The sequence below is a fragment of the Musca vetustissima genome, unplaced genomic scaffold (genome assembly GCF_032173495.1).
Source record: "Musca vetustissima isolate MV318-11 ecotype Yass unplaced genomic scaffold, APGP_CSIRO_Mvet_v1 utg3344, whole genome shotgun sequence".
Lineage (NCBI taxonomy): Eukaryota > Metazoa > Arthropoda > Insecta > Diptera > Muscidae > Musca > Musca vetustissima.
In genome coordinates, this window is record NW_026885918.1 from 213,319 (window position 1) to 275,272 (window position 61,954).

The following is a 61,954-nucleotide window of genomic DNA, read 5'->3' on the forward strand; positions in this document are numbered from 1 at the left end:
CAACTGGAATATTGGTTACTATGTTACCGGTAGGTAACCCATATGCTAACAGTGGTAAGGAATGTTCCTAGATTGTGTAGGACTGTGTGTACTGTCATTAATCGCCTGGTTGTTGAGGAGAGTTACAAAGTTTCGACGAACTTTTTTAAGTAAAAAATTAATTTTGGTATAATAGGTTGGTTTATGTATAAAGTAAAAACTTCGATAGGTTCGATCGGCCGCACTTTTTATATTCAGCATCTTGTGGTCTACTTTAAAAATTCATTTGACCTTTGAGAATCTTATAAATGGGTACCTTATTAATGAAATTACAAACATTACATTGTTTTTTATTCCAACTAAGTACATTTTTGGCTTGTTAAAGCCTACCCTAGGTCATAGGCCTCCCATCTATCGTTGTTTAGAAAAACGCCTCTTTTGTGCAGTGGTTAGGGTCCTTTTTTATTCAGTGTTGTCATTTTCCAAATGATCCAAATTATTTTAAATTTTGTGATTTTAAGAGATGGTCTTTGAGACATAGAATAGTCTAGCTCTACTCATCTATAGCAAAAATGTTCAAAATATATGTCAAAAATATCACTATTGAAAATATATTTCAACGTTCTAGTTCTATTCGTTTACTAACTATAAGTTGTACTAAATTTAGTACCATTTAATAAACAATACTAATTTTCAAACGCCGTTTTGACTCAACCCTACCAGCAACAAATTTCAAGATTATACCTCTTCATATACAATGGTACTAAAATTGGTACAATTTGTATTTTCATACGCAAAAAATACTGCCAGCCAGCCAAGATTGTTTAGAGCTCTGAAATTTTCGACACGTTTTCCGACCAAATTGGCTGTAATAATGAAATACATACTAAAAATATAATATTGACCCAAGGTTCAGGTACACCCCAAAACTCAGTATTTTGGGGATTTTGGACAGGATTTCCAACAGAATTCGCTGTAATTTGGTATCTTGGGTTCTCATTGAATAACACATATCCGTAACAAAAAGTATTCATATTGACCCAAGTTTCAGGGTAACCCCCTTGTAATGTTACTCCCCGACACTCTGTATTTTGCGGATTTTGGACAAGTTTTCCAACCGATTTGGCTGTAATTTGGTATTTTATATTCTCATATAGCACATCTCCGTACCAAATATTATTAATACTGACTCATGTTTATGGGTATTCACCATATAACTGTACCCTCCAGTATTCGGTATTTTGGACACGTTTTCCAAAAAACTTGGCTGTAAATTTGGGTTCTCATTGTGAATTTCAATCATAATTTTGTGCGTATTTTTCGGCATGTTCAGGTCTTATCATAACATGACTTTTCTCATAGGAACCATCATTAATTTTAGATATTTTGATTATCATCCTCATGGTGGACTTGTTTTTACTTGTTTGATCCACTGTTCCGGACGCACCGGCATTTCTTGAAGAACAATGATCACGTAATAGTAAATGATCGAACGCAAACAAAAAAATATATCAAAGCAAATGGTGTGCTTACAGATTTGGAGTATTGGTAACATTTGAGCCAGATATGCTGAAGCTTAGCCATGGGAGACGTTTGTTGGTCTTTCAACAGTTTGTTTTCACATCTGACGGTCCCTCTGTCGGCTATGTTACCTAAAGTAAAGTTTATGTTGTTTTTTTTATCATTAAAAAAATTTTTTCTTGTGCATTTTCTGTTTTTCTTCTTTTCATTTTCATCATTCTATTACCTTAAATTGCTGCTGTTGTGCTTTTGGTCAAACCACCATCAGCTTGTCACCAAATAAAGATTCTGTTTTTTCTTACTTTATGTAATCAGCATGAGTTTTAACAATTTAAGCAACATTTGCAACAATTAAAATGTACAACACCTAATATGGCATATCTTATGATGTGCATTCCAAAACGTTGTCTACAATATGCTTTGAATTCTAAAACCACTCGAAATATCTTAATTTTGTAAATACTTTGATTCCATTTATATTTTCATTGAAATTATTTATTTTCAATTCAACGAATTACCATTCAGAAATGTAATGTAAATGGCATCGCAGATAAATCAACAATGAAGAGCGTTAAGAAAAAAAAAACAACTCCTCTACCAGATTTGTAGTTATTGATTTTGTTTTTAACACATTTTAATTTTGTTGAAATGGTTTTTACATTTATTTTGAGATGAGATAGAAATCTTTAGTGAAGCTTGGTATTTTTGTTTTTCCATTTCAACAGCAGCTATTAAATTTAGCTTACCTCTATTCTTGCGAAATCTTTGCAATTGTTTTTGCAGAGATACAGCCAAACCGCCGCCATCGGTTAAGACAATGAGCATTGGCTTGGTTGGATATGCCGCTGTACTGGTGTTTAATCACACCGACTTCAATGTTTTGGTTTTTTATTTTATTTTTCTGGTACACCAAAGTAATCCAAATACTCGGTACAGGGTTACTAATGTCATGAGCTAAATAAATTATTTTATTTTTTCTTGTTTTTGCCACCACATTGACACAATCTATGTTCCGCTATCAGAAGTATCATACAGCTGGAATAAAAAAATAATAAAAAATGTTAAAGTCTGATGAGTGAGCTATTTGTTACCCTATAATCGTTTAAATGAAATTAAGGTACAAATGACATATTACAAAAAATGGCCGGAACCATGGAGAACTATATGAAGACCATATTATTAACATTTTTACAGATTTGTCATGGATTTCAGTTATTATCGATAACTATATTAACAAATTGGATGTTTCTATACCATTGAGTATGAACTGATCAACAATTAGACAAAATATTCCAGTTTGATTTAAACAACAAGTAAAATCGTGTATTATACCAGGTTAATTGGTTGACTTCTAGATCTCAGTTTGGAAAATTGGGCTAGGACCTAATATATATACCTAAATTTCCAAAAATAAATTATGTACCATTATACGGGGGGCTTTACCAAAAGGGGACAGCTATTAATGTTATTACAGGAAGAATTGACACCCCATGGGTACATAAAGTATCAAATTAGATCCAGTTTGTTTGACCGTTATATGGAGGTAGAGAGGTTTTCTACACAATGTGAATCCCAAATATAAAATTTTTGTTGAAAAATTTGTCCAAACTCTCCAACATACAGAATATTGTAAGGTACTGTTATATGAGGTCTACCCAATATGGATAATTGAAATAAATATTATATTAGGTTAGGGAAAAAGAAATCCATTATTTTTTAGATAGCTTTCTCGTAAAGTATCGATCAAACAATTTCAGATTTATGCTCGTTGAAAGGGTGACATTTCACAGGAAAAAAAATCTTTTGGTTTTTTTGTTTGGTGCATTCAGTTATGAGTTACAGGGTGTTAAAAATGGAAGTGAACAAAGACACCATTCGGTATATTTTACAGGTTTTCTTTGACAAAGACGAAAATGCAAGCCAAGCGGCTAAAATTGTGTATGGTGTTTATGGTTTCGATACTGTAACAGCCAATTATGTGCATTTTTGGGTTCGTAGTTTCCATTCAGGAATTTTTTATGTTAAAGATGCACCACGCACAGGTAGTCCAGGTCGAAAATGGCGATAAAATCGGAGAAATGATCGAAGTTGACATGTTAGCAGTCGTAACATCGACCATAAACCTGTTTTAAACCATTTATAATTGACCAGAAACGGCGAGAATTGGCCAACAGGAGAGGTTTGTGTTCCACCAGGACAACGCTAGGCCACACACATCTACAGAAACTTCGGGAGCTTGGTTGGGAAGTTTTACTGCATCCACCATACAGTCCAGACTTGGCACCAAGCGATTATCATCTTTTCCTTGCATTGTAAAATTTCTTTAATGATAAAAAATTACTATCTAGGTAGGATTGTGAAAATCGACTACTAGCGTTTTTTGCAAATAGAGAGCAGGACTTCTATGAGAGAGGCATTATGAAGTTGCCTTTAAATGGGCAACAAATCATACAATAAAACGGTGCATATTTCGGACATTCCGAAGCATGTTAAATAAAGTCCTATAATTCATATTTATTTATTTTTCCCCAATCTAATATAACATGTTGTTTGGCCGAGCACTCCGGGCTCCCCTCTGGTCACTTCGACGATTGTGAGTACTGTTGTATGGGGATATACCTAAAAATGGACATGCTTTTCTTATTCACAGCAAGTGGGTTAATATGGGATATATACAATCATTAAAGAACCAAAAAAATGACCTATCTGCAGAAAAAATACAACTCGATGCAAAATGCCTTTATATATTTTAAAGACAGATTGACAATTCAGGACTGTACGGCGGATGACCCATTAATTTTACGTTTTGGCTGATTTTAAAGAAACTTCTTTGAACCGATATGTGACCGGTTTTTGTCGTCATATTAAGTTCGTTTTTCAAATTACTCCGAAGACTTCAGGAAAAATTTGTCCTCTTACATTGTCCAAGTAGATCAGTCGCCACCTGTCCGTTACGTTGCATCAATCGAACATGTGGTTATTTTTCGGTGATTTTCAAATTGTGAGTAGTCAATACCATATGAGCTCACACACGGTTGTTAACTGCCATGAGACAGTTTATTGTGTCATCCTAAAGCCGATGCAGGGAGAGGAAGCTATAAAAAGAAAAAGAGAAATGTGAGGGAAAATGTATGGGATAAGTTTTTTTCCAAAAATTATAATTGATTATTTGGTTCCGTTCTTATTTCATAGAAGGTATTATTAAAACGGCATATTCCATCAACCTAAGACCTTTAACCCTGCTACATAACACGTATGTTATGTTTGGGTCCTATATATACTTTTTTTAAAATATTTTTAAAATGTCAAGACTCTATTTAAAATATGTCGATCGACATAGAATTTTATTTTGTTACCAATTATTTTATTTATGGGAGTTCCGGTGAATATTTCTCGATGAAAAATCTTAAAGTGTCTATCTCAAGTCTAGTTATGGTGATGCATTCGGTTACATGGGGCATCGACATTATAGAAACATGATTCCATGGCTTTTTCCTACTCAGAGAAATACATGTTTTAGATCTACGCTTAGAAGTTGCCGGTTAGATACATTTTGATTTTCTACATCTACATTCCACATTCGTTTCGCTCTGCTGATCTTACAAAATTAGTAGTTAAGAGGAGAGCTGCCAGTGGAATCAAATGTTTTGTTGATTGACTGTGATTCACATCGAGCATTGTTTCACTCTATGACCTGGAACCCAACAATGTCAGCAAACAGTACCAATGCTTTTCATCGTTCATCGATGAACTCTTCTCGTTAAAATTTTCATTTTTAAACATCACAACACATTGTCGTACGTATAGAAAAGACTCCTGTTAATATAATTTTGAAAAGGTACTCATTTTTAGCTATATAAGATCTTTGAGAAAAACCTAGATGATTACATCGTAATTCATAGTTCATGGTCTTGAAAAAACATCACACAAAGAAAAAATTTATATTTGAAACAAAATGATACAAACAACTTTTTACGGCAGCTTAAATATTGTATTCAAACAGTAATCAAAGATTTATTTCCTTAATTAATCATTTATCATTTATCTTCAACAAAATGACACACTAAACGTACAAATCCTACAACGATTTTCCCTCCTGAAGAAAACATGCCATAACTGTTGTTTAACATCAACATCAGCTGTGTTGTGCTGTTGTAATCCTTTCATCTGTTGTTGTGTTGTGTCTATCCAATTTACATGTGTCGAAATGTTGGCGTTTTCTTGATTAGGCACGCATGCGTGCGTGAGAGTTAAATGAGTCGAAGGCCTGTCCATTTCGTTTGTTATGTTCGCATTGGTTTCGATTTTCGTTTTCAGGCCTATTTTAGTAAGTGGGCTTGACCACCAACAACATGTACATGTGATTTCTGAAGTACAATTTTGGAAAGGAATTTTGAATTGGTTTGGATTTATTTATGGCATTTAGTATTTAAATGAGAAAACAAAACGTTAATGGTAAAGGGTGTTCTATGCAAATGTAGACAATAATTTGAAGATACTGAATAGAAATCAGAGTTAAATTAACAAAAGAAATAAGTCCACGCATAGAAAAAACTGACTGCTGTAAAATATATAGTGTAAATTCATTAAATACAATTTTTTTGCTCAGTTTTTTTTTTTTATGCATTACTCTCTTTATAGTTGTGTTTAGGTTTGATAGCCGAAATTAATAATCATACCAATTGTGTAGCCCCAATGGTATCCTACCCATAAGAATATTAACAAAAATATATCTCTTACAATTTATTGCCATACAAGTCCAATGTTCTTATTATTCGCAAATGACCATAGTACCGTAAATGACTAAACGGTCAGAGGCTTTTTATCTAAAAGCCAGACTAGAAACGAACAACAGCAAAAAAACTTGACATGACACAATCGGAGCACCATGTTGTCTGTGTTATTTATTGCTTTCGATAAGTTCGGAGTTCTGCATTGAACTTTCAATTACGTCATGCAATTTTCGAGAGTTAAACACAGCGATTCAGCCGTCCAAAGAAACACACAGCATAGTCTTAACAATATTTGTTTGGAACATTTTTATAGCAAAATTGTGTTTTGTTTCGACAAAAAATGTCTATCCGCTTGTTGTATTTAAAACCCCAAAAATGTTAACACATTATAAATTCCTTCATGAACTGCAACCTGCATTCAAATTGTTCGAAAGGACTGCATAACCATGTGGCTTAATGTCCGACGCATGTTTTTGCTTTTTTTTTCTTTGTCCAACTTGGTTTCAAAAACCTCTTACTAGTATTTTGGATATTTGTTAAATATTGCCTGGTGTTTTACGATAAAATTGCTCAATAAGGTTTTACATTCAATTTCGCCATGAATCAAATGATCGTGACAACAATTTGTACAAAATAAAAGTAATTTTGATTTTTTGCCAAAATAATAAATATTTTTTTCCAAAAATTATAATTGATTATTTGGTTCCGTTCATTATTGATAATGTTACATCAATAGAAGATATGGTACCGTTATATGAGGTTAATTCTGAACTGGTAACCGATATATCCATATTCAATACCTATTATATACCTACCCTATATTTTCATCCGATTTTAAGTAAATGGGTCACTAAAGATCTAAAATATTGCCAATTGACAGAAAATTTTGCACAATATACTGAAGCTAACGAGTGTTAAATTTTTTTGAAATAGGTTCAGATTTAGATATAGTTAATCGAGTATATAATTTTGTCCCATTGTAAACAAACGACTCTAAATCTGTCCGAGTGAAATAAAATTTTGCATGACATCTGTATGGATTGATATAAGTCGGTTCACAATATAGATGAAGATCACATATTAAAATTCGTCCAATTTCATCTCAATGGTCCTTCAAAATTGCGACGTGTGTTAGGATGCGTCTGCTGATTAAATGTATTAAATGTATGTTTGTGACGTTTTGTAAACCTATTGCCACCGATTATAAATGTGAAATCAGAATCCAAACATACCGAATAATGGGGAATTCAAAGCTAAAGTCAATGTTGATAGTTTTTGGTACGAAGATTTCCTAGCCAGTGAGAATCCAAAACACCAAATTACAGGCAAATTGATTGAAAAAAAACCCAACCACGTATTGGTGTCGTTTAGAGCATAAACTTACTAAGCATGGTTTGACGTAGTAGCATGTGTTGTGTAGCTTCCAGTTTGAAAAATAATTTCGACCACAGCCAACGAGAGCTGTTCGAGTATGAAAGCTTGAAACAAACGATCGCTAATTTATTCGATAAAAATAATCCGGAGGCGACGATGTGTGGTCTGTGATTTCCATCCCCAGATGATGCTTCTCAGCCGGAGTGTAAAATCTGTTTGAGCGAATAATACTGGGGAATACTTTGAAAAAATTAAATACATATTCTTATTTTTATTACTTGTCAAGAAATGTATATGGTAGCCCTTATAATACCTCTTAAGAGTCATGAAACACACAATAACATATATCTAATATTCTTCAGCATAAATTTTAAAAGTTTTTAGTCTTATCCGTCTATTGATATCACGATAAAACTCACAACTTCGTTATTTACGCTGAAGTCCAGTTTATCACATTTGATAAATGTTATTAGTATTCACACTTATTTGCTTACGTCCGTACGCAGATTGTATTTTTATGTCGATTAAATTCTTAATATTATTAGTTTATCTAGAATTCTTGTGATGTCGTCTAATAATCGTGCTTGTGTCTTAAGTCTTTTGTTTTTGTTCTTATGGTTTCGATAACATTACTGTATAAAAACACACTCCATTAAAAAACTAACAGCATTCAATAGCGGGTGAAATTACAATAAATCACCTTCACATAAATCGTTAATGCACACCAATTTATGTCTCTGATTAGTATTACAAATTTTACATACATATATTTGTCATTTTTTTGCGTATAAATCACTTTGACAACACGCAACCATTTAACTTATTCAAATTGTACCTTTGCTTAAATGTTGATTCGATGTGGTCAGATACTTCATTTTAATTGGCCACAATCATAACGACATTACACAGTTAATTGAGCAAAACATTGATTTTAACGCCACCAATTATGATCCGTTCAATGCGATTCAGATTTTATGTGGAGGTTTCCTACAATCAAAGTCAATGGTAAGCAAACCGTTCAGATACCGACTGGTTGGGTCTATCAACGCCACAGTTAGTCGCTTAGTTGACTTGTGCCACCAAATTGTAAACATTTTTGTTGCGATTTTTTCTTCATTCGTCTATAAAATTTAATTTGCATTCATTATTTTTTATCGGCTCATTGATTCAAATTTGTAGGCTTTCAATTCAATTAAAGCTAATGATCAAAATACCGCAAATGGATTCGTTATGAAATTTTAAATGGCAACTCGATTGTAAAAGAAAAACCTAATAGTGACGTCTATTAGGTTTTATTGTAAAACAAAACAAAAAAGTATGCAATAAATACTGTTATTATCATTGATTCGTATAACAAATTAACATAATTCACACATAAATTTACAACTATAATGAGTTATGTTGATAATGTATATTTTCATGCTGTGAAATTTATGTCGGATGTTATGAGAACATTGTCGTCTAAGTGTAATCAACTTAGTGCAATTGGAAAATTTACATAGAAAAATAATTATTATTGTAGATCAAACGGAAATTGTTATTCATTAAATTCTAAGGAAATGTATGGAAAATCAAACAGGTGCTTAATCGCTGTTAATCATTAATAGTGAATGTCTTCTTATTTGGTCTCAAGGTCTGTTGGTTGGAAAAACTCATTAGCGACGACTTTCGAGATTCATAATGCTCTAACGAACAAAATTTTAAGCATATTGTCAGATCGAAATATGCGTATGATTTGTTTAACATTTGTAATTAAAATTTTGAAATTTTACACAACACGATTGGGAAAAGCATTAAATAGTACTACAATTGGTGTCAATCTTGAAATTTTATATGGAGATCGCTGGTTGATTTAAGTTAAAGATTTCCACTTTGGAATTTGGAATTATCTTTGGGGTACATAGGATTGTCAAAAGAATGTGGTTTTGAAAATTGTAGAAAACATACTAAAAGGTAACATTACACAACGTAAACGTTATAATCGTAAAGTTAAGTGCGTGAAACAATATTGGTGGTAAATACAAGCTTGGGAAAAGTACCAAATTTCACTAAAATAAGTACCTTTTAAATTGAGTAAAGAAAAAACAATTTTGCAATTTTTTTATGGTTGAGGTAAGTAGGTGGTTTTGGAAATGTATACTTCTAGTGGATAAACATTTTGTAATTTGTACTAAAAATGGTGCATTGCTTTTAAAATAATTGCACTTTCAAAATTTCAAACTTTAGAATATCCTTTATTTGCGAAGGATTTTTCTCGATCACCCTCGCGAAATTTTTGATTTTGCAGTTTTTATTATGCAGTGCTGCATTTATAGTCTTTAAATTAGTATTTAGGTAAGAACAAGAAGAAAAAAATGACAAATGTGGTCCTTCTTTGTGTTTTTTGCCGTTGATTCACGTATGTAAGCCCAATTAAAGAAAAAAATCTTCTGCTTTGGTTTACATTTTCCGGAAATGCCCTTATGCAGCTACTTTGTTGACGAATGACACAACACCCCAATGGTGATCGCAATCGAAATCTGTACTAAATTTGGTATCATTTATTACTCTTGTAATACTTATTTCCAAAAAAATCAAAATTTCAAATATAGGTTCAGCCAAATCCAAATTTAGTATCAGTTAGTACACATTAATATAAATTTTCATAATGACCTTCCATAACAATCTGAAGTAAGAATTTCCAAAACTACCCACTTGCCCCAATCTTGATTTCAAATTTCATGATTCCAGCTCTATCGGTTCACCAAAATCCAAATTGTATCAAATTTAGTACCATTTAGTATATAAGTGGAAATTTCCGTACTACATACATCATGCAATCCAATGGAATTCTAATTACCCAATTTCAGGATACCAGCTCTATCGATTCACTCTAAATCCAAATTGTACCAAAATTTGTGTCATTTAGTACACATTAGTAGTCAGTGATTCTGACTCAAAATTTTAGGATTCTATCTCTATCGGTTCACCCAAAATGAAAATATATTCCAAAAGTAATCTTAATTCCAAATTTCAGCCCTGTCGATTCACCTAAATACAAATTTTATCAAATTTAGTACCCACAAGTACAAATTTCTACGCCATTTCCCAATCCTACACATCAACAGTAATTTTGAATCCAAATTTCATGATTCCAGCTCTGTCGGTTCACCTAAATCCAAATTGTATCACTTAGTACACATCAGTACAAATTTCCATTACTACCTACATCTTACAATCCAATAGAAATCTTATTTCCCAATTTCAGGATTCCAGACCTATGGTTTTATCATAAATCCAAATTGCACCATATTTAGTACCATTTAGTGTACATAAGTTTACATACATATCAGTACTTTTGGTACACATAAGTATACATTTCCAAAACTACCAATCCTACACCACAACAGGAATCACAACTGTAAATTTCAGGAATCTAGCTTTATCGGCTCTCTAAAATTCATATTGTACCAAATTTAGTACACATATGTACGAATTCCCAAAATTACGTACATACCTCAGTTCTAAACTCCAACGGTAATCTTGCATTGTCCTCTGATAATTATTCTATGACTGCTGAACCTAGGTGGCGTATGATTAGCGTTATTACTTATACACATCAGGCGATTCGCATATAAAGAACATAGAAAGATACTTCCGTCTCTACTGTTTTTTAAGATCATAGAATTTTATTCTGATTAAGAGTAAATTAGCTTTTATCCCAAACGAAGTTGCCGGCAGTTGCTAGGATACTATAATTGAATATTTGTGAACAGTTTAAGCTACACATGTGTATACATACTTACTTTTATTGTTTTTATTATTAATTCAAAATAGGAACCATACTTTTGAAGCAAACTATAAAGTTTTTTCATAACTTGAAAATGTTATACACATTTTGGTTATGTTCAAAATCTTATTAAAAAATAACTGTTCCAAAGTTAGTAATGGAAAATTATTACAAACTTCCCAAAAAACACTTGCCTCGTCCACCAAGTTAACTCAGCTTTGTCATAAATCATAAATTGACAACCGTTGACTACCGAACATAATGTTGACATTAAACGATTATAAAATATTGACATTTAGCCAAATATGGCTGCTTAATGTGACCAATAAAATTAGCAAATTAATTATATAGTTGGTGCTTTAAATTTTTCTTTGCAGACATTTGTATGCTCGACGCCTTTGATAATCCAAACGGTGGTTGTTGCTGCTGCTCTTGGTTCATTAACATTTTTACGAGCAAAAACGTTTTTTTCGGTTGTCGGGCATATTTCCATAGGCGCCATAAAGTGCAACCAACAACACATCGTCAGAGTCAGTCGACAACAACAACAACTATAACCAAATAGGCATACCTACCTATAGAGCTAATCTAACGACTGGCCGGTTGGCAATCTATCTGACTGACTCTCTGTGTTGCAGTAAGCAATTACAACAGTTGCTGGCCTCTGTGTCTGTCTATCAGCCAAGATTGCTGCTGTATGACGGCACACCACAGCATTATGACTAAATTATGTTTTGGCCTTGTCTTGGCCATACTGCTGCCGGCGTTGAACTTGTGCATTGCTGTTCAGCTCAATGCTGGTCATCGTTTGCATGGGCACGTGCATGGAACGCATGCGCATGGTCATGTTCCGCGATCTTCATTGGATGTGGTTAAACAATGGAAAGTCTTTACATACAATTTCCTGCCTCATGCACCGGTACAAGATGTGAACTTCTACAATCCGACGAATATTTTATCAACTGGTTTGGCGGTTATGAATGATCGTATTTTCGTGGCCACACCGAAACTATTCTCTGGTGTGCCATCGACACTAAGTTGGATTTCCCGAGGAGAGTACGATGAATCACCAGTGTTGAATGTGAGTTGTAACTTATCATTCTTTTGTGAACAAGTTTATTTATAGAAGTAATTTTTTTTCTTGTAGGCATACCCGGATTGGTCATATTCCACTACTGGACGCACAGATTTCAATTGCAGTGATTTGGTTCTGGTTTCTGTTTATCGCATGCGTGTAGATTCCTGTGGACGCTTATGGGTATTGGATGCCGGCATTTCACGTTCTCTGGAGGATTATGAAAAAACCTGTCCGCCCAAAATATTGGTGTTTGACGTTAAAACAAATCAAGTAGTGCGTCGTATAGATTTTCCAGCTGGTGTGTTGAGGGGCGAGTCGTTGTTCACAAATTTGGTAATTGATGAAACAACTGCGAAGGCTGGTACTTGTGATGATGTTTTTATCTATATATCGGATACAGTGGAACCGGGTAAGTGCTCTATAAATTAATAAAAATATGCACAATATTATTAATATTAATAACAGTTTAAATTCAATTCAAATTCTCATTTGATTTACTTCATCGTTTATGGCCATGATTTGCCGGCATTTGTTGTAAGAATCTTAACAACAAACTTTGTTTAGCCGTTTTTAGCATTGCGTGATATAATTTATGGCAGTGGTTCATTGTTGATTTATTTCATTTCAATTTCAACAAAATGAATTTTAAAGGCCATTTTCGTTTCGGCTGTTTGATTCTATTTTTGAATTTTTTTTTTGGAAAAATTTAATGTTTTTTGGTCTGCTTACCAAATTTAATTTATGTTCGTATATATTTAAGTTATGGACATGTTTTCCTTAAATAATAAAAATTATTATTTAAGATCTTATTATTTATGGAAACAGTTTAAAATTAATTATAAATAGTGGAGGGTATAATAATCGCAGTTTATTGCAAGTTTGTCTTTCCGTTTGCAACATTTGGAAATATTCATCGGAGACATCATAAAGTATATATATTTCTGACCTAATAATGCACTTATTCCAATGCGATTAATGTTCGGGTCATAATTGCGGCCTCTGGAGCGAGAAAAAAAAAACAGAAAAAATACATTTTTCGGTCCATTTCATCCCCTAAATATTAACAGGTCCAAAAAATCAATAGGGGTCTTCTTTGGCCAGAACCGGTCCTACGTGCATAACTGTGGCATATATGTAGATTGCAGTTCTGAAATTTTACAAATGTCTTATGAGGCAATCTAGATGAGCGGGATTAAACGAAATTGAGATACCCATGATAAAAGACACAATGACAGTTTTCATACGATTGCGATGATATGTTACAAAGTTATACTCTTAGAAGTTTGGAATTAAAAAAACTAATGTGCACGATTTGCAATAGATGGCGCTGACGACGGGTTTATACAAATTGCATACGTCCTTTCTTTTTGCTAATCATTTTTTTTTCGAATTGCTGATATTCAAAATGAAAGTGGAGTCATAAGAAAGGTTTAATCGTATAATTTCTTGTGAAATAAATAAAATTTTCAAATGTGATGAATATTAATATGAATCCAAAGAAACATAAGGTGTAAATCCAATAGTTCGATGAGACACATTTTTGCCGTAGCACAGCTGAGCAGAACACTTTTTTCTTGTTTTATTATATTTCTTTCCTGCTCTCTTCACGTTCGAACTTTTTATTATTTAATATGAATTTCTAAACCACTAGTCTTAGTTAACTCCACTATTGATCATAATGTAATAACGTCTCTTTTCAGCCATCGTTGTATATGACAGTGTTCGCGACACCACCTGGCGAGTAACACATCCAGCCATGTATCCAGATCCAGATTTTGCTGAAGCTACTATTTTAAATGATCGCTTTGTGCTTATGGATGGTATTGTGGGCTTCACATTTGATCCGCAGAGGGCAGTTGTTTATTTCCAGCCATTTGCCACTGATAGGTGAGAAAACGAATTTATAAATATTGCAATGAATGCTTTTTTATACAACAACGCTCTCTATTGTTTTCTTTATAGAATATTTTCAGTTACCCGAGAAGTGCTACGAGCCGGACCCATTGCCATTAATCAAGTGCTACCCGTTAAGTTGGTGGGCAAAAAATCCTCACAAGGTATTAGTTTGACAGTTTCACCCATAGATGGTAGCATTGTTTTTAGCCCCGTTACCGAAACTGCAGTCGCAACCTGGAATCCCTTAACAAATGAACAACAAATTCTCGCCCAGGATCAAATCAATTTACAATTTGTATCTGATATGACAGTAACTTCGCACGATAGCGGTTATGTTTATGTGGTCTCCTCGAAATTCCATAGATTCTTTTTGAAAAATCTCGATAAGGAAGAATATAATAATCGCATCATACGTATACCACTGCCGGGAGCCAAGACTGCTGTAGCTGCATATCCACAAAGTTATCAGACAAGTTCATTCCCTGGTCTGCCAATACCACTGCCATTGAATAATTATTATCAACTTACAAATTCGCTACAACCCAAGGCGATTAGTCATCATGGTCTGGATAATGGTTACTTTTCGCGTCCCACAGCCACAAGTCATCCATATGAATTTGAAAATACCGGAATCATTAATTATTCGGTAAAGAATCCTTTTAGCAGTTTGAATCAAGGTGAATCATTCCCGCCACCCAAGGAGTCGAGAAATCAAGATCAATATTCCTTTTTGGAAAGTCTTGCCGAATCGCCTACACATCCCACATCAATTCCACCGATTTTCTATCAACGACATGTTCGAAATGCCGAAGCAAAACATTAAAAAAAATCCATTAATTTCCATTAATTTTCCCTTCCATTAAGTAAAGAACTTCTTCATTAGAGCAAATCCGTGTAAATTTAAAAACAAATATCGTAAGTCGAAGCAGTGTAAGGGGGTAACAGCGAAATGCGTAGCATACTTTAAGGCGTTATCATATTCAGAATGTACTTGCCAGTAGCACAAAGTAAATGTGGAGTGTGTGCGTTAATGAAAAACAAAACATGTAAATATTTAAATATTCGTTTAAACTGTTATACTGTCATAAGTGTGTGTAAATAAATTATTTAAAATAACAACTACAAAACAATTGTATTCTTAACTGAAAATAAGTGACATGTTGGGAAAACTATGTTGGGATTAAATTATCGTGATTGTGAATAAAATATAGCTTAAAAGTTTTCTGCAGAAATACGATTGAAATAAAACTCTAAGAAATATTGATCTAGGGTTTAGTAATTGCACTTTTGATTAATCAACTTTTTGTATTGTTCGTGGAGGTAATCATGGATCTGTCTGCAGCAAAAAAAAAAAATTGTGTTTAGCATAATGACGGATCATGCAGTTCTTTAACATGCAAAATTGATTCGAAGTTGTTTAGTGTTCATAGATATACGGTTTCGAGCAATGACCTGGTTGTCTTTAGGGACCCCATAAAAAATTGTATAAGCGATGTATTTGTAAAATGTTTGGTCTGCTCCGCGGATGATCTATAAATTCCACGGTTGGGCTGAGCCGATAATTCTAGTTCATCGATGCACTTTTGTCGCCGTAATCCACGTCTAATATTATAAAACATATTTTCCAATTATTTTTTTTAATTTATTTTACAAGTCATTGTAACCGTACCGCTTAAAATTTTCAAAATTTCCAATGAAATTTTTAAATAGATCACGAAATTCCTAGTGTTGTCTAGACCTCCAATATATATATATATATATACATAGTAGTGCTCATATCAATGCCCCTTTGCATTTTGCAGGTTAAACATTGTAAAAATTATTAGCAAAAAATAAAAATAAATAAAAAAGACATTACATTTTTCAAGATATCAATCTCAAATGTGACATGTCACAAATGTATATTAAAGAACATTTCAGAGAAATTGTTTTCGTTTAACTTCTTTAGTTGGAAAATACAATGTGGTAAATTGCTAATGTTCATACAAACAGAAATAAATCATTAACCTTTTATCATCTCAACGCTTTTTTCAGATGATATACTGTCACCGTACCGACAAAGATTAATTAGATGTTACTTTGTTTTTAGTTTTTTGTTTTTGTTACCGGCTTGTCAGAGAAATAAGAAAAAACCCCAATGCCGGTTTGTGTGTTAAGATTATTATTATTTTTTTGTTCGGTCAGTTTTATGACATCTACATTTAAACGTGTTTAGCCCGTGCTAATGATTGTCTAGATGTATACTAAAATTTTATAACATTTGTGTAGTTATAATTGAGAGATATGTTGATAGTTTGACGTTTTTCGGATTATCTCATTTATCGTATCACGCTACAGTGTTTTAATATCAGCACAATAACCTCTTATTAAATTTTAGTTTAGACCAGATAAAACTTATAATACCACAGTGCTTTAAAGCAAATATTGTCAGCCATATACGCTACAGTCTCTCTTTTCGTCAATCGTTTTTAATGATAACTAATTTATTTATGCCCACCACTACTTTAAAGCTAAATTGGAAGTTAAATGTTGTCCCATAATTCTCTCGTATGCGTAAATAACCCCTGAGTACAGAATCGATTTTTTTTCGTATCTGATAATGAGATTTGTAACATTTCAAATTATTTTTGACCAACTATTTATATTATTTCCAATGTGGTTTAATATTTATTTTTGCCTCCCCAAAGAAAGCTGATTCATATTTAAAATAAGCTTGTCCTAATATTTTTTATTAATTTTAAATATTTGTAATTTAATATTTATATTTACTGTGGTTTTTATTATTAAAAATGTATGCCCTTCCTTATATCTTCACTGATGCTCTCAATTGAATAACCATGTAACTGAATTGTCTAGGTCATGATCTGTCATTGTGCTTTAAATCTTTGATGTTTTTACTTTCCTTTACGCCGATATTTATTTTTATTTTCCAAGCATTCCAAAGTGTTTAACAAATTACATGATATTAAGAGGCGACGTGTATAATTTTTTTGTAAACCACAAGAGCCAGAAGGTTTTGTAAACATTATTACACACATACGAACTTATTTAGATTTTAAATACTTAAAAAAAACAATGCCAACATATTGGCTATATTGTAAACATGAATTGGAATGGGATAATAATTCAAGAGTTGTAAATCAGAATGAGTGTAATTTTTTATCCTATCATAAGTAATTTCTGATGGTGACCTCTAGTTACGCTCTCACACACTTACTCACAATTTAGTTCTGTTCAACAGTAAATTAGTGTTATGATTGAAAATCCAATTATTTATCAGAACGTTCCTGTTGAATTGATTACAGTAAATATTACCCTATACTTGCAGGTAATATTATTAATGGAACATTTTGGAAGAACATATCGCTCATTTGTTGCAAGACAGGCATAAAAAAGATTTTGCAGAAAATGTGTTTTAAACTTGCACAGACATTACATAGAACAGAGGTTATTCTATAGGTCCTATATTATAGCAAACAATCGTGCATCATTAACTCGAAAATCACGTTTTATGAGCTTTGCCAGTCTTGCAGCAATTGAGCGATATTGTACTGGCCGCTCTTTATTTATGAAGAAAGTATTCGCAATCGGTCTTTTACGTAGCTAATTTGGATAGTTGGCGAGTATTTTAAAATTGTCATGTTCCTGGTCAGAACATGTTTTGATGCCAATTTGAACATGTCAGCATGCCTGTTCATTTGCCTATCAATAGGTGGCGATGACGACGGGTTTATAAAAATACACACCTCATATTTTTTTCGTATTTCATATACATATTAAAATAATAGTGATGTCATATGTAAAATAAATACGATTTTAATATTCGATGTTACTAAAAATCAAATAAGGGCTTAGTTTTCAAAGAAGATACTATAATCAATCAGAATACCCCATGAAATGTTCCAAAACATGACAACTCTGTAAACAGTTTTTGATATCATAGCGGATAGCGGGTGTTCTAAGCTATACATATTCATTAAAAATTTGTGAAGAATCTAAGATAAATGTGATTTTTTTATTTATGATAACAACACTGGCAAACCCTTGTCGTTAGCGCCATCTATTGAATGGGTAGATTTAAATACTTTTGACTTATTGCAATGACATTGGTTAAATTTTTTATAGTTTCTGGTCACATAAAAATAGAGATGTGATCATCTGTTCCAAAATAATAAGCTTAGAAAGTAGGGTTGAAATACCGATGTACCTGATTGGAATCACGCCACTCAATAGATGACGCTCACAACGTGTTCTTAAAAGATGCATACCTCATTCCTTTATACATAACTTTTTCCGAATTGCAGACAGCTTGTGATATGAAATTAAATTCTAAAGCATAGTTTTTCACTTTTCTGTTACAACGGTTGCAATAAGATATTCTAAACTACAAATATGTGTTTTATACAAATATACGATTATGCAAAATTTAAACCTCATATATGACATATTGGGTCACCATATGTTGGAATAACTCCTCGTAAAAAATAATTGTGCTGGCATATTGCATTTTTACAATTTGTTCCGAATTAAATTAGAAATGATAATAATATTTTTGATATACGTTTAGACGTGACAATTAGAGTGTATTCAAATAATTTGTTATATTAGTTAATTTTAACTTCATGCCTCCTTATGTGTCCATATCCCAAATTTGTTATGGACGTGTTCCAACCAAGTTCAAAATATTTACAATCAGATATATATGCATGGAATTCAAAACAAAAACAAAACACGTTAACATGGTGTTAAGTTCGGCTCGGCGAACTTTTTATACCCTCCACCATAAGGATGATATTCAGTATGTGTAAAATTAATGGGTGCTCCTAGGGGAAAACTCATGTTATGATTGGACCTTGATTAAGAGAAAGGTGATTGAAATTCTCAAAATTTCCAAGAGTGAGCCTACCGTCATATGGGGCTATAATAAAATGGTGATTAGTATTGATATTTTTTGGTAGTGAGATTTGACAGCGAATAAGAAAGCACGATGCAAAAAAGCCAATTCGGTTGGAAAAACGTGTCCTAAATTATCAAAATATTGACTTGGGTCAATATTAATATTATTTTTAGTGTGGAGATGTGATAAAACCATTACGAGAAACCAAAATACCAAATTACATCAAATTTGATTGAAAACGTGTCAAAAATCCCCATTTTGGGGAATTCCCTTTTATGGGGGCTACCCTGAAACTTCGGGTTATTTTTAAAAGTTTTAGTATCACCTATATCAGATTTTTGTACTGTGAATTCCTTCTGACGCAAAATGCCAAATTACTATCACTTCGATAAGATGCTCCTGCTAAACCTTGGGGCCATTTCAAAATATGGACCCATAAATCCAATTTTCAATATCAAACATCTCGGCAACACTAGCGGTTCATTCTTATGGTGGACGATATAAAAACGCCCTTAGAGATATTTATATTTTATTCTGGAATTTTTGGGAATTACATTTTTTTCTTTTATTCCAAATCAAAAGCCCCTTTCAAAATTTTTATGGGAATACCAATTCACATCGAATTGAGTAATTTACTCAATAATCTTGACACAAATCAATTCTTAATGCGGGTCAATATCCCCACTTTGGGACAAAAACTACTATAATAAAACCCCACGATCACATATAATTTAGTATTGATTAACCCTTTTTTAGAACTACATACATACACTAAATTCGACATTGAATGTCTCAAAATTACTAACGCAAGTAACACGCACTGTTCAATTCTGTCAACCTCACTGCTGCTGGCTGTAGATTAGCAAATCTTCTTTTTTCTCTTGATGAGAAATTTCGTTGGGAGCAAAAACAATCTCCCTGATCGACTGAGCTAGCCAGCTGGGTGGTGTCATCTCTGATGAAAAAAAAATATTCTTTAAAACCAGCTTCGACATTCATTCATTCTGCAAGTGTAAGCTACCGAGAACGGACGCGCGTACGGAATAAACATCTTGTTCGATACGAACTTGTCGTGCTAAAAAAACAGCAACAACTACAACGCCAGAAAGTAAAATCACACATAAACAAATATTTTATTAACAAATTAAGAAGGTATTTAGCCATCATTTGAAATATTTGATTTCAACAACAACAACAAAAACAACTCGAAAGTCATAAAAACAAATTCCTTAAAAACAAAATGTAACAGACCAGGCAAATGCCGGAATTTAACGTGCGACAGTTTTAATCATAAATAAATCTTCTGATTACTTTATTTTGTTAATCAATAATAATGTTCAAAAGTTCAATATCGGTTTAATTAATTAACAAAATACGCAAAATTTTCGAAAAAAAAAATCGTTGTATAAAGTGAAAACAGATATAAAGAAATTTCAGTCGTAAAATGACAAAAATTTTGAATAAATTATTAAAAAAAAAACTGATTATGACAAAATAAGATTATGTACATACATTAATTAATGTATTTATTTACATATATTATAATATAAAGCTTTTAAAAATAACTTGTTGATAAATATGGATATTTGGTGAAATCAACTTTTTTTGGTCAAAACAAAATGATATCAAAATAACATCAGTGAAAATCTTTCTTGCGTATTGTCTTGAGTGAAAACAAGAAGTTTATAAAAAAAACCAGGAAACAGGTGTCTTATCTAGAATAACTTAACAAAAAACTGTGAATTAAAAAACATGTGCGAAATTTTATACACATACAGATGTGATTCTTATATACAAGCTCATCAGTTTCTTGTTTTGTTTAGGTCTTGTCATCATCTCCTTCATCATTTAACAAACATGATTATTAAGTGATTCGTATTATAGGACAATATCTGTATGTAGCTCACATTTTATTATTATAAATTGTTATACATTTTACATTACCACAGAATTGGGCGCTGGAAGTAAACCCGTATAACAGGTTTGCAGAAAACTTTGGGGTACAACTTTTTAAATTGTTTTTTTTTTGCGCACGATTACGGCTAAAAATAGTTCGAAACAACAAACTATTTTTAGCCATAATCCGCTTCATCACTTTGATTTTTTTGCCGACTCCGAAGTAGAACTACTTTTCGATATAGTCACTAAAAAGGAGTCCTAATCAACGTTAAAAATTTAGAAAATCCAAAGTAGGGGAATAGAAACTTCCTCAAAAAGATACAGTGGCGGAAAAAGTAATAATATCGTTTCTATATATATATATATATATATATAATGTCACTAGTATTCACTTCAGATTTATGCATAGACATAAGAACTAATGAAGAACACCGTGAACATCGAAATTGTTCTTTATTAATGTCCTCCCACATTCAATTTACTTAATTTGCCTGCTGAGAAAGTTTTATCAAATCTTTCTTCATGGTATAACTCACAATTCGTAGCATTTTCATATGTGTTACACATATAAGTGGCAATGGCTCAATTATAGGAAAGATGTGGAAGTGATAGAAATATAAATTTGACAGATTTTCATTCATGTTTTTCAATTTTATTTTGAGGATTCAAAATAAATATAATTTATTTGTTTGTTAACATTTTTCTGTCAAATGACGTTGACACTAGTATAACTTACAACAACAAATTTCCATGTGGTTGTTGTATCCTTTGTTGTACAACAACACTTGCTGTTACCTTCTATTATTATACCATGCAAAATGGTAATGTTAGACGCGCAGTCATATCCTTGACCTCTCGTTATGTTTATTATAAAGGCCAATAATTATTTTACTGTTAATCCTTCAACTTCCACTTAGCAAAGAAAAGATTCATTGTGTTCTTTTTAATACCTTTTCTCAATGACCACTTTATGCCTTTGTTCATTCAATATATCGGAAGCTTGTTTTTCCTTAATTTATTATATACGTTTAGAAACATCTTTCATTCTCGTTCTGAGTCCTTATCGTGGGCGGTAAATTTTTTATAGGGTACGACAGACATAATTTTGGGGCTTTGAAATGAAGGAGGGAGTGAAGGGCAACCACCAGACCTTTCGTATAATCGCTAATACAAAATTCTATTGTATATCTTCATAAGATAATATTATTATTTTTTATTGAATTGGACTAAAAAGCGACAGTAAATTCAGCCCCATAAGGCAACATCGAGAGTTGGATGATTATTCATTTAAACCGTTAGTTGTGGTTTCAAAGTCAATTCAATTACCGTTTTATAATATGAACTATAGTACCAGAAGAAATTTCTCGTCCGGATTGGATATACAGTTCGTCGGATTCATCCGGTTCATATGGTAGTATTCTGTGTGTGGTAAGAGTCCATGTGTGCGCCAATCAATTTTAACATTCATATCTATTCCTTATTTATGTTTGACAAAAATATTAAGTGCAACGTCTAAAAAGCAACAAAAAAATTTGCCAGCCGTTAGAAAATCGCCAACAATTCATTTTTTTTACTTTTGGATGATATATTAGAATATATAACGGTATGGAAAGATTTGGTTCAAATCAGATACTCTATTCGCTTCATACAAGTTTAAACTTTTTTTAAATCTGGATAATTTGTGTCAGACAATTGGGGGTGTAAAACTGACATTTCTAGTATTAAATGCCTTAATTCCACTTCTGCGTACATCCCTGCTATAGCCCTGCATATTTAGGGCCTCATATGATCGCTTTTGAGTGATCTCCATCGAAAAAAGTGGAGCAAATGGTCACTTACACTACTTTAATACTTTTTGTAGTATTTTAAGAGTACTATCAGTGGTAAAGAAATTATGAGCCTCCGGTTTTTATCTTTTGAGATCAAAACCACAAAAGACGTTAGACATCATTGCAAATAATGGGAGAACTCTGCGAATTGTGTGAACATTTTGAACTTTGAACTCGTAGTCTTTACATAAATAAGGAATGTTAAGCATTATTATTGAACTTTCAAGATTTCGCCGGTCCTTTTTGCGAAGGATTTCACTCACGCGAAATTATTGATTTTGCAGTTTTCTATTACTGCAGTAAATACATGTGTAGTCATTAAATTAGTATTAATGCAAGAACAAGAAGAACAAATGACAAATGTCTTTCTTTGTACATTTTGCGTTACTTCATAATTGCCGTAAAATGATTGTTTAGCCATCACCCTTATAAACGTCAATCTATTGTCTGAACATACATCTGAGTTTCTTTACATTATAAAACAGATGGACCAGCAACGTCAAGTTTTATGAACTATTGACACAAAAAACGTATAAAGTCAATATGGAGTTGTAAGAAGTAACGAGTTAATAATAACAATGTGCAACAAAATTTTGGAGAACGAGTATATTAAGAACACAGAAATACAAATTCGCAATTGATCAAGTTTTTCAGTTACGACGTTAAGCACTTTTTGCTGGTAACTCTAAAATGCACGAAGAAAAAACTATATATGTTTGCGTCTATTGTAAGTTATTTTAGAGATGGTATACCTTAATTAAATTAAATGAGGAATATTTTTGAAGAATTTATCCTTCTTATATATATTTGACAATTTTGTCCTCCTGTGTTCTTTATATACTCGCCAAAGAATAACATGAGCTCCATTGTGTTGCATAGTGTAATTATTCAAAAATAAAACCGCAGACATTTAAAAAAAACATATTGAAATTACTCATTTTCGTATTGTCATCAATTGAATGAAATAAATATTGACGAATAGCCATAAAGTGTGAATATGACGCTAATGAATACAAGTAATTCCGGTGAAATATGTTGGCGTTTTTGCCATGAATTTAATAAATATATGCGAAATCATAATTTAAAATCACTGGTCGTTGAATTGATTATTTAAACAAATGGTTATATATATTTTTCTTAAGAAGAATTTTTAAGTATTTCCCCATTTATTTATTTTTTTGCATACATGTGTATTCTATTTAATTTTTTTCACAATAAAATTATTGCTTAATATTTACTCTTTTCGCAATACATTAAGCAAATAACTGTAAATATATATTTATTCTTTAAATAACAATGAACTTAAACGGGTTATTTGACACTGACAATCGTTGATAACGAACGCATTTTATTAATAAATTCATTAAAAAAAATATTTTTTTTAATTTTATACGAATACATAATAATTAGATGTTTTTTTTTTTGAAATAGCAGACTACTTATTGATAACAATAACAACGAATTTGAGATAAAACAAAATATTCTGATGTTTCGAATATTCATGACTGGCAAGTATTTCTAAAACACTTGTTGGAAAGAGATTAAATAAATAGATGAATGATTTGAATGAAATACGCTCATACCTTAATATTTCGGTTTGATTATCACTGAAAATTGCCTAACCCCGTATGACCTACTTGAAAGTAAAAAATGGGACTATACCAATAAATAATATGTTTTTGAAATACAAACAATTGCTACGTCACAAATAACAATTTTATACGAATACATAATAATTAAATGTTTCTTTCGAAATACTAGACAATTTGAGATAAAACGAAATATTCTGATGTTTCGAATATTCATGACTGGCAAGTATTTCTAAAACACTTGTTGGAAATAGATTAAATAAATATATGAATGATTTAGAAAATACGCTAATAGTTTAATATTTTTGGTTTGATTATCACTGAAAATTGCCTAACCCCGTATGATCTACTTGCAAGTAAAGAAGGGGACTATACCAATAATATGTTTTTTTAAATACAAACCAATCGCTACGTCACAAATGACAATAACAAATACTACAAAACAATTTTATTTTATTATTTCAAAACATTGTATTGGAAATACATTTTAGTAGCACTGAGATCAGTCTGGTTGTACCACACAAGGTTACCTGAAGTCGTAGGTAATCCCAAAATTGTATAGGTGTTTCCAATAGGAGGTGTTATTGTGACATTTGAAAACAATTCAGTTTTTATACCCTTAGCTCACATTCAAAATTCCTAAAAGGCTGTCAAAGGCTAAATTAAGTATATTAATGCTCCCGGAACTTCTCAATTGCCAAAATAAACTTTTGAATCTTTTATTTCGTATTCAGAACTAATTGTAAGACTTTTAACATCATATATTTCAGGCCAGTTTCGTAAACAGTCATAAATACTGTCACCTTCATTATTATGCTTGATTTAAAAGGTCAATAAACGTTTTCCGCAAGACTTCATTATGCAATTAAATAAATATATAAATATGTGCAAAATTGAAACGAAACAGTATGTATCGTAAACAATTATCTTTATTAGTCAAACCCATGCATAAAAATAAATAAATAAAACAAATAAATTTTCATTAAGGAATTTTTATACAATATTTGTTAAAGTTATGTATATTTGAAGTCGCGTGACTGAGATAAAAACCGGAGGCTCTCAATTTGTTACCATTGATAATGCACTTGTTTCTATATGAAGGAGTTGCCAGATCGAAACAAATTTAACATGTGTTTATAACAGTGATGGAATTTTCCAAAACACTTAACTTTTTCTGTTTATAAGTATTTAGGATGTGTTACAAAAAATTAATTGTGTTTCATTTACTTAACAATAAAAATTTTATTTTGATTCCGTCGTGTGAGCGACTGCGGAAAGGAACAGAATTCGAATGATTTGGACCAAATTCATTTGCTTCAAAATATATCTTATTTATTTTTGTTTTGAATCAATTATGTATTTTAAGAAAGCAAAGGAGTTGGGTCACACAAATTCGCCCGTTTCCAATTTTACAGAAACTGGCTAACATTTTTAAAAATAACAACTTCTAGTCAAATTTTTTTATCGTTAATTACTTGCTACACAAAAAAGATTCAAACAAATGCTGCATACTAAAAAATAATTTGCTGGTTCAGTTGATTTCATCAGCATCATTTCGTTCTATCCGATTAATGAAGTTATCAATCGCTAATGAGATTTGTATACAAATATCAATACAAAAAATACAACCTGTTTTTGATCAATGACATGGTTTTATATATCGCATAATTTTAATTTTGGCATACCAATTAATAGCGAATAGCAGAACAGACGAACACACTTCTCTATTTTCTAAATATTTTTTTAAGGAATAATTAAAATACATACAAATATAAATATCTATGAACTCTTTTCCAACATTTCCTACACCACTATGGACCAGACACCCCATTTTTTGGCCATAATTAGAGCAATGGCTTTATGAAATAAATAAATATCAAATCGTAATCAGCATCATCGAAATACGCTGATTACGATTCTGCAACAAAAACGTAAAACTTGAATAGGGTGGATCGAAATGACGGTCAAATTTTTTAAAAGTTGAATTAATTAAATTATTTTTGAACTCGTTTTGTAGAGCTATGGTCACTGTTTACAAATGGGAAATCAAATTTTGAAATCATTTAAAATAAATCCTAAATGACGGATCAAATATAAGAAAAAAATAACAAAAATGTCATCTCAAAAAACACAAACATTAGAGGGATACTATTATGGTTTTTGATAATACGAACATAAAATACCAAATTACAGCTAAATTGGTTGAAGGTTACGCAATATCTTCCAATTTTATAATCGGCATGCTATGTTAGTAAATATGTGTTTATTACATTTGTAAAGGCAATTTTCAGGGACCATTTTTATATTATCGACAATAACTCTTAAATTAAAGGTCACAAGATTCTGGACAGAGAAAATAACAAGGCGTTGATTCATTACTGTCTGCCACTAGGTTCTGAACCTCCATTTTTTGTTAGTTCTGTAAGTGGAATTGAATTTTTAGAACATTTCACCTAAAAACACTCTGAAAATAATATAAAGGAAAAAATACATTTTTATTTATATATTAAAATTTAATCTTATATGTTTGTTCTTTATAGTCTGCCCGTTGGTTGAAATATGACAAAGCTCATTTATTTGGTCCAAAGTATGTTATTGAAATTGGGAAAAATCGTTTTCGATTTACATATAGCTCCCATATATAGTTTCATACATTTTAAGTAAGTTATGTACCGAAACCCCAAAGTTAAGCCGATTGCCAAAAATCGTGCATAGCGTACTGAAATTACTATAACGTGTGTAAGTTGTGCAGCAAAGACAGAAGTTAGTATAGCCTAACGTGTGTTAATTTTTGTTGAAATCGGTTCAGTTTTAGATATATCTCCTATTTTTGTCCGATTTTCTGTAAATGGTGCACCAAAGATAGGCCGATTGGCACAACATTTTGTAAAACGTCAATGTAAGCTAACGTGTATCAAGTTTTGTTGAAATTTGTAGTTTTTCAAATATAACAATAACATCATTCCTACGAGGAATATATAGCCTAAGGCCGGACGTTGAGTGCTCATATAAGTCATATTTGGAATTTCCCGGCAGAATTGCACATCTCCTATAGGGATTTTTTCTTATCAACAAAAAAGTGATGGGAAGTCCCTGATAGGTGGTTACAAATGTATTTATTAATTAATAATGTTTAATCATTTTCGAATTTTGACAAATTTTGGAAAGTAAAAAAAATTATACAGCTTTCCCAGTTCTTTGGAATTTGACGTTGCTCCCTGTTTCAAGATTATAACATTATCTGCTAATGTTATTTAATGTGTTAGTTAGCAATTTTTGTTTTGTTTTTTTCAAACGAATACAAATGAAAAATGTTTACTCTAATGATTAATGTATATTTTATTTGGAATTCATTTCATTTCAGATTACGATGACGATATTTGCGTCATTAATATTTGCAATACTGTTGATCAATAACAGTTGTTGTAATGGCTACAGCAATAAGCCCATTATGGATAAAAATCTACAGGTACCCTATGCATGGAATATCTTAGAATATAGTTTCCCCACTGATGCTGATCGCAGAGCTGCGATTGCAAATGATAACTATGTACAGAGTAATGGACTACCCATCGATGTACAGCCGCATTATTCAAGTAAGATATTATCAGGTTTTAAAATTTGCTATAACTTTTACATAAATTTGCTTTTTTTTACTGTTATTTTAGAAAATAAACCTGTGAGAACATTTGTGACAATACCCAGATTCCAAACTGGCATTCCGTATACCTTGGCCATCATATCAAATAAAATGGGTCCTAATGGACCCATACTAGAACCATATCCCTCCTATCGGTCCCACAATGTTAATGGTGATGATTGTGATCAAATAACATCGGCATTCAGAGTTGCGGTAAGTTGAAAATATGCGAATAATACTTCTAAGTTATTTTTCAATTTCATGTTTAATTCCAGATAACCGAATGTAATCAAATGTGGATCATGGATTCCGGATCTGTGGGTTTGGAGACACGTTGCGCCCCACAACTGCTACTCATCGATTTGAATACCGATCAACTGATACATCGTTACAGATTCAATACCACCGTTTATACACCATCCGCCTCATTGCTAGTCACTCCCATTGTTGTTGTCAAAGATCCGCCACCAAAGGGTCGCTGCCGAAATGCCATGGTCTATGTGGCCGATGTCAATTATCATGGCCTAATTGTTTACGATTACAATGCCAATAGTTCATGGCGTTCGGAACACAAATATATGTATCCTGATCCAGATTATGGTACCCATACTGTGGCTGAAGATTCCTTCACTCTCATGGATGGTATTATTGGTATGACTACAGACAAAAGACATCTGTTCTTCCATCCCATGGCCAGTATCACCGAATATACAGTTCCTTTGCATGTTCTCGATAATTCATCGCATTTTACACAAGGTGATGGTGCTTTAGAAGCCTTCATGCCATTGGGTAAACGCAGCAGTGAATGTGTAGCCACGGCCACCGACAGTTGGGATAATGTATATTGTGTAACCTTTAATCCCATTGAATTGATATCCTGGAATGTTAGTACACGTTACCATAACAGAAACTTTAAAAAGATACCCATTTCTAAGGATATTTTGGAATTTGTTAGTGGCATGAAGGTGGTGATCAATAATGAGGATAAAGAAGAACTGTGGATGATTTCAAATCGATTCCAGGTAAAAGAGTGATAATACTTATAAAATATTTAAAATAAATTAATATTATTTTAATTTTATTTACAGAAAGTAGCTGCTGAAACCCAAAAAACCAATGAACTGAATTTTAGAATATTAATTTATACCTTAGGTGCTCCACGTGTACCTTCTAGTTCAAATGTAAATGATTTACACACTAGATTAGTTTTTAGCAGTTAATTCAATAACAAAATAACTGTACAAATAGTTACTGAATTAATATTAATTACTTTAATTTATTGTTTTCTTCAAATAAAATCAATATTATTTCAACAAATTGTTTTATTTTCGGGATTTTACATCCAACTTTCTTCCAGAATCCGGAATTTCCAAAAAATAACTAAAACGAATATGTCATTATGGATCTCATCGTAATTACTGCATCCGTAGCTGCTATATTCTGTAATATACAATTAAATAGAGATAATTATTGAACAATCATTCACACACGATCACACATATACACACATACAACAGTTGCATTCATTGATTTATTTTCAAATTACGAATGGATTTTTTTTTTCTTTTTTGATGTAACATCAAAATAAGCCTTTCCACCTGACTGAACAATTAAAATTCAATTTATTTTAAGACAGTAGAAATAATTAAGTACGATAACCCTTAAACCACTGCCATGGCCTACAAATGTTCAACATCAATGGTGATATATAATTACATTCATAATTATGGGATTTTAAAGATAATTATGACATTATTACCCTTTTAATTGAGAGCAACATTAAATTTTTTGTTTCCGGATACATCTTTTAGTCGGAAAAATGGAAATAGTATAAAATAAAATAAGATAATGTAATTTTTGTTTTTATTCTCTTTAATTTGGCTATCAATTTTGCTAATTTTCGGAGTATAAATTAATACAATGTAGTACTAAATTGCAGGATATATTTTTTAATCAAGGGATCATTGATCCCATTTTCAAAATAGAAATATGTTTGCACTATATGAATTGATATTATACATATTCACATATTTTTAATTAAATTATCGGTTAATTATCGGTTAAAAAAAATTATTCAAATTCAATAAAAAAAACTTGGCATCATTTATAAATGGTCTTATATTTCTCTAAAATAAAGCATACTTTTAGGAGCCTTCGTGTATTTTCCATTTGGATGAAATCGAATTAAAATAAATGAAAACTATATCTAAATCAGTAGGCCTATTCTGTAACTTTTTAACAATATTCGATTTTGTTTATATTACAATAACAAAAGAAATTTAAACAATACTGAACCGATTTTCATGAAACTTAGCACACATCCTTCTAGACTCAATTCAGTACGCTATGCAAAATTACGTAAAAATAAAAAATATAGGTGCTTTAGTGCACCATTTGCATAAAATTGTACGGAAATATATGTGTTAGCTGTATCTAAATCTAAAACCTAGACTAAATATGGAACAAACATAGCCTCATGGGTGCATAATTTATATAAAATCGGACGAAAATATTAACCTATATATCTACATCTTAACCGATTTTTACAAATCTTAATACACATTACCATTAACTCAATTCAGTACGCTGTGCACAAATTGTCTCAATCGGAAAAGTCAAAATCCATCCACAGTAGTTTGTAAAAAACCGCTTTAAGGGGAGCCCTCCGCATTCTCGGTATCAAAAAATGTTTTTAATTTAATTCGAATCTGCTATAATTCTAGAATGTCCCTGCAAAATTTCAAGTGAAAATCCCAAGAACTCTTGAACATATAGCCGATTTATTGTGTCAGCATCAAGTGATGGCAAGAGCGATTTTCAAACTTTAAACGCATTTTTCTCGAAACAGTTTTTTTACGAATGGCGGGAACGATAACTCAAAAACTAATAATCCAATCGGATCCAAATTTCGACACGTTTCTCTGAGAGTGTATAGTTCTCGTATGAATTAGGATAAAGCCAATCGGTGGAGATCTTCTTGATTTTTTAATTGAGTTTGTGGTCAAAAATAGGCGATTTTCAAAAAAAAAAATTAAAGTTCCGCCATTTTGTTAATTGTTGTGCGAAGTCAATAATCCTAGTTCATACAAGAGCTAGACAAGTACTCTTTCTAATACCGTTGGAATTTTCGGATTCCGATGTTCCAGTGAGAAGTTATCATGCCCGCCATAAAAAAAGACTTTTCTTTGATCACAAAAACTAACAACAAAAAACTAATAAACAGTTGTTTTTTTATAAAAACAACAAACTGGGATTAAACCTGACTATTTTGCAAAAACAAAATACAAATGGTATCCCAAATAACCCGCCAAACACTACTAAAAATTTTTATAAATAATTTTTCTTCCTTTTTAAATCTTCAAATATATATGTGCAAAGTTACAAACCTTAACAAGCATTGGTATTCATTTACCAGCCCATTTAAAATCTTAAAAATAAGAAATCGAGAATAAAAAATAAAGCAAATTTTACAAACGACTGTTAATTTTAATTTCATCTAGGCAATTTTAATAATACATTTCATTATTAATTCTTTTATGTTGGAATAATTGAAATTACTTAAAGATTCTGTTTTTCTTGTCATTGATTGCGCAGATTCTGCAGATTACATTCATTAGAATTTTGTATATTTCATTAATTTTTCCTCCACATAATCCGTCACATAATTTTCATAGAAAGGTTTTTTTTTTAATTTTAAAATATTTGCTTCTTTCATCGCTATATAAGTTATGATAACCTCTGTGGCATTTAAGAACATGTATTCTCAAATAGTAAAGTCTAGAGCGTGACATCTTGTGTTGACACATCAAACATTCATTGATTCCATAATAATTTTCGGCAAACAACAATTCGTCTTCATACTGATCAGCCATTTCGCTATGTACGAATTTAAAAAATGTAAACACAACACATGGTCGTACGTCAAACCGTTCTGAGTGAGTTGATGCTAAAACATATCAAACTTTCCTTAGTATTGCCTAGATAAGATATAAATATATACAGTAGCTTGCGTATATATGTGACATATTGATGCGAAACGTTTTCATACCTTTCTGAAATTAAAATTCAATTATTAATTCATTCAAAACGTAAAACCGGACTTTTAGTAAAGGTTTCACACACGTCGGCATTTCAGATCGTTCAATAATGCATGGCAGGATTTATATTATTTGTTTACAGATCATAAACGATACATTAACACTCCCATTTGCAGTCAGAACTGGCATGTCGTGAAGAAAAGTCTGTGAAATTTAAAAGCGCATAAAATGTCAAAAAAATTAAAACGTGAAATGTGAGTTAGAACATACGTTTTTTTTTTTATCAAGCACTGAATAATTGAGCTTTATTAAAAAAACTCGTAGCCATAGTCCTTAAAATAATATACCGGATATTATCTACAGTGATCAAATTTTTAATCACAAAAAAAATCTATGGGAATATTATTTTAAACAATTTGCGCTTTGTTTTGTAGTTGAAATATAAATAAGCCTATTCTCATTGTAATAAGTGAAAGTGAAAATAATCTATAAAATTCGATATTATAAACAAGTCCGGTTTTCATTTAATTTTAATAATCTGTTTAACGTTGACTACAAATATTAAATGAAATATACAATTCCATACATATTTAAAGTGCTTCAAACCATTTACAATCATAATTATTAAAATTTTAAATTCAAATAATTTCAATGTTGTGTATTTTTCTCATTTCAGCACAAAAATATATCTCTGTTTATTATTGATTAGACCCACATTCTCAAGAAACGAATATTTGCCACCGCCAATACCGAAATCGACGGAATCCTATCCTCTGGAATCAACACAGACTAACGTTTCCGTCTACAAATATGATTATGATCCGGCAAATGAATTAGATTTCAGTGAAAGCCATAAGGAAAGTCCACCCAATAAAGATCTGAAACCATTACAGTCTGAAAATCGAAATTTACCTTTACTCAAATTACCAACTAGTTATCAGCGGCAGCTTACCACAGTATTTGAAGGTAATACATTGGAATTTGAATTTCCCTCTGAAAAAGATCGAAAAACTGCTCTCAAAGATGGACGATACAATCCGAATAGTATTCTGCCCATAGATGTGGATGTGTATTCACCAAGTGAGTTGTCATTTAGATGGAATCCTTAATTTGAATTTTAACTGTATTTTGTTGTAATTTCAGATGATAGCAGTAAAACTCAAGTGTTTCTGACAATCCCTCGTTTCGATAGAGGTCCTCCATATTCATTGGGTCGAGTTCGCAATGATCCAGGTCAGAGTGGAATAGAATTGGAAGCATATCCCGATTACTCATGGCACAGTTCATATGGGGCCAATTGTAAAGGCTTGACCTCGGTTTATAGAGTCATGGTCAGTAGATGTGTATATTTCAATTAGAATTTTCTTTGTTTTATTGTTTATCTTTCAGATTGATCCCTGTAATCGCATGTGGATATTGGACAGCGGTGAAATTGGTCGTAATCACACCTGCAATCCACAAATTGTGGTCTTCGATATACCCAGTCATAAAGAGGTTCATCGTTATGTATTTCCATCTAAAGTCTTTGTCAAAGATTATAGTCGCCTGGTCACAATTGTGCTTGATGTTGCCGATCCTCCACCCAAGGGTCGCTGTGAAAAAACATTTGCCTATATGGCTGATGCAACCTCTTTCGCCCTGGTTGTTTACGATCTTGCCAAACGAGATTCATGGCGTATTGAAAATCGATTTACATATCCAAATCCACATTTCAGCAAACACACTGTAGCTGGTGAAAGCTTTGAACTATTGGATGGTGTTTTCGGCATGTCAGTAACCCCTCGAGATTTAGGCATGCAACGCATGTTGTATTTCCATTCGTTGAGTAATGATCTGCTGGCATCGGTACCCCTGGATGTACTCAATAATGGTAGTAATTTTCGTGTGGGAGATATATCGGCGAGGTTAAGTGATTTTCGTGCTGTTGGTCAAAGAGGTGTACAGTGCACCGTATCGGCAATGACACCTCAAGGCTATTTATTATGTGGCTTCTTAAATCCAATTGGAATTGTTGGTTGGGATATACGGAAACCTTATACACCGGAGAATCGCATAACTTTGGCGGAAAATTCTAAAACCTTGCAATTTATTGGTGGTTTGAAAATTGTCCGCAATGCTCGGGGTAAACTTGAGGTTTGGATGCTATCAAATCGAGCCCAGAAATTCTTTAGTGGTACAAATAATTTAAAAGAAATCAATTATCGTATTTTGAAATGTGGCCTTAATGAATTGTTGTTAGGTTTGCCGTGTTTGTTATAGAATGGAGCATTATCCTTCTGAGATTTTCAAATTCTGTGTTTGATATAATGTTTTTATTTGAAGTATAAGAATTTTGTGTTTTAGAAAAAAACATGCATTTGCATTGTTTTCTAACCATTTAGATATTAAGTAAAAAGTTGTGATGAAAACAAAATGTTTTACATTTTACTGCAATCAATAAAACGCCTGCAGTTGTATTCAGTCTCGTTTTAAAATAAATCAAGAATAAATTTGTCTGTCTGTACGAACATCACGAAATGAATGGAAATGCACTTTTAAGCCCCCCTTCCAAACGCATGCCAATAAAAACAACGCTAAACACACATTTATATACATACCTACATACAAATACACACGCCTACATTTGTTGTTCTTAAAATGTTATCAAAGTTGTAATTTTTCATAAAAAACTCTGCTGGTTTGGATTCGATACAACCAATAAAATTTATAAAGAATTTGTTCGGGATGGGGGGCGATTGCCTTTATCAGCTTCTATTTGATTTTTTAATTGAGGAGCCAGTAAATCAATTTCATGGATGTTTTTGTCTGTTAACCGTGTGTTTTACAGCATTGAGTAGTTTTACCCATCGTTGGATGCCCGCGCACAATGCCAGTGGGATGAAACCCCTTTTTCGTTCACTTTGTAGTAGCAACACTATCAAGCTATTTGGTATGATTTTTCCTCACTCTTGGGAAAGGTAAACAAACACACAAATAAATAACCGATGTATGTGAACATCAAATACCTTTATTTTCTCTGGTCTTTTGACATTTGTAATAATTCTTGGCAACACCACTGACGCTATGACCGGGTCACTTGATACCGTATCGAATACCAGCATGCGTTAATACCTGAGAAGTTCGTATGTCTGGTGTGCGGTAACAGTGCTGATTGTGATTAAAGATATGTATGTAGGTAGGGAAATATGGGTGTTTCCCATACACATTTCTACCGCGCAACACCACTTCGTTATCGGTGATTTAGGGTTGTGATTTATTTTTCTAAATAAACAGTAGGTAAAATATTTAAATTTATTTAGAAAGAAGACATTCTATATTTTGTATATTTGAAGTCTATACTAATTTTATAAGTATACTTTGACAGCAAACTTAATAGACAGGTGGACTTCTGGGCTTCTTTTTTACTGAATGCTGTTCGTTTACTCTTTGCAAGTTTCTTTCTTCTTCGTTTTTTACTTACATATTGGCTGGCTTATGACGGAACGGCTGTTCCATAAGCCGAGCTTAAAAAAGATTTCCAGGCGCGTCGCATCTCAACCAATTTGAAATACCATTTTCCGCGATGATGTCTTCTGTCTTCTACCTGATCTTTCAATCGGATTCGTGGCCTTTCCCTTCTGCGTGAACCATTACTTGTTTCGCTTTTATATGCCTTTTAAGCTGGGGCATCTTCATCTATTCTCACAAGATGGCCTAGGCAACGTAGTCGCTGCAGCTCGATCCGTCTGACTATGTCGATGTCTGAGAATATATTGTATAACTCATGGTTCATTCGACGGCGATATTCACCATCGACGCATAAATATTTCGGAGATTTTTTCTCTCAAACACTCCAAGAGCTGCCTCATCTGCTTGCGCAAATACACATGCTTCAGATCCATACAAAAGCACGGGTAATATCAACGTCTTGTAGAGTGTGAGTTTGGTGTGGCGAGAGGTGGTCTTGCTTTTGAGTTGCTTACTCAAACCATAGTAGCATCTGTCGGTCAACAGTATTCTTCTCCGGATGTCACAACTAAGGTTATTCGTTTTGTTTATGGCGGTACGGAGGTATATAAAATCGTTCTAGTTTTCAAGTTCCACAGTTGGTCCGAGTTTACTGGACGTTTTGCGCGTTGATACCATCCACCATCAGTTTGGCCTTTTCGCCATTTACTGTCAGTCCACTTTGGCAGACTCCTTCTCAATTCGTTCAAAGGTGACTGTTGCCGCTCGCAATGTTCGACCCATTATATCGATGTCGTCGGCGTAGGCGAGTAACATATGATGTTTGGTGTACAGAGAGTCATTTCTGTTCACATTTGCAGCAGGATGTTGAACAGGTCACATGTCAAACTGTTACCTTGTCTGAATCCTCGTACGGTATTGAAGGGCTCCGAAAGATCCTTTCCGACTTTAACTGCTGATATAGCCGTATTAGTTTTGCAGGAATACGTAGACATGGCTTTAAACACCTCTGAACGGATGGGACGGTCGAATGCGGTTTTATAGTCGACGAATAGGTGGAATGTGTCGATGTGTTTTTCGTGTTTTTTTCAGGAACAGGCGCAGATTGAAAATCTGGCCAATGGTGGATTTGCAAGTCCTGAAGCCGCATTGGTTTAGTCCAATAATATCTTCAAGCTTCAGTCATTAACACAGCACGCTGGATAACACTTTACATGGGGTGGGACGGAGATTAATTCCTCTATAGTTGGCAGATATCGCATTGTCTCTTTTTTTGCACATGGGACACAGGATGCTGAGGTTCCAATCATTGGGCATGCATTCCTCTAGCCAAATTGTACTAATCAGTTGGTGCATGCTCCTGATCAGCGTCTGACCACCGGCCTTGAATAGTTCGGAAGATAATCCATCGGCACCTGTTGCTTAATTATTCTTCAGCCGATTAATTGCTATTCTGACCTCATCTTGGCTAGGTGGTATACAATATATACCGTCATCTCTTATTGGTTCTGGGGTATCTTCTTCACCGCTACTATTTGATACCAGAAGTTTTGCAAAATGCTCCTTCAACACGCTGTATCTGTAACTAGGCTTCCTTCTTCACTTCTATAAGTGGATGTGCCTGTACCACATCGAGATTCTTGAATCTGGTGCTTCTAACTACCATGTTTATTGCTGCCACGAAGTCAATCAACCTCATGTCATTGACGGATGTCAACGGCATGAGGTAAAATATGTCTTTGGTCTGTTCATCTTTGTCTTCGGTCGTAGCATGTGCGAAAATAAGACTGATGTAGATAAACTTCGCTTTAATACGGAATATATTCACAATTGAGATGAAAGAGGGACCAAGATAAGTCTGGCTTTTGCTATGTTAGAGCCAACCAGAGCCGTTGCTTTGTATTTACAACATGGTTACCCTTTTTATCCGCCTAAAACATAGTGACAATCCATTTTTTTAAATCTCTTTTAACCATGTACCTTATTTTCAAACGTACTGTTACCGAGCACTACAGCCATGTAAAGCGGCATAAATAGTCAATTAGACCTTGTTAGCGCCTGTGTGTACTCACACTGTGCAAACAAAAGTCTGTGGGGATTTCTGGTATCATCGACAAGTGTACACAAGATCAAGGATCAACTCATAAGACAAGGCTCTAACACAACTCATAAGACAAGGCTCTAACACACATCTAGCTGTGAGCGAGCGTATCTGTGTGTGTGTTTGAGACGTCTAGGACACACATTCAAATGTCTGATTAAACAAACCGACCAACTGGGAGGGCTTGACAAACAATGAACAACAAATAGTGGACAAAGGCACAAAAGGGTTTCTTCCTAAATCTGTCTGTCGGTCTTTCAGCCAAGCCAGTCTGTCCATCTTGTTGAACAACAGTCAAGCCGGAACGAATTAGTTGTGTGTGCTTCAGACACATTGGGAGAAACGTGATGGACAATACCATGAATACTGAAATAAAAATTCTTTAAAAATCGCTTCTTCTTAAATATTTTTTATATTTACATATTTTTAATTAAAATTTAACAGTTATCTACGATATTGGAGGTCCGTTTTCTCTACAGCATACTTTCTATACTATTGGTCGTATTTGTATTCCTATCACTATTTCTTAATAAAATACTTATTGGAGATAAAACATCATATTTGTTTTCGGCTTGGCTTTTTTTATTTGTGGTTAATTTCCGGAGAAATGAAATTGCAAAAATAGTGCAGGTTCTGGAGCACATTTATTTCAGATTCATTATATTTTCAAATTCATTACCCAAAACTTATTACAAAAATCAATATCCTCCACTGTGTTCCATGCCCCTTCATATGATGTACTATGTTTGTACATATCAGTAAGTATATTTGACAATCGGTCTTTTGGGCATCGATCTTCTTATTAGATGAATGCATCGTAAGGTTTGGATGCGTTTGGAAATTGTTATTTGAGTTCTCGACGTTCGATACAATAATGGTATCCCGCAGTTCTGTTGCAGCAACAGCAGCAGCCGTCACAACAACAACCTCGGAATAAATAAATTTTATACCTTTCGTCTGTGGTGCATGTTTAGTTGTCATCCAACCAAGGTGTGGTAAAGACGTATCACGTTCAAATTCGGATTGAATCGAGTCTTTTTCTGTAATCGTTCAAGAAATGTTTAAATTCAAAATTTTTGTTTTATTTGAAATTATTTTACCAAATGTCCTCGTATTTGCAAGTGATAATGTCAGTCGTTTGAAAGAGCGTGAATTTTTTACATTACACAAATGGACGAAGGGAATTGAATTAACATTCCCCAGTGAAAGTGAACGCAGTGCAGCCATAAGTGCCGGTTATTATGACTTAAATCGAATACAATTACCAGTGGATATTGATATTGATTATATAGGTAAACAATAATGATCGATATTAAGAATTCGAGACCAGCTAAAAATGTGAGGGTTTGGGTGCAAAAAAACTTTCCTTGGAAAATATTTAAAACCAGCATAAAAGAATATCGAAATGTAAAAAATGTTTCAATTTAAAAATAAAGATAAAAAATTAGTGATGCTTATATTTTCTTTTGTCAATATTAACTACATATACTATATTTTACAAACTTACCTAAAATAAAGAAAGTTAATCTGTGTTTGTAATGGAACACTAAATATCAATATCGTTTGTTTTGAAAGTGAACGTTGCATTGTTTTTACTTCTTTTATACCCCCGTAGCTTCATAGTAAAAAATTTTTTTCGTACGTTCCCACGCCTCTAACACCTGCCCCTGCCGACCGAGGGGGCTACCACCCTATACGCAGGGAGCACGTACACACCAAAGACCGGACTAAGGCGGGTTAGTAGTGGTTTAACTATACCGGCTACAGATAGATCATCATAAATGTTTAAATTTGTAATAAAATACATATTTTTAATATAAAATATTTATGTTGAAGATAAAGGAGTGTCGTTATCTGGATTAACTAGAAATTTCGTCCGGTGGGAAAAATGTGTGGAATTTTGGAATTATTTATGAATGCATGGCCACGTACTGGGACAGCTACTTGCCACAGAATTATATAAATATTTAATGTTAGAAGATAAAATTAACAACACATTGTATGAAAAATATATATTTTAGAGGGCTTAATAGGTATGTCCGTTTATTTTTCCCTTAGAAATTACTCAGTAACATCTACTGAGAAAGTTAAACCTTTCAATGGAAAATATTGTCAAAAGTAGGAGGTTATGGCGTAAGTAGGAGGTTATGGAAATTCGTACTACTGTGTACTAAAGTTGGTACAATTTGAATTGAGGGTGAACCGGTACAATTTGAATTGAGTTGGAATGCTGAAACTTGGATTTAAGATCACTGTGGGGGTGAAGGTTTGGGTTAAACAGGAAGTTTTGGAAATTCGTACTACTGTGTACTACATTTGATGCAATTTGAATCTTGGGTGAACCGATAGGTTTTGAATCCTGATTTAGGATCACTGTGGTGGTGTAGGATTGGGGTATGTAGGAAGTTTTGGAAATTGGTACTACTGTGTACTAAATATGGTACAATTTAAATTCTGGGTGAACCAATGGAGTTGGAATACTGAAATTTGAATTTGGAATCATTGTGGGGGTTTAGGATCAGGGTATGCAGGAAGTTTTGTTGGATGGTTGAGGCGGGTACCTATGGATATAATGTGTGCTAAATGAAACTAAATTTTGTAAATTTGGATTTGGGTGAACCTTTAGAGCTCGAATCATAAAATTTGGTACTAAATGGTACTCAAATTTAATTTATTGCCGATATTATTGTGTTGATTGATTAGTTTTTGTGACATATGCAGTATTCTGTGAAAATAAAATAATATGTTAATACATATTTAAATATTTCCCACATTTGCTAACGAAGTGGCGGGCATATGCTATATAAAATAACATTTTTACGAGGACATATTTTATGTTCTGCAACATTACACCATTTTAATTCTACTCATCAAATTGTCAAATTAAAATTTTATTCGAGTAGGGTTTTTTTCTATCTGAAAATACGGCTAGTTCCATCTACGTAAAAACGTAAATAATTTTTTGGTTTCACGAAAATTAGGCATTACACTCCCAAAATGGTGCTTATTGGGTGTTGTCAATACACTAACAATGTGGCGGTTCCTTTATAAGGGAGCTATATTGAAAATTTTCTGTCACTTTGGTTGGAAAATTTACATAGGAATCAGCAGATCTAAATTTAAATGCCACCCACGCTCTAAAAAATGACAAAACAAAGACTTTTTTATTTGTTAAATATTTTTAATCAGTTTCTACTATTATTTATTTAAACATTCCAAATATTTATATTTCCATTTTATTGCTTAGCTTTGGCTTAGCTTCAAATTCTACTGTGCATTTTGTTATGTTTCGAATGAAGTTTTTCACACAATATATAGACTTTAAAACTATTGCCAATAAATAGCAATACAAATTAATATGATTTTTTATTTTTTTAGAAAATAATGTTCATCGAACATTTCTAACGATTCCACGGCTAAATTTTGGAGTCCCATATTCATTGGCCACAATTTGGGAGAATGATCACAAAACTCAATTAAATCCCAAAGTGCAGGCATATCCTAATTATGTATGGCATCACAGTCATGGAACAAATTGTTCTGCCATAACATCCGCCTTAAGGACATATGTAAATATAGCTTTCATTTTAAAAATATAAGTGATATATTAATATCGTATATTTATTTTTTTAGATTGATGAATGTCAACGTTTGTGGGTACTCGATTCGGGACAAATCAATTCCCTACAGTGGTGTCCACCACAAATTTTACTTTTCAATCTGACAACAGATAATTTAATTCAACGCTATGTGTTACCTTCGAATAACTACAAAGCTGGTATTTCCGTTTACACCGATATGGTTGCAGATGTGGCGTCGACGGATACATGCAGCAATACCCGTGTGTATATATCTGATGCATGGGGCCATGGCTTGATCGTGTACGATATGCTGAAACATAAATCTTGGCGCATTGAACATGATCTCATGAAACCGGATAGAACGCTGATCAATAATGCCCACGATGGCATATTCACTGTCAGTTTGAGTCCAAAGAATACTAAATTACAAGGTAATGTTGAAGCAAATTTTAGACCATTATTATAATTTAATTGTTTTCCAGAACGTTATCTTTACTTCCATTCATTGAACAGCTTCAATGAAGTTCGAATTCCTTTGCATTTGATTAACAACGAATCGTTGTGGTACTATCCAAAAGAGAATTTAGCTACGGCCAAATATTTTACAGTATTGGGTTCACGTGGTACCCAATGTGAGTCGGAGATAATGGATGACTATGGCAATCTCTATTGTACGCTTATCGGTTCAAATGCATTGGTCAGTTGGAAGGAGGGTCGCACATATTCTGCGGATAATTTAAATGTCGTAGCTTATGGGCCACAGCAATGGCGTTTCATTACGGGTTTGAAATTAACAAAATATCAGCAGCGGCATCAGGAATTGTGGGCACTGAGTACAGAACCGAAGGTAATTATTACCGATCCTTTACAAATTTAAAATAACTTTTTTTGTTTTTTACTTTATAGCTCTTCATGGGTAATGCCATGCCAAATGACCGAGTCATGTATCAAATTATTGGTTGTCGCTTAAAAAATTTGCTACGCAATGAACGGTGTACTGTGGGAGTAATGGATTTTGAAATATCAAATCGTATTTAATTATTATAAAAAAAACTATAATTTTGTTGTAAATACTAAGCTCGTTTATAGATATGTATGTTATTGAAGTAATTTAATAAATGTAAATGAAATAAAATTGATTTGAAAATTATAATATAGTGTCGATTACAGGATGTGTAAGAAGCGAATAATATCGGCAATTATGTTTGAAAATTCCCATACTGTCAAATACCTACAAAAGTAGCACCCCGCACTGATATTTTTATTAATCATTGGTCATTGGTTTTCAAATTGAAAAGTTATTTTACGTACTTTTGATAGCCTAATATTGGTCTGTTCCCGTACTGCAAGAATCTACTAATTTTTAATATTTTCTTCGATATCATAAAGAAAAAATTGTTATCGTAGTAAAAAATTATACATTCTTGCCTGTCCTGGAAAATGCAATATGTTTTTTATTCGAAATCCAATATTTTCACAAAAAAATGTAGATATCAGCTGGCATTACTGGGTAACCTAATATTATATAGGCCTTGGCCAGTATGGTTTTTTAGTTTTCCATTAATTCGCCTCCGGTTTACCTTATAAATATGACATGGTCTGAGCGAATTAAATTATTGAACTAGGAATGTTCTGGTAGTTCATTTTAGTGAACGGTTTATTTGAGCCAGGTTGTTCAGGAACAACACATTGGGCTCGAGATCCTTGCATTTCCCGATTTAACGAGAACAATAGGTAGGATAGTAATAATTTATATATAAATACATATATCTGCAAATTTGACATTAAATTTCCAATTTTTATTAGCGACTTTTTCTTTGTGCAACAATCCGAATTTTCATTGTGAAATTATAGACGTTTTTAACGGCCCGCTTCAACATGAATCAAAACGATACCTCTTCAATGGACATTGATTCGGAAACGGCTAAAAAGCTTTTCGATCATGGCGCTGTACTGCTAATCACTGGTGTTCCTAGAAAAACGGAATTTGGTATTGACTTGTGCTCATACACCACCGATGAAAATTTCCGTGGCGTCAAAATGATACCGCCAGGACCTCATCATGTTTGGTGCGCATCCACTGGACCATATGGTGATACAGCTCCTCGTGTAGGATTTGCACATTTTTTCCACGAGCAAGAGATATTGGTAAAGGAATGGGATGCCGAGAACGAAGAACTACGAGATCGCCAAGTCAACGACCCCGAACTTGAATTACAACGTATTAGATCAAATCTAAAATCATTGGATATATATTTGGCGCCATATGATTTCCGTTATTGGAATGACTGGCGTAAATTGACAGACACCGTTAGCAAAGACACCTTGGACAGATGTCAACCTTCCCTGGGTGTTATTCGTACCAATGCAGAACTGCAGTCATGTCCCGATTCTGAAAGACCTAGGGGTCCTCTATATGAGACACGGCCAGGAACAGCAGCCAAGTTGATAATGAATGAAAGTGATTTATTGCCAAATCTCAAGCCAGTTGAAGGAACTGCTCCGAGATTTTGTATGGTTCCCAGTCGAGTGCCCAAGGAATGTACACCTGCCGAGATTTCTAAACATTCATTGGATTGTATTGAGGCATGTGATATATTGATAAGCAACTTCCCTCAAGCTCAAGATCTTATTGAAGAAATTCAATTATCTTTTGCGTTTTTCCTCGTTGGTTATTCCATTGAATCTCTGGAATTTTGGCGTAAAGTTTTAACAATACTCGCAAATTCAGAAGATTCGGTTACAAAATATAGATTGCTGTATATGAAATATGCCGAAGTATTGGCATTACAATTGCCTCATCTGCCAGAGGAGCTAATGGAAGCTACAGAACATAATAGTATCTACAAAGATATTCGTTCGTTGCTGGTGAATTTAAATGCATGTGGATTGCTCAAAAGTGCCGAACATTTAACGAAAAAACTTAAGAACAGTATGAATTGGTCTTTTGAAGGCCTTTTGGATGAAGATCCCGAAGATATGCCCGTCGTGGTCGAGTGTAGTTAGTAAGTATAAGTTAATTTTTACAAATACACAGTAGTTTTACATATATTGAAATTTTGCAATAAAAAAGTAAACATTTCTATGACTATTTATCCTTCTTTGCTTCGGACACAATACTGGGAGATTCCTCTGCTACTTTGTCGTCCTTGTCAGCGTTGTTTTCCTTGTCATTGAGTTCTTTTTCGGCTTCAGCAATCTCTTTGTCCAAATCCAAGTTATATTTGGCTGCCAACTCCTCTAAACGTTTCTGATTATTCTTCAAATAGCCAGGCAGGAAAAATATTGTTTGCACCATTCTTTATAAATGAATAAAATTAATTCATATACATATGCACATACATATGAGCATTGAAACTAATTAATATGTGGTAAGACTTACTTAATTAAGACATATCCTGAGATGGCCAGTAGTAAACAGGTAATTGATGTTTTCAACATAGTCCAATAATCCACAACTACTTGTTGATGTTTCATTTTGTTGCAACCACAATCAATTTTTAATTTTTTTTATTGTGGTTTTCAAAAGTGTAAGGTTAAATTAAATTTGTTGTACTTGATAATAATTTTCAATCAAACTACCGCGAGATACTGTTATAGCAATATTTCGATTTAATAATTTTGTAGTTATGTGGTGGTCATTTGGTCAGTGGTGCTGCTTTCGATAGGCTGTTGTCATGGGTACCCTGACAATTGACTGATGTGGTGGGAAAACACAATCAGATATACACATGTCCTGTTTGATTTGTTCATGTGTTTGATTAATGTCCATGTGTATGTATAAACAGAATATGTAATTAAGTATGTATGTAACTCCCTTAGGAAATCAATAATGCATATGACAATGTAATAGACAATTTTCAGATACCAATTATAAGAAATATAAAAAAACTCCCCATGCATTGCCCCATTGTAAGCCAAATCGATTGGTACAATACTTTTTTGACTAGTTATATATTGTGTTAGAAATATTTTTAATGATTAATTCAAATGTGTACTAGTACACAAAGTAGGGCACAAAAAAGCATTCTTCGTGGAAATATATATTAAACTATAGATCAGTAGAACTATGTATAAATATATTATAAGAGATTTCCAGATATTTTTTAATAAAAACAAAAATATAAATTTTAATATTTGTTGGCTAAATTAAAAAGTTTCAATAAGCATTTATTAAAAACAATATAAACACTAAATTTAACGTATTTGTTGTATTTGTATATATAAAAGTGATCTTCATATTTATTGAACGAAATTTCTCAGCGCCGCCACTACACCCATACCGTACATAAGATTTTGTTCAATTTTTTGCCATGAACTCTCCTGTACTACAGACACATCCTCCAAGGTGCTAATTACGCCGGGGAATTCTATTAGTCCCGTACTATGTGAACGTAAAAATACACTAAGATATGATTGGGCTAATTCAAAGTTATTGTTTGATTCGAACATATATTTCAGTGTTTTCAAGAACTGTATCATTGCCTTGACAGTTCCTCCACCGATTGGATGTAAAGATTTTACTTCAAAGTCGACCATGGAAGGACCTATTTGTTTAAGGAAAATCACACATTTTTCATAATCCTCGGTGCTGGCTGTTTCCTCTAAAAGTTTTCCAAAAGCTGTAAGGTTGCTAAGATTTGTCGTTTTGAATACTCTCGATTCTGAATCTTCGTCTGTTTTGGCATTGGAAACATCGAATTTCATTTCTAAACCAGCAACCGTTGGTAAAAAGAATGGTGCCTGTTTGGGTGCTTTAGGTGGAGCTTTTGGCTTATTGCGTTTCTTAATAATTTCCAAATCCAATAGATTTTGCCATCTGGACACTGCAACACCTGACATGGTAATCAAATCCTTTGATAGCTGTTCAGGTGTTTCATAATTTAAGTTAACCTCATCGCCCAAAGTTTCGTCGTCCTTCTCCTCATCGTCGTCCACATCCATTGACAATTCTTCAACGGCTTCTTCGAGACTCAATTGATCCGCCATGTTTGTGGGTAGACCCACAAATGGTGCCACCGAGTTTGGATTAATGGAACGCAAAGAAATCTGGTTGAATAGCATTTTGTTGGCCCACAAATAAACACCCAAATTGTTGACATGAGCAGTGGCTAGAAAATCTCCAGTGGGAGACATGGTGAGCGAGACACAAGGTTTCTCTACACGGAAATGATCGATCATGTATGAAGAAGGTATATCCCAAACTTTGATAGTGGCATCCATGGATGCGGAAATAAGCCAACGACTATCTGGACTGAAGGCGACATCATTAATCTTGGCGGAATGGCCTTCGAATTTACGTATAATAACTTTGGTATCCATATCCAGCACCAATAAAACAAAATTTTCCAAAGCAATTCCTATCATGGCACTCTCACGATGGCAACGCATCAATACAATGCCCTCTGTTAGTTTCTTTACGGCAAAGGGTTTCTCAACTGAAATACGAGTTTTATTAATAAAAGAATACTTGCAAATTTTGAGTTTAACTTACCTTTATCTTTGAAATGCCAGAATTTCAAGTGGCCTGCACTGCAACCAGTTACCACAACTTGACTCAAGTTATCGCATGCAATTCCCCGTATGGCTGCCGAGTGGGCCGGTTTGCCATAGCTGGCTCTATGAATTCCTGATTGTATATTGAATCTTTCCACTTCACCATTAGAATAACCAATTATAACAAAATTACCACAATGTGTCAATGTAACGCATGTGGTTTCCGTTCTGAAGTCTTGACGATTCTTATTTGTAAATTGAGCGGGTATCAGACGATGTTCGCCCATACGATTTTTGTGGAAGGACCATGTTGTTGTTTGTATGGTTCCGCTGTGAATAGCCGCAATGTTGTCCCACTCCTTTTCGCGTGTCAATTCGGTGGTAAATTCTACAATGGGAGGCATACGATGGCTATCCTCTTCAAATCGATCTAGATAAAAATAAAATGTGATTAAAATTAATTTAAATTCAATTCAAATCATTCCTGTTACTCACTCTTCTTCTTTGATGTTTTCCTATTATAACTAGCTTTGCCTAAACTTTTGTTAAGAGTTTCCGATATAGTGCTAAACGACCTCAGAGAACTGTCTTCACCAGACGATAAAATCGTTTGTCCATTCATGCCGTGGTAACGTATGCACAATGGCGGAGCTGTATGACCCTCACGTATGCGCAGCATTCGTGCCCCTCCATCGGTCATATCAAATATCCACAATTTCATTGAATTATCAGGCGAAGTTGTGAGAATCAATGGTTCATTTGGTAGACAAATGGCCGTAGTAACAGAGTCCTCGTGAGCCTGCAATTGACTGGCAATCTAAAAATAAAAATTCGTTATCTGTTACAAAAACATCACTGCAAAGTAGTGGATTTAAAGATGTCTTACCTTTTTCTCCTCTAAATTCCAAAATGCCACATATCCGTTGGTGCTGGCTGTCGCCATGATCGGTGGTCCATCTGTTCTAAATGTTATTTTCGAAACAGCTCCCCAATCTTGTTTGAACTCCATAAGAATTTCGTCATATTTCAAATTCAGCACTGTTGTTGTACCGTCCTGATGACCCACCGCTACAACGTCTATGGCGGGAGCTGGTTCAATGCAAGTAACCCTGCTGGCATGGCCATTGAATGTGTATACCAAACGATTGTCCTTAATATTCCATATTTGTATTTGACCCTGCTTGGAACCCAACACTATTTTATTCAAATACGTCGGAGGATGGGCCACAGCTGTGACCAAAAATTCTTCCGGTTTAAAGGGTATTTCCAAATACACCTCCTCATCCCTAATATCCCAAACCTTCAGTACATTGGCTTCGTCCACGGCAATCAGATGACGATTAAAAGGCAGCAACAAATGGACATTCTTGCTGTGACCCCTGTAAATGTGTCGCACATGTTTGCCAGCTCGCCAGGCGTATATGCATTTGTTACTGGCCGTATAGATGTGCCAACGATCTGTGGCCATTGCTGTGATATCATCGGGATGCTGGCCACCTACATGGAGTAGTCGAAAATGACTTGCCGTGTACACTTGGAACGATCTTCCAATACATGTTGTTATCAAATTATCTTTGCGTCTTTGGATATAACGAACGACTGCGGGGATGTGATTGCTAACATAGCCCAGAGCACGATTTCGTCGAAAAATGACACTACTGTCGCTTGTTTTCACCCTGGACTGGTTTGCCACTTCACCTTCACTAAGATTGGTCATTGTAATTTGGAAATTTCTGTGAATACTTTTGTTTATATCACTTTTTTCAACTTGATTTTAAAAACACGCGGACCCGATTCCGTTTTTCCAATGTTTTTGTCAAGAAGTCAACCGAAGAGCAAATGTGAAACGAAATCGTGTGAATGTTTTCTCTGTTTTGTCGTGAACACCGCCAAAGAGCAACATGTGCTACACGGTAAAAAATTATGAGAACTGAAACTGATTCAAATTAGTGGTCGACGTAACGTATAGCGTTTGTAAATCATGTAACTTTAAATGAGTTGAAACGCGTTTAGACCCTATATTTTATATTGTGATAAATAACATTATGAAGATTTATTTTCTAAATCGAGTTGCATTTCCCACAATTTAATGAATTGAAGTCCGTTTACAAAAAATATTTAATCACGAATCAGCGTAAATTTACCATATAATTTTAAATCATCATTTAAATAACTTACAATGTGAGTTTTGTACGAAAAACACAAAAATACAATACAATGAACCAAAATTTGCAATTGTTTTCACATGTTGTTTCTTTTCATATTCAACGGATGATTTTTAATTTATAGGTGAGTTTTTACTTTACAGTGCAAAAACAATTCCATTCTTGTAATTTTTCTTTTCACATTCAAAATGTCAAATATTTTCGGTGCAAATTTTAATTTTGTATGTACACTGGTGGCCAAAACTAAATCAACTGTAATTGCAAACTGAATAACTTATAACTTTTTTTTTTAAATAAAGTTATAGTGAATGTTTTTTTAGAAATAAATAGGTAATTTATTAAAAAGAAAACAAAAAATATAAACGTAACATTTATTTTGAAATAAGAAAATTCTATTGAAAACAACATTGATCCAAATTTTCCATGGTCAAATCTAAAAAACTTTTTGATTTTTTTCTTACAATTATTATTTTTCATTAAACAAAATGCTCAATTTGACCTTTGTGTATACTATTCCTTGCATCCTGAACCTTTGGAAAGAAGTCATGTTTATGCAAATTTGTCTATAGGGTAAAGATCTGATAAATAGCCAACACCATTATAAAACTCTGATTTTTTACTCCCGCAACTCATCTTCTCAAGCTAAAACACCAAAAAACGGTATATTTTCTTAGAAGTGAACCATTGCGGTTTCAAACACATTTGTATAATTTCATTAATTAATTTATCTTATAAATATATTGAACATCATAAAAAGGCCAATACCATTATTGACGCACCTCCATGCGTCCCAGTGTCCTTGCAATAGTGTCACATGAGCCTTTTTGGATTTTCTCACGTTAATTTTTTTCATGTTTGATTTTTTAATATTTAGCTTTAATTAATCCGAAAGCATAATATTTCTCCATTGAGTCGGATTCCAATTTGTATGAGCTTTTGCGAAAGGCAACCTGGCTTTCCGATTTTTTCAGAAATAATCCTCTCACTAATTCCGTAGAACTTTAAAAATGAGATTTTTTACTACTACAATAATTTGTTAATCAGTACGAACTGATGCCACTTTGCAGCCTTCCTCCGTGCTAAACTATGACTACTGATACAGTTGCATAAAAACTTATAAATCTCTGATTTTTGTGTCAGGTTATTTTAATAATTAGCTGTTTTATCGGAGCACTGTATTTGTATCTAGCCCTTTCAAATTTTCTTGGCAGTAAGTCAAAATTGAAAACCATGTGTCAGGTTATTTTAATAACATCCATTTGAAAATTTTCTATAACAATCGAAATAGGTGTAGAAAACAAAACAGTAATGATAAACGTAAAAATAACTTCAATTTCAGAGCTCATATGTTTGTAATTTAGAGTTGCTTTAGTTTTGTCCAAGCAAAAATTGAGACAATTTCATTATCCATAAATTATTATTTTTGCTTTTGCGACTTTGACGAGTTCATCAAGAACCCAAAAGGACAAATTCGCCTTATGTCAAGTTTTTCCAAATTCTCCTATTGTAAGCTTTTCCACTTTTACCGGATCCTTGCTCTAAAAATGTACACTAATTCAATTCTTATGCATTGCAGATTATGAAGAACTGAAATATAAATCATTATTAAAAACATTTTCTATTAATTACTATCACTGAGGACATTAAGATAACCGAATTCAAAATGTTTCGATGTCTAAATGTTAACCGGTTAAATATATAATTTTCGCATTTTTTACAAAATTCCAATGCCAGAAATAAACATTTTTGGTGAAATGTTCGGGTTTCTTCTTAGTTCCATTCCAGAATCTAAAAGATTCTACTAATTTTCTAACTTTCTACTCCAAACCCGTTTCTGAACCCACAACACTAGTAAAATGTTCAACCAAATTTTAGAGAACACAAAACGAAATGGCATTCTCTTTGTACACTTGTTTTCTCGGCCTAGTAAAAATGGTAAACAGGAATGCCTACTAAGTTGATTTTGAAATATTGCCATCAAATTTTTGCATTTTGCTAGTTTTGAACTTGGAGAGTGATTTTGACTTTTTTCCCTTTTACTAATTTTACTATGAAAAAAGTACTGGAATAGAACACTTGCAATTCGTCCATGCTGTCCATGACACTAACACTAATACGAAGCATTTTCGGATTGGGATTTTGGGGAGGTCATTATTTCAGATTAGCTGACCTTCCCGGTTTGGCCCGATTTTATGAATATAAATACTGCGGGTCTATTAAAAAATGCAAAATGTTCTTGTTTTTAACTAATTGTGGCAAAGCCTCACAAATTGCCAACTTTAATAATAAACTATAACAAGCAGATATGAGATCTGTCTAACAAAATCATGAGAATCTGAAGCTTAAACTTTAGTATTAGAAATACACAACCATTTAAACTTATAGTGCTAACAACGTCGAGTTATTTTTTCATGTTTGATTCCTAGAAATACTATTTGTATATCTTCATGAAATATATATTGGTCGTTAAAATACAAACCACACCCGCAGAATTGATTTCCATAATTCATTTTCCGGAAAACTGAGGCCATTCTGGAATTGGGAACCATAAGTATACCTGATAATCTATTTAGCATTTAAGTTCCATAGTTAGTGTTATATTAAATGTATTTAGCCTGCTTATTCATTATAATATAAAAAATATTTCATTGATACCTGGTTTTCAACAAACCCCGATTTAAATAAATACTTTGAAAATTGCACAAATCTGTGTATTGTTGTTTATTTTATTATATATGTGTATTTTTGTTGTTGCTTTTTCCTTTTTCATATTTATACATGTATGCATTTGTATTATAACATATGTATATGTATTTGTCTAATATTTGTTTAGCTATATAAATTTGCTAAAATTTGTCTGTATTCTTTTTTTTGAAAAGACATTTCAGATAATATAATTTTAAATAATTTACAAAGATTAAGAGGCGATTTGGCATGAAATTAATTGATTAGTTATTTAAAGTAGTGCAACAAATTGAGTAAATGTATAGTTCAGCGGTGTAGTCATATGTGTATATTGACAATTAATTATATAATCGAACTTAAATGTAATAGAAATTATAAATATATTCTTTGGTTTTTTTATATAAATAAATTAATTATAATAAAATATTTTAAAAAGAGATCATGCTCATTAAATTGTAGAAGCTTTCGTATAAGTAAATTATTTGTTTTACTTGGAAATTGCATGTTCAATTTTCTACTTCTGTTAAATTAGGAAATTACAGTTTTTAAAGGTTTGAACTGAACCTGAACCCCCGCTTAAAAGGAAAATATAAAATAACTGTGATGATCGTGACACCTAGCAGCATAAATGTCTTAATTTTTTCAAGTTCACATGTTTGTTTATTTATTATTTTTTTAATTTCTTTTGGATAATCTGTATTTTCTAATAAATAATTTTCTTATATCATTCATTGTCTTATATACAATGCGTGATAAGAATTTATTCACATATATATATTTTTTGTTTCAAATAATTTTTTTATGTAGTCTTTTGCTTTCCTTAGTTATACATAAAATAATTAGTATATTGTACAATAATATTAGGATTTTGTTTTTTTTTTGTTTTTTTTTTTAACTGAAATTTTTACCAGCCCTTGTTTGTTGTTGTTGTTAGTTATTTTATCATTGAAAACATGAACAAAATTCCAGTTAAAGTTTTCATTTGATTAAACATTTAAGATAAATAGCAGTTCTATTCTGTTTTAGTTAAGCATTCATGAAAATTTGTGACCATTTCTAGTATTTAGTTTAGATTAATTTGTTTTTTTTTTATTATTTACAATTCCAACAATAAATGAAATAATAGCTGATGGTTAAAGAGAAAAACAAAACAAAAATGTTTTAAATTTTGATTAAGAAAACATTTTCCGTTTGGTATGGATATAACATGATGGTGGTTGTGGTGGTGGTCATCGGTCGGTTGCTAGTTGTGGTTTGGTTGATAGTTTCGGCATACGCTAGTTATATTAACTTAGTAGGAGTTGTTGTTGGTGTTAATATTATTTTCTCGATTGAAAAACTCTTCAGCCAGTGGATAATCCGCATCAGCATTATGTTCAGCTACCGGCCTTCTATGGGTATTACCAAACTGAAATGGGAAAAAGAAACGGAAAATTCATATTAATTTATTGAATAATAATTATTTTAAGAAATTCAGTTGCCGGAAACCATATTTAAAATGTCATCCCTACAAGCCTTGCCAGTTTAACAGTGCATATAAAGAAGACACGGTTTGATGACTCTTATGGCATGTCTCTGACCCCGAATACTATTGATATTCGTTGGAGAATAATTCAAATCGTCGACTTATATCGTGGCAGTATCAACACGCTGTTATTATTGCGGGATTAAGTTCAAATTATTTTAAACTTTACATAATTCGATTAATATCAAGTTTTATTTTTCTATTTTGTAGATTTGTGGCTGATACCTTGATTTTTAATCGTGAGGCAAATCCCGGATTAAGTTGAACACACGTCGTTTGGCTAACCAAGGTAAATGATTTACACATGTTATCCTTTTGGCGTAGTGATATATTAAAACGCTTTTAAGATCAAGGTGGTGAAGAAAATGTGTAAAGGATTGTATGATCTGCTAATACTTAACGAAATTGGAAAAAAAACATCCTTAAGACTACATACTTTCAACTCTCCGATGATAAATTTGTCACAACTAATTTACTTATCTCAAGGACGAATCCCATTGAAATTGGGAAAAATCGGTTCAGATTTAGAAAGTGTTCCCATATATATTTTTATACAATATTTGTTAATGGAGCACCAAAGCCCCTACATTTCTTTCGATTTGCACGAAATTTGGAATAGCGTACTGAATTAATTCTAGAATGGAGATTTAGATATATATATATATATATTTAGATATATATATTTTGATCTGATTTTATATTACTGGAGCACAAAAGCCCCTTCATTTCTTTCGATTACCAAGAAATTTGACATAGAATAATGAATTGAGTCTAGAATGTGTGCTAAATTTCGTAAAAATCGGTTCAGATTTAGAAAGAGCTCCCATATATATTTTCGTCCGATTTTAAGTAAATTCTGCACTAAAGAATCAAAGTTTGCCCGATTGGCACAGAATTTTGTACAACGTACTGATGTTAGTATAACTTACCCTGTGAAAAGTTTCGTTAAAATCGGTTAAGATTTATATTTTCGTCCGAATTCAGGTAAGAATAATAGAATATGCCCGAATGAAGTGAAATGTAGCATAGGTTGCAAAAAGGCATGTGTAAGGTAGCATATAGTCGATCCAGTCTGACATTACTACTTTCCTTACTGTTTTTTTATAAGGATGTAAGGAAGAAAAATAACTTTAAAACTTGACATTTCTATTTACATCCGATACTACTATTTGCAATATAATTGAAATCAATAATTTGAAATACATGCAATGTCTAACTACTTTCTCTGAATTTTACTTTCCGTTTTAGCTCTTAAACGAAAAACGTCCAGACACCCCCCAAAAATTACAATTAAATCAATGCTATCAAAAATGCCTTTTGGATTGACATTTACTTTTAATGTTGCTTTCATCAACTGCCACTTACCCAAGATTTCATCATTTTAATTAATCGATATCTGGGATATGCTTCTAGGTCGGCATCCAAAAGCATAGTGTTGGCCTCACTTGGATACATTTGAAGCATAGGATTGGTATGGTGCTGCTGTTGTTGTTGCTGTTGATTCGGCTCATTTTGTAGGTCGAGACCTGTTGGCATATCGGGCATTTGCGAATGCAATGAACGTTTGCCATGTCCTCCATAGCAGGCATAGCCATATGCATTACAGCCTTCTGCAATGAGAAAAACAAAAAAAGAAAAAATAAGAACTGGATAAGAAACTGGCTTCACACACGACGCATAGTAGCAAAATGTTAAAGTGTTGCAAATGGAAAAGTCAAAGTCAACCAACTGGCCTTCCATTTTTCCATTCATCCCTCCGGCTACCCACTCACTTAGTTATAGAACAAGAAATGTGTGCAGAGTAAAGAAAATTCTACAATTCATTACTGGAGGGCCAAGAAACCTAAAATGATAGTAAGAGGAGAAAGGTTGCCTTTTGACTAGGCAGAAATGGAATTTTGGTTAAACAACAAAAACATGAAAAATATGACTGATGTAAACCCAGGTACACAGACATCTACACATTTATAATTTAATTGTTTGGGTATGGCCCAATTTAAATTTTAATAAGTCTGCAATTGAGGGTTATTTTTATGCCGTTTAATCTTTGGAAATTATACGGGAAAAATAAAAAAAAACTTTAGGCACAACTTTTTAGGAGACTTGCTTTGTATTAAAGTCATTTTTGAAGTTTTCCAAGTTTATTATTATGGACTTTATGTCAAATTTAAATGCAATCGTGTTAGGGTTCTTGTTGGTTGGTTCACCCCTTTTTGATTTTATAACCCTTGAGAGACTTGTTGATAATCGTTGTTTTGAAGTTTTTTGTTCGCCGACTAAAACGCGTATTGTGCCAATGATGTTTTTGTGCGTTTGCTTCTTTGTGTGTTTCTATTTGATGCCTTAATCAACCACTTAATATACAATTTATCTATCCTTGTTATGCACAAATATTTATATTTATGCAAGAGTGTGTATTTATGTGAGTGCGTGTGTGTTTTGCTGCTACCTTTGAATTGTAATGTGGTCTTTTATTGGTTGAAAGATTAAAAATATTGTTAAATATCCATTGGGAATTGTTGTGTGGCAAACAGAGGATAAACTCTTCGTTAGTCAGTCCACATGTATTTAATTGGTTACCTTTGATTTCACTTTGAAATCAAATATTACCAAAGTTCTATTTTGTTGCTGTTGTTTTAATTTCAATGTGACTCTGTTGAGGTTTTATTACTTTGAAATGTTTTGTAAATTGTAGCTTGCTTTTTGTTTCAAAACAAACTCTGGAGAATTGTCCAATTTTATTGTATAAATACTTTGTTGCAGAGTGTGGCAGTATGTTTTGGGAATTCCACAGTTTGCCACAACAACAACAAACATAACTTAATTGCAAAGATTCGCATTTGAAATTTGCTCGTGAAACAAAAGTGCTATTAATGAATCAAAGGTGATGTGATGTTTAAAATATATATGCTTCATTATTGCTTTATATTAAGATTGATTTTTTTTCCATTTTATTTTCAGTTGTCTTATGATCTGATCTGGTCAGAATTTGGATATTTTAAATGGAGGTTAATATTGAGGGGGAGTGCTGAATGATATGACGATGTTTAAAATTTTTGAATAAAGGTAAGGAGACACAATTAATGGCTTAAAAAAATTGTGAATCAATTCCTTACCACCGGAAGGAATCCGTCTTTGTTTATATAACAGGGCTTACTTGTTTTAATGACTGATGTTTTATCTTAAAATATCAAATTAAAATTTCTATAACCTCCACAATAAGTTGGAGTGTATATGAAATTAATTATGCCGTTTGTTACACATTGATATATTAATCGAAGATCCCATAAAGTTATATTATTGATCGTTATAACATTCTCTGTCCATTTTGTCATGATCGTATATTGCCTGTTGCAATCACGATAAATACGGTTTTTTGATGGTTCTAATATAGTATTTTGTTTTTTTTTTTTATTATTTGCAAAAAAAATGCATTATAGGTCTATGTTTTTAATTGTGACGGAGCCACTGCAATTTTAAGGAGTGGATTTTCAATAGGAGTGGATGTATTTTCGTCTTCGCAGACAAAGTAGATACCGTTCTCGAATCCATAAGATAGTTTACAGATAATAATTCTGATTAATTTGTTTGAGGTAGCCATTATTTACCGGTCTCGCCAACAAATTAGTCTGCAGGTCCTAGTATCATCTTCTAATAAAAAATTGTCTAATAAAAGTTGTAATATATTGAAATATGAAGTGTGGAAACATATTGTGCTCTCGGATGTTAAATATTAAGTTAAATATTAAAGACTCAGACTCGAAAAAAATGACCGTGATTAAGTCCAAAAATTAAAGGCTCATGTCACAGTATTACAAGGGTACTGGGAAGCATGGTCAATAATGGTATTAGGCTTATGGAGTTCGACTTATTTACGAGATTTATAAAGTACCGAATCGGATTGTTTATACAAATGTGTTGGAAAACGGCATTTTTACCTTCACTATTTCAGCTTGAGAATAACCTCCAAATATACCCCAAAACATGTCAGAGATGGGTTGCATGAGTCAAAAATCAGGGTTTTATAATGGCCAACACAATCATCAGATCCTCGCCCCTTAAAATCCTTGGAATATCATAGATAGCAAAATCAAGAGTTTCACAAACAGACATAACCTCTTCCCAAAGGCTCTGGATGCAAGGCATAGTTACCCAGGGATCAAATTGAGCATTTTATTGATTCAATGTCTCATAGAATATTTTATATTGTGTTTTTGCGTTAATATATATATATATATATATATATATATATATATATATATATTGTAATGAATAAATTACCTATTTATTTCTGGAAAAAACTATAACTTTGTTTTCAAAAAAGTTACAGGTCATTTATACATTTTGCAATCGGTTGCTTTAGTTTTGGCCACCAGTGTATATGTAGGTATTACGGGTGTGTAGGTGTTTTTTATTTGTATGATGAATTTTGATTTCGGGGATAATGTAATAAGTGATCGCAGAAAATTATGGAATTGGGTTAATGGATTGTCGATGCTACCATATATCGGTCCCGTCGATTCTTTACATTTTGAAGGTCCTTATCCCATTTTTTAACAAAATTAACAATAATTGTTGAATATTATTTTAAAATAACTGTAATATCGTTTGTGTTCCTTAGGTGGAGGGTGGAAAAGTTATTTGAAATTAACAACGTTTTTATTTGTTCTAAAAACAGTCCTTATTAAGAGTATATTGTATCGAAATGACATTTTTAAGTTTATGAACATATTAATAGTCAATAAACTCTCGAAAATTTTAAAATTAGAATCAACAAATCAGAAATATTAACTTTGAAAAAGTCGAATATGATTTCTGTAGATCGGACCGTTTATTCACATTAACGTATACGTGTTGTACTATTGCTTTTCTGTCATATCAATCATACGCTTAGCAACATGGACGGCAAAATACGAAGCAAGTTCTAATTATTTACATTGGTTGATAACCTATTTTATTTTTGCTAAAGGTTGCATGTGATGTCACATGCACATAACAACCAATGGATAGATGACGACTGAAACAAAAAATAGTAACGTTTTCATTTGATATTTCATTTTTTTTTGTTTTGACTTTATGTGCAATTTTTTGTAACCCAAATAATTGGAACAATAGATTGCACAAAATGCATTCCAGTCTGAACTGAACTTTTACTTGTGTACGTTTTTGTTTTCTTATCAATAAGAAGCAGAAGTGATGACTTATTGAATGTATGACAGAACAATAAATGGGGTAAGAGTGGATTGTGAGTTTTGTCAAGTCAACATGTTCTTTGCAATTGTATACTTAGTATATGGCTCCGTTTCTTAACCCACATTAATATTTAATCACACATTCCTATATTCTCGTATTTCAACACCTGTAAAAGTGCATATGTGTGTTCTACTTAATTCACACACACACCCCTGCACCTTGTGCAACATTATTGCTACACCAATTGTTCTTCGACATTGTCTTGCCAACAATTTCCATTTTCATAATTTTATTATGCTGCTGTTTCTTGCGAAGACAAACGAATCGAAACGAAACGGAAGCGCGTAGTCGTTTTGTTCATTGAATGGACCGACCAACCGTTCGAGCTCTGAACGAGCGTATGAAAATGATAACAAATATTTGTGTTGTTCTTACGTAGAAACACACACTCACACATATATAAACATACAACAACGTCATCATTATGCCATTGTGCTCAGCATCCATAACCCAAAGAGAAATAAACTAAAAAACTATTTTTTTGCAACAATAAATGCCGGTTGTTACACTGTTGACAATTGACGTCAAATGAATTCAGAGAAAATATTGGTTTGTTTATGTTGTGCATTGAAATGACTTGCAAAATGATGCACAAACACACACCCATACGCACACCAATTGATATTTCATAAATGCATATTGAACAATAAAAGAAAAATACTGGGTAAAATTGCAAACATAAATTATACATTGAAATAACATAAATATGCATATGCCATATATGGGTCATTCCATGTGGAATCGAAAAAGGGGTAGTATGTATTTTTGGTAATATAATTCGGGGGACATGTCAAACGTCTGATCTGATCAAAAATAACACCTATCTTAAAATTTCGTATGTTCGATTTTCAGATAAAAATATTTATTCGAACAAAATGAATCCAAAAAACTGTGTTCAGGGAACCCCCCTTCACGATTTTAAATTTTCAATGGGCTGGTAAATTCATTCCAAAGCTTGTTAAGGTTTGTAACTTTGCAAATATATATTTGAAGATTTAAAGGGAAAGAAAAATAATTTACAAATTTTTTTGTTATTATTTTGTTGTTGTTTTTGGGATTAAAGAAAAGTCCTTATTTTTGATGGCGGAATCCGAAAATTCCAACGGTGTTAGAAAGGGTACATTTGTTACCCAATGTGTATCAAACATTTTAAATTAAGTCCAAATATGTTGAAAAAAGTTTGAGAAGCCTTCCTGCCGTCACTTGATGCTAGCACAATAAATCGGAAGAGTTGTTGAGATTTTCACTTGATATTTCATAGGGACATTATTGAATTAGTAAAGAACATAACATAGCATAAGTTCAAGTGTGGTAAAGACCGATAATAGGTATAATTGGCTATACTCTAAAGCACACTTTGGAAGTGCTTTGAGGTTTGGGAAAACATTGGCATAAGTGAGAATGTTATGAAAGGTACAATTTAAATACAAATAAAATTATTATAACGGTTATTTTTTGATCAGACCTCGTATATAAATAATTTTTATATGATATAATATAAAAATAACAATATAAATTAAATATATAAAAAAACATTATTTCTATATTTATATTGAATTTTGTGAGACACGGTCCCACATATTTTGTATTTTGTGTGGGTCGTTGTCTTCAAATCACCTGTACCGTATATATGCACCGTAAGCTATTTATGTCTGATAAGAAGGTTTGCAATTTATAATATCAATTAATAAAAGAAAAGTAGAAGATTGTGTTGAAATATACATACATTTTGGATGACAATTTTGAGGCAAAAAATAAGTTTCTTTTATATTTTCCAGAATACCTTTAGATTATTTATTTATGTATTTCATCCAAGCCCATTAGTGTTCGAAGTGAACATTTTAATATCCCAAAGTTCAAATAATTTTACTTATAAAATAATCTATATTTTTTGTACCTAAACTTCATAGCTAACTTGAAATTAAGATTTTAATTTTTAAACTGTCCACAAAGCATTTGTAACGTCAAATGAATTTTTAAAATTTAAAAATAGAATGTGGTGTCTCCCAACTACAATGGTGTTGTACATGAAAACAGATGTTTTAATAGATTTGTGATACTTACTCTTAGCCTGACTTTGTTGTGCGGCCAAGCACATGGTACAGATTACGACCAGGAAGAAGGATATTGATAGTTTCATGTTTACAAGGATCTGAAAAATACAAAGAAGAAATAAAAAATTAAATAATCTCTAAATGAAAAAGAGTATTTGTATGTTAAAAAAAGAAGAATATTTGTTTTGTGATATAAATATAAGTTTCTATCTTCATAATACATAATTTTCAGTTAGCATTTGTGATATAGACTACTGAAATAGGATGCTTGGGTCCTTGTGGAATAGGCATCCGCAACCTGAGTAATAACTTTTTTTAAAAAATAGTAAAAATTGTTGAATGGTTGCAGTACGATAACAGACAATTTATCATGCCTTATTTACAAATGGTCAATAATAAAATTAAAAACTTTTCGGTTAAAAAAGAAACATTAGACCCAATTGACATTGTTAATTGCATGTTGACAGAACTTTAATACATTTTTCTATAAAAATATAAAATAACCTTTATTTAGGTCGGTCACTTAAGATTGAAATTGTAAACAAAAATTTCCTTTTTAAAGCAAAGCAAAGGAAACACCAGGCTTCCATTTATTTTGGACGTCCATTCGTGTTGAACATTTAGTATAAGTAACGGAGTTAAGTTTGTTTTTGGAATGACAGGTTATAGTCTACACGTACGTGTATGACTTTAGATTAAATGCCAAAAGTGACCAATCCCACGCACCCGAAATGATTATAGGTCTTAAATGTTTACAAGAACTTAATTAAATTTCAACACTGAAGGTAAAGGCCAGGCAGGTATGGAAGTAAATTAAATAACAGATTGAAAATACATATCACTGTTTTCACTCCTTTTTTGGATAGTATACATTTCCCAGATATACTAAATTATACATTTATCATAATCATATCATAACAGGTGAAACGAATACCGACACTTATAACCAAATGCCTGTCTGGTCATTCAAAATGTTTCACAAATTCTCATCACGTGTTTGGCTATTTATTCTATGATGTTATGGTTATGTTATTCCAACAACAACAATAAGAACACATGAGATCAAAAGTTCTGACAAGAATAGAAAACAAACAAAAAACAATCAGACAATTTCGTGGGCCATTCATTTAAGATTAACTGCTGCTGTTGTTGTTAACCTGTCATCGACCGGTCATTTGGTAGGTTGTAAATAAAATATTTGTACAACAATTAAGACTTGGTTGCAAACACACGTTGCAAACCTATATTGTTATCAGGTTATTTTTTTACAAATAAATAGCCGACTTTTGGGCTATTCCTATTCCTTGGAAATTGTTGTCATTGATGTCTGTCATCATCTTTGTAGTTTGTTTCTTTGCTTTTTTGTTCTTAAAGTTTTAATCCCACTTAAATAGTTTCTGTTAAAC

The 61,954-nt window shown here is 32.7% G+C and overlaps 6 protein-coding genes across 6 annotated transcripts; 3 read left to right on the forward strand and 3 right to left on the reverse strand.

The window, feature by feature from the left end:
- The first annotated feature begins 12,212 nt into the window (after positions 1-12,212).
- Positions 12,213-29,424, forward strand: LOC133333271 (uncharacterized). Its single transcript, XM_061541586.1, has 8 exons — positions 12,213-12,457; positions 12,524-12,863; positions 14,155-14,341; positions 14,417-15,146; positions 27,929-28,160; positions 28,233-28,417; positions 28,480-29,226; positions 29,293-29,424. Exons 1-8 carry the CDS (start codon positions 12,353-12,355, stop codon positions 29,422-29,424), a joined length of 2,658 nt encoding a protein of 885 aa, XP_061397570.1. The 5' UTR covers positions 12,213-12,352.
- Positions 29,425-32,469: 3,045 nt separating this feature from the next.
- On the forward strand, positions 32,470-42,408 carry LOC133333272 (uncharacterized). The gene is made up of 10 exons (XM_061541587.1): positions 32,470-32,495; positions 32,918-33,321; positions 33,385-33,572; positions 33,631-34,489; positions 35,069-35,170; positions 38,845-39,081; positions 41,168-41,358; positions 41,423-41,801; positions 41,853-42,217; positions 42,277-42,408. The coding sequence occupies exons 1-10, from the start codon at positions 32,470-32,472 to the stop codon at positions 42,406-42,408; spliced, it is 2,883 nt and encodes a 960-aa protein (XP_061397571.1).
- An 840-nt stretch (positions 42,409-43,248) lies between these two features.
- On the forward strand, positions 43,249-44,434 carry LOC133333287 (protein AAR2 homolog). Its single transcript, XM_061541601.1, has one exon. It carries the CDS (start codon positions 43,249-43,251, stop codon positions 44,374-44,376), a length of 1,128 nt encoding a protein of 375 aa, XP_061397585.1. The 3' UTR covers positions 44,377-44,434.
- A 24-nt stretch (positions 44,435-44,458) lies between these two features.
- On the reverse strand, positions 44,459-44,880 carry LOC133333274 (uncharacterized). The gene is made up of 2 exons (XM_061541588.1): positions 44,753-44,880; positions 44,459-44,669 (listed from the first exon to the last, which is right to left on the reverse strand). Exons 1-2 carry the CDS (start codon positions 44,845-44,847, stop codon positions 44,459-44,461), a joined length of 306 nt encoding a protein of 101 aa, XP_061397572.1. The 5' UTR covers positions 44,848-44,880.
- A 715-nt stretch (positions 44,881-45,595) lies between these two features.
- On the reverse strand, positions 45,596-48,583 carry LOC133333270 (WD repeat-containing protein 36). Its single transcript, XM_061541585.1, has 4 exons — positions 47,753-48,583; positions 47,362-47,683; positions 46,865-47,296; positions 45,596-46,808 (listed from the first exon to the last, which is right to left on the reverse strand). The coding sequence occupies exons 1-4, from the start codon at positions 48,581-48,583 to the stop codon at positions 45,613-45,615; spliced, it is 2,781 nt and encodes a 926-aa protein (XP_061397569.1). The 3' UTR covers positions 45,596-45,612.
- A 4,412-nt stretch (positions 48,584-52,995) lies between these two features.
- LOC133333289 (neuropeptide CCHamide-2) lies at positions 52,996-60,656 on the reverse strand. The gene is made up of 3 exons (XM_061541604.1): positions 60,559-60,656; positions 54,607-54,851; positions 52,996-53,124 (listed from the first exon to the last, which is right to left on the reverse strand). The coding sequence occupies exons 1-3, from the start codon at positions 60,632-60,634 to the stop codon at positions 53,008-53,010; spliced, it is 438 nt and encodes a 145-aa protein (XP_061397588.1). The 5' UTR covers positions 60,635-60,656; the 3' UTR covers positions 52,996-53,007.
- Positions 60,657-61,954: the final 1,298 nt, after the last annotated feature.

What these genes read in the sequence shown, in the direction of transcription:
- LOC133333272 (XM_061541587.1), top strand. Translation starts at nt 32,470, where the DNA reads ATGTCAAAAAAATTAAAACGTGAAAT. An exon ending in CCTCGGTTTATAGAGTCATG is followed by an intron (nt 33,573 to 33,630) that starts GTCAGTAGATGT and finishes TTTATCTTTCAG; the next exon opens with ATTGATCCCTGTAATCGCAT. An exon ending in CACTGAGTACAGAACCGAAG is followed by an intron (nt 42,218 to 42,276) that starts GTAATTATTACC and finishes TTTACTTTATAG; the next exon opens with CTCTTCATGGGTAATGCCAT.
- LOC133333271 (XM_061541586.1), top strand. Translation starts at nt 12,353, where the DNA reads ATGAATGATCGTATTTTCGTGGCCACACCGAAACTATTCTCTGGTGTG. An exon ending in CAGCCATTTGCCACTGATAG is followed by an intron (nt 14,342 to 14,416) that starts GTGAGAAAACGA and finishes TTTTCTTTATAG; the next exon opens with AATATTTTCAGTTACCCGAG. An exon ending in TGATTTCAAATCGATTCCAG is followed by an intron (nt 29,227 to 29,292) that starts GTAAAAGAGTGA and finishes TTTTATTTACAG; the next exon opens with AAAGTAGCTGCTGAAACCCA.
- LOC133333274 (XM_061541588.1), bottom strand. Translation starts at nt 44,847, where the DNA reads ATGAAACATCAACAAGTAGTTGTGGATTATTGGACTATGTTGAAAACA. An exon ending in TCAGGATATGTCTTAATTAA is followed by an intron (nt 44,670 to 44,752) that starts GTAAGTCTTACC and finishes TCATTTATAAAG; the next exon opens with AATGGTGCAAACAATATTTT.
- LOC133333289 (XM_061541604.1), bottom strand. Translation starts at nt 60,634, where the DNA reads ATGAAACTATCAATATCCTTCTTCCTGGTCGTAATCTGTACCATGTGC. An exon ending in ACAACAAAGTCAGGCTAAGA is followed by an intron (nt 54,852 to 60,558) that starts GTAAGTATCACA and finishes TTCTCATTGCAG; the next exon opens with AAGGCTGTAATGCATATGGC. An exon ending in TTAAAATGATGAAATCTTGG is followed by an intron (nt 53,125 to 54,606) that starts GTAAGTGGCAGT and finishes TTCCCATTTCAG; the next exon opens with TTTGGTAATACCCATAGAAG.
- LOC133333270 (XM_061541585.1), bottom strand. Translation starts at nt 48,583, where the DNA reads ATGACCAATCTTAGTGAAGGTGAAGTGGCAAACCAGTCCAGGGTGAAA. An exon ending in GAAAACATCAAAGAAGAAGA is followed by an intron (nt 47,297 to 47,361) that starts GTGAGTAACAGG and finishes ATTTTTATCTAG; the next exon opens with ATCGATTTGAAGAGGATAGC. An exon ending in CTGGCATTTCAAAGATAAAG is followed by an intron (nt 46,809 to 46,864) that starts GTAAGTTAAACT and finishes CTCGTATTTCAG; the next exon opens with TTGAGAAACCCTTTGCCGTA.
- LOC133333287 (XM_061541601.1), top strand. Translation starts at nt 43,249, where the DNA reads ATGAATCAAAACGATACCTCTTCAATGGACATTGATTCGGAAACGGCT.